This window comes from Esox lucius, chromosome 13 (genome assembly GCF_011004845.1).
Source record: "Esox lucius isolate fEsoLuc1 chromosome 13, fEsoLuc1.pri, whole genome shotgun sequence".
NCBI classification, from domain to species: domain Eukaryota; kingdom Metazoa; phylum Chordata; class Actinopteri; order Esociformes; family Esocidae; genus Esox; species Esox lucius.
The window spans coordinates 7,823,429-7,876,521 of NC_047581.1; the positions used below are offsets into that span (position 1 = coordinate 7,823,429).

Sequence of the window (53,093 nt, forward strand, 5' to 3'; positions counted from 1 at the left end):
ACACATCCTATCTACATCTGGAGTGTGACACACATACAGGTTGTAATCCCTCCACGAGCCATTATATCTCCCGCAAGCTATGACCGAGCATAGGTCAAACGTGAAAGCAGTATATGACCCTTTGATATAATCCAATTCAATACCCCCTCCCTGCATCAGGCAGGCGTCCTCTTTTTGGGTCCCCTGCCTTCTCGCTGTGGAAATGGAGACTCGACGCCAGCCAGGAAAACCTGTAGCAACATACAACACACATATCATTATTCCACCAATTCCCATATACCATTTCATTCTACTATCATCTCCCCGGACCTTTCTCTGTAACCCTGTCATCTTGGTACGAGTGGTAGCCACTCGGTGTCCTATACCCCCTTTTGTTACAGTATTCTTCAATTCTTTCCCCTAAGAGTCTATTCCCCTGACGCCGTCCTCTGTCTCCTTCACTCGCTCGTGGTCCCGCCGTGTCCTGGGGTCCGCTCCTGGCACCGGTCCGGCTGGTGTTGGTCCTTCTTCCGTCCACGCTGGGGAAAGCTCCTCCTTCCCGGTTTGGATGAGGTCCGTTAGCGACCTTCCTGGCTCCTGCGCTGGTGTACACTGGCTCCAATGGTACCACGTCTCTCCTTTGTCCCTCAGGCGGACCGCATGACTCGTTCTCTCCACCACCTGATGAGGACCCGTCCACCTTGGCTCTGACCACTTTCGCTTGATGACCTTCAGCAACACCCACTCCGCCTGGGGCAGGTTCTGGTCCAGCGGGTGCAGGTCCCTCCGTTTTCCAACTCTGTTGGTGAATTCTGAAACGAGAGCTCGCAATTCATCAAAATACACTCTGTGATCTTTGGGCCACTTTTCCCCTTTCGGGACCGCAGGCCCCGCGGCTGGTCCTGGAAACTGTCTCCCCGTCAGCAGCTCGTATGGGGTGAACCCAGTGGTCTGATTTAACGAGCATCGAATCGTCATGAGTGCCAGTGGCAGTGCGTCCACCCAGTTCAATTTAGTCTGTGCACATATCTTAGCCAACTTGTTTTTTAAGTTTTGGTTCATCCTTTCTACCTTTCCCTGGGACTGTGGATGGTACACAGTGCCAAAAGCATGTTTTAGGCCCAATAAGCTTTCTACCTTCTGTAAATCACTGTTCTTAAAGTGAGTCCCATTGTCTGACCTGATTTTCTCTGGGAAGCCGTGTCTGGGAATGTACTGGTTCACTAAACACTTGATCACTGTCTGACTGTCCTCCCTTCTTGCCGACCAGGCTTCTGGCCACCCTGTGAACATGTCCACACACACTAACATGTAGCGGCACCCCCGTACTGTTTCCCCCATGTCCGTGTAGTCAATCACTATCTCTTGTCCAGGTCACGTCGTCATGGGGAACGCCCCCATCTCAGGTTTGATCGTCGGTTTTGGATTGTGGTGTGTGCAGATGGTGCATGTCCTAGTGTAGTTACGTACCATGTCTACCATAAACGGGTGCCACCAATGGCACAAGTTCTTCAACATCTGTGCTGGCCCTACATGGCCCAACCCGTGGGCTTCTGCAAATGTATCTCCCCGCATGGCTGGTGGAAGTATTACTCTACCATCTGGCCCTCTCCAGAGCCCGCTCGTCTCTGTTGCTCCTCTCTGTTGCCAAATTGTTTTCTCTTGTGGGGAAGCCCCCTTTTGATGTCTCACTAGCCTGTCTCTCTCAGGGCCTTCTCCCCTCCCCACTTCCTCTTCTGCTCTTACCACCATCACTCGCGGAGTGTACCTTGCTGCCTGTTTTGCTGCTGTGTCTGCCGCTTGGTTTCCCTGAGCTACTACACTATTTGAATTATCGTGTCCTTTGCATTTTATGATGGCTACCTTTTCGGGCAGGTCTAGGGCCTCAGCTAGTTCTCTCATCTCTGCCTCGTGTTTAATCCGTTTGTCTCCTGCTGTTCTAAACCCCGCTTTTAACCACTGTCCTAGCTCCACGTGCGCTGCGCCTACTGCGTATGCCGAATCTGAGTAAATGTTTACTCTTGTTCCCTGGGCCAGTCTGAGGGCCTCTATTAGTGCTCTCACTTCTGGTCTCTGGGCTGATTGCATCCCCTGGAGCCTCTCTGCTTTCAGCGTGACTAAACCCTCTGGTGTTAGTTTCACTTCCGCAAAGACTGCCCTCAGCCCGTCTTGTTCGTGTCTGAAACAGCACCCATCAGTGAAGAGGTCCTCTGCCCCTGGGAGGGGTTCTGCCTCCAGATCGGTTCGTGTCTTACTCTCCCTCACTACCTCTTGCGCGCACTCACGTGGTAGCCCCGTCCCCATTCGGTCTGCAATATTTATCCCTTCATGTGTGAAAATCAAATTTGGAGCCCCGAGAATTTTGCTTAGGTGTTGTTGCCTGAGGGAAGTCATAGTGAACATCTGTGAATTTACATAAGCCACTACACTGTGTGTTGTGAGTATCTGAAGGTGATGCCCCATCACTATGTGTGCGCATTTTTGAATGAGTCTCGCTACCCCCGCTGCATGCTGTGTGCAGGTGGGGTGCCTTTTCTCGGTTTTGTCAAATCCTACGCGTATGTACATAAGGATGTTCCTATCTCCCCCTTTTTTCTGAAACAGGACCCCGTTCATGACTTGTCCTGTTTCAGAAACATCTAGAAAAAAGGGTTTTGTGTAGTCAGGTATGGCCAGATCAGCTGCGGTGGCTAGTTGTTGTTTCAGCAAAATGAAGGCCTGGTCGGCCGGGCAAGTCCAATTGAGAGTGGCTTTAAGTTTACGCATTCCCTGCTCCTTAACTAGCGCTCTAAGCGGCTCAGTGAGCCCTGAATAGTTTGGGATGTAATTGCGGCTGTACCCCGTGAGCCCCAGGAATGATAGCATTTCCTGAACAGTAGTGGTTTTAGGATGGTGGAGGATGGTTGTGCGGTGAGCTGGGGAAAGCCCCGCTCCCTTCTGCGAGATTAATCTGCCCAGAAAGGAGACCTGCGTCCTTACCAGCTGTAGCTTTTCTTTTGACACCTTGAACCGCCAGCAGCAGGTCATCTACGTACTGGACCAAAGTTACCCCTGTCGGCAGGCAGCATTTCTGCAGCGCTTCTCTCAGTACCTGGTTGAATATACCAGGGGAAAGCGCGAACCCCTGTAGTAGTCTCGTGTATCGCTATTGCCGACCCCTATGTGTGAAAGAAAAAATATCACGAAGTTCCTCTGCTAGTGGGAGACAGAAAAAAGCGTTAGCCAGGTCAATGCAGGTGAACCATTTTTGATCCGGGGTCAAATTAGTGAGTGCTACATACGGGTTAGGTACCGGTATAGTGGGTGTGAGTAAAATGTTGTTAATAGCTCTGAGATCATGGGCCATACGGTATTTCCCTGTCCATTTATTTTCTACCGGGAGGATAGGCGTGTTCCACGCGGAACCTGACTCCTCCAGCACCCCTGTGGGCCACAAACCATTCAATGTCACATCCAACCCTTCCTCTGCCTCTGGTTTGTGTGGGTATTGGGGCAGCCATATGGGCTCTCCCGGGCTGATTTTAAAGGTGACTGGTGGGCAATCGGTGAGCCCCACGTCCGTGGGGCCCTTGGACCACAGTGAGTCAGGTAACTCATTAAGTCTGGCTGTGGCTACAGGGTGATCCATCTTTTCCCTCCCATGATCCCGAGTTATCTCCCTTCGCTCTAAATATACCCAATCCGTCCCTGGTGCCTCTAACCGATACGTCTTACAGCTGGGTGAGTACCATACGTTTGGCGCCTGAGTGAGTGTCCAATCAGTGCATTCGACCGCCCTTTTAACCATGGGCCCCAGGTCTTTTGCTTGGTGTATAGGATGCAGTGCCAGTGACACATGTGGGACGGACTCCTCCGCCATCATGTACCACTGATCCTGCTCCTCTGTCAACTGTACATCTGCCGCTACCCCTTCAGGGCCTTGTGATGGCAATTTCTAAAATTCCAAAGTTCTATGAAAATGGTAGGTAAGACAGGAGAAATCAATTGCGCAATAAACGGTTTTAATCTTGCTTGCAAGGAGAAAGTATACAGGTTACAAAGTAACGGTGGATAGTTTCTAAATAAAAACATCATTTCGACAGTATTTATTACATAGGAAGAAGGGGTGTGGTAAGATGCTGCCATCTGTTTCATGTCAATCAAACACCTTTCCCAACAGCCTACATATATGAATTTAGACCCGACCTGCCACGTGTCCCCACACACTACATCCCCAAACCCCTCTCTATACACCTCATCGCCCTGCCAATCATAAAATAGGGTTACATGTGGGGGGTCTGGCAGAGGAAAGTACAGCTCGAGGAGGGAGATCCACGGCCTCCATTTGAAGTACTGGGACAAAATACCCTGTTTGTCCGGCTTTTCCGGTGTCAATAGTCCCCAGTATATCACTGCTATTTCACCCTTCACCGGTTGTACCAGGTACTGCCCTTTGCGTGTGGTTTCAGGTCCGCACACCGCCGATGTCCCGTCTGGTAACGTGACAGTTAGTCCATCTGGAGAACATAAGATATTAGCCCCCAGTTTTATCAACAAGTCTCTCCCCAATAAGTTCACTGGTGTGTTTGTCGACACCACATAAAGATGGCTGAGGGCCTGTTTACCCAGTATCGTTTTAAGAGGAAATGTCACTGGCAAAGTCTGTCCCACTCCTTCAAACCCCACAACTTCCACTGTCTTGGAGGATAGTAGTCCCGTGACGGGAGGGGTGGTGATGGTGGAAAAAGTGGCACCTGTGTCAACCAGAAAGGGGAAGTCCTTCCCGTCGACATTCAGGGACAGCATAGGGTCTGCCCTTCCCCCGCTGTCCCCTCCCCTCCCTGTAGACCGTCACGCCTGGTCCCACCCTCCCTCATAAGAGAGTGGGTATTGTCCAGGTGCGCTAGGTGGTGAGACGGCGTGTGGGTTGGGAACTGGAGCTGCCCCTTGGTTTGGGTATCCTCTGCCCCCTGCAGTGTTCTGTGGGCACTCTCTGGACCAGTGGTTCGGGTCACCACACGTAAAGCAGGTTCCGTATGGGACTTGGGCTCCTGGAGCCCCTCTGCCTCTACCCCGCCCCCTCCCCCTACCATAACCTCCCCTCGGAGTCCCTGGTCGATAGGGCGCGGTGAATGCCCCCCGGCCACCGTGAGGTTGGGGTGCCCATGTGGGAACAGGGTATAAATCGGGTGTGTCAGGTTCTCCTGAGCCTAGGGCTGCCATCTGTCTGTGTTTCTTTTTCCCTTTATTGTACCTCACTTTGGCTTCACCCAGCTGTAAGCGCAACAGGTTCTCTTTCAGTCCCTGTATCTGTTTGTCTTTCTCTGTCTCCTCATCTTTAGCCCTCTGTAAATGATGCACTATGTGTCTTTCCCATACATGTGATTCACTACCCAGCAAGTCAGGTTTTGCCATCATTGCCTCTTTTATTTTCTCTGGAAGTCCCTCTAAGACCGCCCTTCTAAACCACTCCTGCTGCAGACCCCCCTTCCCCGGGTGGAGCCCTGTGTGTTTGGCCCATGTGTCTTTACATACTTCTAGATACTGTCTAGGGTGTTGCACTTTTTCCCAAGGTAACTTGGGCATCGGGGCCCCAGCAGGCAAGGGAAATCATTCCCTCAGGGCCGTGGCTATGCGCCCGACCACCTGACTGAAAGGGGTGTCGTCAGGGCTCCGCCTAGTGGCGGCCCCTTTTTCTATCTCAGTCATAGCCTGGGCGGACACGGCTCGGGCGGCTACTGCCCTCCAGTCCCCCAGTGCCAACATTTGACCGGGTGTGAGTTTATCAAATTGTGACAACCATAGTCCACCTCCCTCTCCCATCGGGGGTAATTTATCTACCAATGCCTGTACGTCTCCCAGCCCCAATGGTTTATATCGCGGTTCGCCGCCTCCCACTCTAAAGAGAGGCAGCTGAAACCCAGCACAACCAGCTTCCCCTGCTTGTGACCGCGTATACATTTTATGTTGAGTCTTTTGAACTGATTCTACTGCGTCATGTTTTAGTTTATGTTCTGGTGGGGGCGTACGCGGCAGAGGGTATACGTCTACGTCTCCCTTACTCCCGTCTCCACTACTGTCTGCGTCAGGGTCTTCGTCTGAGTCAGTCCATCTCCCTACTGCATTGCCCGTGAGTACCACCCGTCCTCTATATGAATTTCCTTTGTTCTGCCTAGTTCTGGTCCTTCTCACTGTGTCACTATCGTCCGACCCCGACTTTGAGTCCTCACCTAACCTGCCTTTAGTACGGCCTGACCTTCTCTTTATGGCCCCTGTAATCCCATCCTGTTTATTCTTTTCTAGTTGTCTCCTCTCATCGTATATCCCGTACTCTCTCACTGCCCTTGCCTTAAACGGTTTCACCTCCCCCTCAGTGTCTGTTTCGCTCTCTGACTCCGCCTTCCTACTCAACTTTCTCTTATCTTGCTTTCCTGTGACTTGAGTTATGGGCTTGCTGTTTTGTGTGTCCAAAGACAATATACCACTGGATATAATGGTGCCCGGTCTGTACCAAGCCCCAAGTCATCTTCATATGCTGGGGGTTCTATCTCTCCTCCCTTTTTCTCCTCCTTAATTTTCTGTTCCTTTTTCTCTTTGTTCAAATGGTCTACGCCCTGACACCACACTGTTAATTTACACCATTCTTTTCTGTGCTTTTCCCATTCCTTCTCCTTTTCTCTATATCTCCCTCTCTTGACCAAATTTGCTGTTTCCTTCTTGTCTCTAACTCTATCTCGATTTTTGGAACACTCCTTCTCCTTATTCCACAAAATAACATGTAATGGTCTCCTTTCCTCCATCCTTAATCCTGCCTCACTCACCACTTGTCGCAATTTCTCTTCTATCCCTTCTTTTTATTTCTGAATTGGGTCCATCCTGCATACAACAGTCATTACATTTGCCACCTGTATCCCCAATTGTTTCCACTTTCCCGTGCCTGGACACCGCCCATCGTCATCAACTTCTCTCTCAAACTCCCCGTCCATTTCAACCTGACTTACGTTACTGTGAGTCCCTGACTCAGAATGATTAACAAATGATTGACGGGTCCCTGACCCAACACTTTTTGGGACTTAAACCCAGTTCTCTTATAAAAAATTTGGGGAGTTACAAACTCCCTGGGCCTCTAACCCAGCTGAACAGGTCCCTGACCCAACACTTTTTGGGACTTAAACCCAGTTCTCTTATAAAAAATTTGGGGAGTTCCAAACTCCCTGGGCCTCTAACCCAGCTGAACGGGTCCCTGACCCAACACTTTTGGAACTTGAACCCAGTTCTCTTATAAAAAATTCAGGGAGTTCCAAACTCCCTGGGCCTCTAACCCAGCTGAACCTTTACACACAATAAGTATTTCGAGGTGCCCCTAAGTCCTCAGGCCTCTAACCCGAATGGTTGCCAAGACTCTAACTCGCAACTCTCCACCGTCCCCGTTGGGAAGTGGCGTAGGGTAGTCAACCCCAGAACCCATACCAATTGCCTCGCCCTCCTGAATTTAAACCAGTATATCAATACGTTTTTCACAGGTTCAAAATTTAGTTCATAGCCAATATGCAGATTTAGATATAACAGGCTCTGCTTACCTTTATCATGAGCCTTACAAAAATCATGTGGTTTTACCGAAAGGGTTCTATGCCTCCTCCTGCACTTAACATCACCACTTGTAATGGGGCTATTCTAGAACAAGTCACTGCATATAAATACCTGGGCATCTGGTTGGACACCTCTCTTACTTATTCTACCCACATATCTAAGCTGCAATCTAAGGTTAAAGCCAAGCTTGGTTTTCTTTACAGAAACCGCTCTTCATTCACCACTTCTGCCAAACTTACTCTTATTCAAATGACCATCCTACCCATTTTAGACTACGGAGATACCATTTACAGGGTTGCCTGCAAGTCCACCTTGTCAAAACTTGACTCTCTTTACCATTCTGCTATCAGGTTTGCCACAAATGCGCCTTACAATACACACCACTGCGCTCTCTACACATCTGTCAACTGGTCCTCCCTTCACAATCGCCGTACAATTCACTGGTTCACGTTCATTTACAAGACCCTTCTTGGTCACTCACCACCTTACTTAGGTCACCTGCTGCAGCCTAAGCCTGCCACTTATGATACCCGGTCTTCACTTTATCTTCAATTAATAATTCCAAAAACCAAATAAGCTATTGGTCTAATATCATTTCAATCTGCTGCCGCTCGGGACTGGAATTCGCTCCAAAAAATTCTCAAAATTGATAAGCTAATTTCAACCTCATCATTTAAAGCTGTTATATCACACTTGTACACGGACACATGCAGCTGCTTCTCTTCATAGTCATAAATAAAAATAGGAAAAGGAAAGGATAGGAAGGAAAAAGGGAAGGGGAAAGGAAAAAGAAAGATGAAGGAAGGGAAAAGAGGGAAAAAAAGGGGGGAAGGAGAAAGGAAAGGGGAAAGAAGAGAAAGGGGGAAAAGAAGGAAGGAAAGGAGATAGAAAAAAAAATGGGATTGGGAAGGAAAGGGAAAAGAAAAAGGAAAAATCTATAATAATACACAAATAGATAGGGAGAAGGAATGAGAAGTTTTTTTTTTTTTTTTGGAGCAAATAGTTCTATGTAGAGCTGTTTATCAATTCTATATACACATACCTGGTTAAAGTGGTCTGTTGTCTACTGTGTTGAGTTTGCAATTGTATTTATGTAATTGCTAACTTGTAAGTATCTATAATGTTTGTTGTCATTTTAACTCTACTTCCCCTTTTCCTCTAAGTGGTTTGTCAGGCCGCCATTGTAAATAAGAACGTGTTCTTAATGACTTGCCTGTAAAAATAAAGGTATAATAATAAAAAGAGCCGGCTCTGAACCTGTGAATCTCGCGTAGGTTGTCTGGACCAGATCGAATTCATCTTTTCACACTGGCATATCCAACATAATCACTTTTCATCTGCTTATAGCAATGTTCTGTTAGTTTTTATCTTTATTGTGATTTGTGTCTTGTATGGTGACCTTGAGTGCTTAGAAAGGCGCCTAAAAATAAAATGTATTATTATTATTATGTGTGAGAGAAATGTAACTTATTCTCCAATTGGTGGAAAATAAATTCAATTCACTTTTATTTATATAGCACATTTATAAACAACAGTAGTTGACGCAAAGTGCTTTACAGCCGAGGCAGATGGATTATCATATGCCTCAAAAAAGGTTTACGTGCAGGCGCTAAAATAAACGTTTTGGACAGGTTTTTGATTGCCATGGACGGGCACATTTGTCCTACTTATCAACATAAAATAGTAGCTAAAGCACCATGGACGGAAAGCAAATACAGTGGGGAGAACAAGTATTTGATACACTGCCAATTTTGCAGGTTTTCCTACTTAAAAGCATGTAGAGGTCTGTAATTTGTATCATAGGTACACTTCAACTGTGAGAGACGGAATCTAAAACAAAAATCCAGAAAATCACATTGTATGATTTTTTTATAATTAATGTGCATTTTATTGAATGACATAAGTATTTGATTACCTACCAAACAGTAAGAATTCCGGCTCTCACAGATCTGTTAGTTGTAAGAAGCCCTCCTGTTTTCCACTTATTACCTGTATTAACTGCACCTGTTTGAACTCATTATCTGTATAAAATACACCTGTCCACAAACTCAATCAAACTGTGCTGCCAATTAACTATTAAAATGGCAAGTGGCAAAAGAGGATTTGTTCAAGAAGCTATATGTACCCAGCAAATGTACAGCTCCGTGGTGTAGTGGTTAATGACACAGCCTTTCAAGCGGGTGCCCTGGGTTTGAATGTCGAGATGGCCACGCTTTTTATTGCCAGCTGGCTGAACTAGGCTTGCCTGGTTTTTTGTTTTCAGATATGAATAGTTGAGATGTATAGCTCCTTTTAGGTAAATCCATGTTGGGGTTCTATATCGTGAAGCTTTGCCCATAGGGGCTTCGCTCGTATTGGTTTACCCTCTCTGCCAATAGGCAGTCACTGAAAATTTTAATATGCAAATAGCACCTCTCTAGGCCATCTGCCCCATGGCTATAAAAGAGGTGCTCACACCCCAATCTGCCTCCCTTCTTTCTTCACAAGAAAGTTTATTTAATGCAATTTGGTGATTTTCAACGACAGTCAAGGATGACTACACCTTCTTTTGCCGCTGGAGCAGCTTCTTCGATGATGTGGACACGCACACTCTGTGTTGTGTGTGTTTTGGGCCGCAGCACGCTCGTGAGTGTGCTACAGAGGAGCCCATATGCACCGCCTGCACCGTCCTCCCCTTACCGGTTAGGATGGAGCGGCTGGCATATTTCACCGAGCAGGTCTCACTCGCTGACATCCTCTCTCTCCTCTCCGAGGAGGACTCCTTTCAGGAGTCAGGGGCGCTGGCTGAGAAGACCGGCACGGTGACAGCTCCGCCCACCTCTGGAACTGCTCCCTCTTGCTGCCATCTCTGCCGCTGCACGACGGCAGTGTCGGAGGTCCCCTCTCTGCATAAGTACGCAGAGGAGGCGTGGAGTGCGCCTTTTATGGCCATGGGGACCGTGAAATCACACCTCGCCTTCACTGCTGTGGAGGAGAGGTTGGAAGCACTGAGTAAGGGCATTCCGCCTCTGGAAATCTCTCTGGCGTCCTCCCTGGTTCCGGGCCTGAGCACCTGGTCTGAAAAGCGCCCCGACCTGCCTTCAGTGAGGGACCGCCTCTCCGCCAGCCTGGTGGAGAAGCAATACGCTGTCTTGGTGCAGTCTCGGTGCGGCCTGCAATAATGTGGGCCTCCTAGCTGCGGCTGTGGCTAGGCTGACGGAGGGCCCCACCTCTTTGTCCCCGGCTGAGGTCAGCGAGGTGGCGCGTGCCTCGGCGGCCATCCTGAAGCTGACTCAGGCCAATTCCCTATCGGCTGGTAGGGTGATGGCAACGTCGGTGGTGTAGGTCCGGCACCTATGGTTGGCCTTGACCTCTCTGAATGAGCCAGAGAAGGTTCCTTTTCTGAACGCTCCACTTCAGGAGGACGCCCTCGACACGGGTGACGCATGCGTGGTCCTCTCCCTTTCGGGGTGGCCCCGCCATAGGCGGGTTGGCTGTTCATGGACATGGACTCGTACAATCAGTGGCTGACCACGGCCCCTCAGCTGCGTGCTCACCCGCTCTCTCTGTTCTACTCAGAGTGGCGTCGGCTATGCACTCTGCCGGGGTGGCTAGACATGACGCTGAGGAAGGGGTACGCACTGCAGTTTCACTGTCAGCCTCCCCCGTTCTCTGGGGTCGTGGAGACTGTCATGATGTCTCCTGTGAAGGTCGCTGCCCCACAGGGGGAGATTGCGGACCTTCTAGAAAAGGGGGCTGTGTCCCTAGGTGGTCCCGCTGGCTCATGCTACACATGAGGGGCCTTCAACGCTGGTTTGCCCGCCTCCGTTTGGATCCGGTACGCCACCGGCGACGGTTGGTCGAGATCCCGGTCTCGTTGGAGCCGGATTTGGCTTTCTGGAGAAACCCATGGGCAGAGTGTCGGTTCGAGTCCCTGTGTTTACGGACGCGTCCCTGACGGGCTGAGTGGTACGTTCTATTCGCACTCAGTCAGAGGCCTTCGGAGTGCCACATCAACTGGCTGGAGTTGGACACGATCCGACGCGTGTTGCTGCACTTTGCACCGGCCCTGTGGGGCCAGGACGTGTTGGTGTGGTCAGATAACCGCACGCCGGTTGCTTATATGAACAGGCAGGGTGGGGTCAGTTCTCTGCCCCTTCATCTGTTGGGGGTGCAGATTTGGGAATGGGCGCAGGTGCACCTCAGGTCTCTGAGGGCCCTTCACATTCCCGGAGAGCTCAATGTGGGCGCAAACTTGCTGTCTCGGGGAGGTCCCCGGGACGACGAGTGGCGTCTTCATCCCGACATTGTGGCCGAGATCTGGAGACACTTCGGGCGCGCACTGCCCCCTGTGGTATTCTATTCGAGCGCAAGACAGGCCCCTGTTGGGTGTGGACGCGTTGACTCACCGGCCGTGGCCAAGAGTACTGTTGTACGCGTTTCCCCCTCTACAGTGCGGAGGTACAGCACGTCGGCTAGCTATTCTAGCCGCTGGGGTATCTTTGCCCACTGGTGTGAGGACGCAGGGGTTGACCCTCTCTTTTGCGATGTGGGCAGTGTCCTGTCGTTCCTGCAGAGTCTTTTTGAGCAGCAAAGGTCCCCTAGCATGCTCAAGGTGTACACTTGTGCAATCTCAGCGTATCATGAGGGTTTCAATGGAGTGTTTAGCCACCCCTTGGTTAAACGGTTTCTGGCCGGGTCCCGCCGTTTGCGGCCGGTGGCCAGTGGGATGTTGCCTCAATGGGATTTGGATTTGGTTCTGGAGGCGCTGTGCGACGCGCCGTTCGAACCTCCTGATCAGATACCGTTGCGGATGCTGTCCCTTAAGAGGGTCAGTGACCTGTGTGCGCTGTCGACGCAGCCTGGCTGTCTCACCATTAATGGTGATGGCAGCAGGGCCATGTTGCTCCCTAACCCGGCCTTTCTGCTCAAGGTGATCAAGGCGTCTTTTCGTTCCATGAAGATGGTGTTGTGGGCGTTTTCTCCCCTTCCCCAGGCAGGTGCGAGGGAAGAGAGGGTGCAGCGCAAGGCCGCAGTGTGGACCATGCCCCAGCTCTTTGTGTGTCACGGTGGCCCCAAGGTGGGCCAGCCGTTGTCGAAACAGCATCTTTCTCACTGGTTGTGTGAGGCGATTGATCTTGCCAAGTCACGTGGGGTTCCTACGCCTAGTGGGTTCGGGGCCCACTCCACGCGTGGGGTGGCAGCCTCGACAGCACTGTTTAGGGGCGTGGGGGGGGAGGACATTTGTGCTGCCGCGTCTTGGGGGACGCCGCCGCTGTTTGTCCGGTTAAACTTGCGTGACATGGCCACAGGCACGTTGGCTCACTCTGTGCTCAGTGTGGCTGTGTCAGGGGTGTGAGTTGGGTCCGTTGAGCTGCTGGGACGGCACCATTGACGTGGGTCCGTCCGCTGCCCCGGTGTACCTGTGCGATCTTGTGTGTGACGCTCGCATTTTGTGTCCGGGTCTCTGCGTGTTCTATGGGCTGGCCTCGGACGCTCCATTTCAGTCGAGGCTGATTGAGGAGGTACCGGTTGGGTTGGTGCTGTGTGTACATTCGTTTGGGGGCTGTGATCAGCGCGCAACCGTATGTGTTTAGTGGGTGCAGGATGGAAGCGGTTCAGTGTCGTGGTTTCCATGCCTGGGCCATCCTGTTTAGCACTTATTCTCTTAGGTGAGGTGGGTGACAGGCAAGGAGTACATCTTTGGCTCGCTCGCTTTGCCTTAAACCAATAGGAGCGAAGCCCCTATGGACAAAGCTTCACGATATAGAACAATGGTTACTTTCGTAACCCCAGTTCTATGAGTGGAGCGTCACCCAAAGGGTTCATGCCCTGACCTGTCACTGACTGCTTTTCTCGTGAAGAAAGGTATGTCGGGAGGCAGATTGGGGTGTGAGCACCTCTTTTATAGCCATCGGGCAGATGGCCTAGAGAGGTGCTATTTGCATATTTTAATTTCAGTGACTGCCTATTGGCAGAGAGGGTAAACCAATAGGAGCGAAGCCCCTATGGGCGACGCTCCACTCATAGAACTGGGGTTACGAATGTAACCATCGTATCAGATTTTGGAAGTATTATACTTTGGAGTTTCTGAACAAATTAACTCACCGGAAGTGTTGATTGCCAATCCTTAAAAACATGTTGCTATGGTTAATGCGGTTGCAATATCTTGAGTTGAATGGCAGTAGTTTGTGAAATATTGCTAAAAATTGTGTTGTTATGGTTACTGCGTTTCCAGTATCTCGAGTTTGGTAAGAGATATTTTCATGTTTTTTTTTCTGATTCTTGTAGGTAAAAAGTAGAGGTACATTTTGCTTAAGCTGTGTTTGTGGGTCTGGTTCAGAAAACACTTTCCATTGGAGCTGCTTTTGAAAATTAAGAAAAAAAATCCTGTTGTCATGGTTACTCCAGTTGAAGTAGCTCGAGTTTGGTAATAGATATATTCAAAATATTTTTTGTTTTAAATAACTGAGAAGTATATCTACATGTATGTGTAGCACCTCTGACCTTAACCTGATTGGGTAGATGAGACACATCACTCTAGGTCCTATAGGAGAATACACTTGGAATAGATGACTCACAAAGGGAGTGTTGGGTTAACAGTTGACAATTTTAATGCTTGTCACCATGAATCAACAGAAACATTCACAGCATTCACAGCCAATACTGTATGCATACCAAAATAAAAGAGCTCTTAACTAAAATAATAAACAAAAGAATTAGGTCCCTTTTCGAGTTGGGTGTTCATTGTCAAGTTCTAACACTACTACCCTGATAGGTTAGTGCGTGTTTCTTATCTGTGTCAGAATGAATGAATCTGCAAATACAAGTCTTGTGGCAGGTCTTTATGGCTGGCCACACCACATCCAATACCGTCCACAGATCTGCTGGGCAAGGCTCGCCATCCTTCAGTTCGTCAGTATTTCTGGTACTCAACAAAAAACCAACCTGCACAAATAGTGCAGACTTCTAAGTTATCTGATTATAAATCAACTTCTTAATCAAAACAAGGTTAGACTTATATGGAATGAATTGTCATGTATCACAACAATTAATATTTCAACTACAAATAATGAATTACATATCAATAATTACCAAATGTCATCGTATTTCAGTAAACAATGAATTTTCTTAGAAAACATTTCTCTTTATATACCTTTAATATTTTTAATATGAAGTGAATTTAATTATTCCTTCACTTCACAGAACAGTACATTTTAACAACCAGAATGATTTAAATCACATTTAAAGTGGATTCATTCTGCTAATCAAGGTGTTGCTTTGATAACTATAACTAGCAATTAGCCTGACGACTAGCTTAACGTTTATCACAGTTTATCATCGATCAACTAGCAATAAGGATTAGCCGTTAGCGTTAGCATAGTAACTAGCGATTAGCAATAACTTTAGCAATCTATATTACACACTAAACAATGAACACCAAAGTACAGGAACACATTTAGAAAACATTCACATGACTCTGTTTGGTTTTATAGCAAAGTATTGGAACTTAAACAGCATTTATCACTTATTTCCTCCTCACAGTGGACATATTATCGACAGGTATTGTATCCAATAGATTCACAGATTGCGGTCTAATAAAAGAGCAACACCAAACGATTTAATATGTCTGGATTAATCAACGTTTTGGAACAGTTTATGGCATATTATATCAGGAAATGCTCCGTTCACTCGTAGCTGCGCATCTGCTATCCGCTCATCTGCTATCCGCTCATCTAGGTGTTGCATTTAAAAATGACCCCCGCTACAAAAATGGGAAGTCAGGTCTTATTACAATCACACTGTGCCCAGCGGCACTCTGCTGGAGAAACCGTGTAACTGCATCTCTAAACAACATAGAAGGGTTTAGTAGCCCTATATTTCATATGGGTTACATATGTTCCTCCATGTTGGTGGGTCTGATTCAGAAAGTACTTTCTATTGGAGCAGTTTTTGAAAAGTTGGGGGAAATCCTGTTGCTATGGTTACTCAAGTTGCATTATCTCAAGTTTGGTAAGAAATATTTTCATTATATTTTCTGATTCAAATAGCTGAGAATGTCACGGCTTCGGGGTTTGAGGAGCAAGGAGGAGCAGGAGAAGGCGTGGTGGAAGGATATTTAATAGTATCCACTCGAACATATACAGCTTAAGCTTAACAAAGCGTAGCACAGCTCTACACACAGGTAGAGACAATCACACACAAAGACAGGGGGAGCAGAGGGAACATATATACCGGGGGAAACAGCGATGATGAGGAACAGGTGCACTAAACGAGACACAGGTGAAATGTATGATGAGACGGTGGTGTCAGAAGGCCGGTGACGTCGACCGCTGGGGCCCGCCCGCTGCAGGGGGAGGTGAACCAGCAGAGGTCGCAGTTGTCACAGAGAAGTAGATGAAGATAGGAAATCCTCTAATTTTCTGTCCATCTCATTTGCAAAGTGGTCCAAATTGCAGATATTTAGTGTGATTAAGTAGTGTGATTTTTTTAAACATTTATTTATTTAATAACTTTTGTTCTGAATTAAAAAAAATTGCAATTCTTTCACATTACAATAGCCGTTCGTGTGAGGACGCTCACACTCTTTTTGATTGTTCTCTAAGTTGTTCAGAAAGGTGTTAAAGTAGGTTGTTTGTGACAACTGTGACTTTTCAAAAATTCATTAGAATGTTGGAATGTAAACAATGGACATTTCAGAATTCCAAAAGAAATCCCATTCAAGTCAATTAATTTTAAAAGTTAAATAAAAGTTACATATTTCAAAGATTATAACAAAAAGTTGCTTGCATAACAAAAAGTTGTATGCAAGCAACTTATTCCGGACCAGTCTACATATTTTAAAGTTATAACGAAGTTTCTAGCTTAAACGGTGTAGTGTTCCAAAGAATTTTAATAAGTACTATGTCGAAGAACGAACCTAGGGCCTTTGTTGCGATAGCCCCAGTAATTATTAAATGTGAACTTAAACTATCTAGTTAGCTAGCCAAACAATGCTAAAATGCAAAATTACAAATGCTTAGTCTGTTATGCGCATTTAACCATACTTTTTTCCCACATTAATTTTCCAATGTAGCATGAAATGGCGCCAAAGAGCACAAAGAAATTACCAACTCAAACACAAAATGCCGGGTATCTATGGAGCCAAGTTGAGCTGAAATGTATTGACTGTAAGAAAAGAAAAACTTAACTGAAATATTTCATATTATGAAAAAACTAAATACAATCATATAAAAAAAAATATTAAAGTGTGGAAAAAGTGTATGCTAAAATCATTAAATGGATTTTCGCATCTGAACTTAAAATGTCTTCATTTATACAAATGTTTTCCACGTTTGCTTCTTATTACGATTACAATTTCTTCGCACCTTCGTGACAGACTTTATCTGGGCATTGAATCTGGGCATTGAACTCTCGCACCCGATTAGCCATGAATCACACCATTATAAGGTGAAAATCATGCACTGCTTTCCCAGTGCAATCTGTGGAGAGAAGTTTAAGAATTGTATAAGCTAGGCTAAATGTGACAGTTACACATGATATCACGCTTAACTTACTAGCTTCCCTTAATTTTAGGTGTTTGTTCTAATTTTATTTGAAAATCTAGCGATATGTTCTCCTCCTACTTTTGGTAAATGTTGAATGTGTGCTGCTAGCAAGCAAACTAAAGTATTGGTATTATATATATATATATATATATATATATATATATATATATATATATATATATATATATATATATATATATATATATATAGTGGAATTCACAGTTTTATATGTGAGGTAGGTAGCTAGCTAACTAAGCATTGTCAGCCTGTTGGGTCAGTTTGCAAGCTTACATTAGGTGCCAAAATGCAACAGGCCTTTTTGCATACTAGCTATGATGAAAGAAAACAACTTTTAATTTTATACTATTTTCTAATATTAATATTGTGTCAAATACAATAGTCTAAAAAAGTAAATGAAGCTGAGGCAGTGGAGACAGACACAGAGTTGGCTTTTGCAGCGACCGTAACAGGTGTGGCATACACTCTCAAAAATTGAGGTACAACACAAGAACAGTTCTGCGCTTATAGGTACACTTTTGAAGAATGTTCCCTCAAAGCTACAATTTTGGTCTTTATTGGGACAGAAGAGCACCTTTTCACTAACAAAAATGGTACAATTTAAACAAAGAAAGAACACTGAAGGGTACAAAATTGTCTCTCAAAAAGGTACCTCCCCAGTGACAAACATTTGTACCCTTTTAGAGTTTTGAACAGGGGAATTGTGTAAATTAGTTACTGGTAATTGGAATTTTCAAATATGTTAAAACTACATTATAGAACAGTCAACTTAATAGATTGTATAGTCAACCTAAAAAATGCCAATACAGAACCTGAGAAAAGCGAGAGGATGGAGGCAGGGTACGATATAAAGAGAAAAACACCAGAGGAAATAGTAGTGATGCAGACAATTTAAATGAATGCAGAAGGGTCCACCAGTAGTTCAATAGCCTACCTCACAAGTCCATGATCATAAATGGAGACAGTTAGTGATAAATAGCAAAAAGGATGTGTCACATTAACTTCCAACCTTCAAGCATTTCACTTGTGCGATAGCAAATGGCAGATTATTATAATAAAACCATATTTGTGAAGTCAAACGATGTTGTTGTTAAAGTATAGTTAATAACTTTACCCCCCACCGCCAGGCCGTTCCACTTCAGATTCCTGGGCCGATATTTTACCACAGTCCGCGCCTGTCAACAGGTACCTTTAGAGGTGTGACAGGCAATAATCTCCAGCAGAGCAGACTCCAATTCCTCTTTCGACTGGTGTGTTTGTAAAGTAGAAGTAAAGAAGTGCATTGTTTTGGATTCTCCTTTACCAATAACTGTAGAATATATGATTAGTTGAATATTAGTGAGAATAACAAGCATGACTAAGTTCTGTCTATATGTCTATGGAAGTTCTCTCCATCCCACTGCTGGCTTTTGCCTCTGAAGCTAAGCAAGGTCGGTCCTGGGATGGGAGACTACATGTTGCTTAAGTGTCCTGCACTGGGTGTTGTGATTTGGATTGGATGTTAAAGCCTGTTTATCAGGCTCCACAGGGGGTCCCCTCAGGTAGAAAGTTGTACTCCCTCAGTTTTGTTTCAAACTTGGGAAATGTACAGCTCTGTGGCATAGTGGTTAACGACACAGCCTTTCACGTGCCAGGATTAGCACATTTTAATGTGGACCGGCTGAACTAGGCTTGCCTGGTTTATTGTTTTCAGAGCTCTGATGTTGTTGACTACCAAAGGACAGACAAGGCCCATTGCAACGGTACTTGGACTGAAAGCTCACATCTCCTAGTAATTGGGGGAAATGGGAGAGGATGCTGGCTTATAGAGTCATTTGCTAGTTAAGATACTCCAGGTAACATGGTATACATGATCTCTGCCTTTAAGCAAGGTACCTAATCATAAATCCTAAGAAGCATATTATATTGTGGGCCATGTACACCACTACTTAGTAAAATGTGGTGGACTTCATTAGTAAATTGAAAGTTTACTAATGAAAGTTTACATCAGAAGTTTAGTAACATGTAAAACTCAAAGTAGTAGTGAAATAGTGGACGAAACATATCCAACCAATGTGGTGGACTTCAGCCAATCAAAATCGATCACGTGACATCAAATTACCAGTTCCTCCGGTAGCTATATAGAACATATGTTACTTCACATAGCAAACTACACATGGTTGGTTTACTGGGAATATAAAGCGTAGTTGGATAAATCCATTTTGATTGGCGCTATTTCACAAAAACTATAAATTGCCTGTTACAATAGACTAACAAGTGATCCGGAGCACTCTCTAATTAACGAGCGAAGTTACCTGCCACTTAAATAATTATGATGTTTTCGGGAAATGGAGAAAGGATAACGGATAAAATAACGAGGCATTTACGTGCATCTTAAAATCATCTTAGTGATTTGTGACAGAAAACGGGTAAGAAAACGTTGTAATTAGATGACTGACATCTGTAGGTGGGACCTTGGCTACAGCATCCTATCATTTTTAATACACTCAGACAAAATATTTTAGTATTTGTGTAAAGTATATTGAAGATCATTTGTGTTATTCTAGAGTACTGTATCTGTATCTGAAACTCACCCCCTTCTGGATCTAGACGTGCATTCAGTACAATGTTTATGTTGTGCTTCAACTGCTATCCATGGAACAATTTGTTCATTTGAACATGTTGATCTGTGTTAAGTGAGATTTCAACATTAACAGAAAGTAAAAAGTTGTTTTTCAAAGACAGAGACTGATATGGAGGGAATGGTTAATATCATATTAAATATGATATTTAAATTGGTAATTAATTTACAACATTGCTGATTTTATTTTTTCATTATGGTAATTTTTGTGTTGATTGGTAGTAAAAACTCCTGATAACATCCATTTTGATTTGATGTTCTAACACAATAAAATGTGGGAAAGTCCAAAGGTGTGAATAATTTTTAGAGGCATTGTTACCTCTTTGTCTAAAACCAATATAATTTCAGTAATCATCATTTTTTAAATAGCTTTTTCTGAGATTTAACTTGAATCCTTGAACATACATTTTGATTTGCTGCTGGTTCACCAATATTTGTCACATAATGAATGTGAATTATTTGTTCTTGTATTGCTCATTGGCATGTACGATAGCCATGTCAACATTATTTTCAGTTTTTCTAAAACTAAGGCTTTTCATCAAGATCAGATTAATAAGTTCTCAGAAGTTTTCTTACATGGTTCAAATACAGATTGAAGAATGTATTTAATAATTGAATTTGGACCATAAAAGTTTGATCAGGAAAAAGAGGTAAAATAAGTAAGTTCTATTGATTTGAGCCTTGCTTATTACTTAAACTGTAGCTATTGGAAAAAGTTTACTCCTCCTTCTTGCTAGTTTTACAAGCTACAGGAACTATTTAGAGCTATGCCTAGCAATCTTATATACAACTGTTGCTGTTTTTAGATAGGGTGCAGTCTGACCAAGACACTGGAAGACAGTATCCATCACGGCAAGAGCTGAAAGCACCACAGGACATGGGCAAGCTCTCTCTGTTACAGTGACTTAGCTCATGCAAGAGATTGGCAAAGTCCAGAGATTCCCATTTCCAGCACCAGTGGAAGGTTAAGAGACTTGTTTCAATGCAGCCGATAAAGGATCAACTAACCCTAGACAGGAGGGTTAATATTTCAACGATGCTCAAAACAGGGCTCTCGTGAATGTGCTAGTGTCCTGTATAAGCTGAGCCACAGCGGTATAGAGAGAACTAATGGCAGAAGAGATATTATTTGCTAATCCTATTCAATGTTAATTGGTTTCAAATGTCCTCAGAGTCAACTGATGCTAACCTCAGTAAATCCTGAACCTGTGTAGCAGGGCTTGTCGGCTGCCTGGTGGTTGAATGCTTCAATGCGATGACATACAACTTTTTCCAGGAGTGGGTCAATTTGGTTCAGTGGAACCTCGTTGAAAGGCACAGTGTCAAGCACAGGATTGTTCTGAGGGACAATTCGCTGAGCTGCTTTCCATGGTCTCCAGCTAAAGATTCCCCTTCCAGACTTCTTTTCAGACGTGGATTTGTTTGTGGTCGAGACTGACTTCTCTGCATTATCATCAGAAACCAGAGATATCTGTGGTGGAGACGTTGCCTCTTTTGGACCAAACATTGAATAGATGGTCACCCAAACTGTGGACGTCAATGTCAGAGGGGGTTCAGCAGTAGCCGACTCACTTTCATTCATCCTGGCAGCAGCCCTAGCCTTATCTTAGCCTTATCTTCTTATTTTATCGATGGAGAACCTCACAACAACAATTAAAAACAATACTACAATAAGAACTAAGAAAATAGTACTCAAAGTATTGTCTTACTTCGCAGGTGGCTTGATATCAGAAGGGTTTGTCGATTTGCCAGCTCCGGTTGGGATTTTGTGGTTGACCTTCTGAGATTTTAGAGCTGGAGTCTTTAAACACGTCGTTGTCACAATGGAATGGCTTTATCTTGTAACCCCGTAGAAAAGGATGCTGTTTCTCCATAACCTTCTGGAATATTTCTGTTTTATCGAGAAGAGTATTATCTTGCAGTTCATCCAGTTGCATAACATCAGTCCGTTCTGTAGCATCGGGGTCCTTAACAGGCATCAAAATATTGAGTTCTGGAACAGCCAGCGGCTCTACAAGCTCTGCAGGGACATCAAGGGAGGAAAATCCTTTCGTCAGCTGTCCCACAATACTTGGAGACAAATATTCTTTCTTTATTAAACCGGTGAGTATCTCCAGAAACCCATCAGAATTAGTCTCTATTGTAGCATCAGGTATATTCACACGAGAATGGTCCGTATTCACACGATAATGGTCCGTCGTTGGCATCAACGTGTTGTACTCAGGAGATGAAAAAAGCAACCCATTTGCAGCCACAGGCATTAGGCCACAGAAAAAAGACAACAAAAAGAACACCTTCATGTAACACAGCCTACCCTTCCAGGAGGGTGAGGACATTTTTACAGAAGGTATTCCCTTATCAATGTAAATGCAGTGCAAATAAAAAGTCTAAATAGTTGTTGTGTTAGCTGTGACTTGTAAAGGCGAATTGTGGTTACTCTTCACTGTCAAACACAATTAAGACATGGTCCAAACATGACGTCATAAAACAATTGATTATGACATCAATACTACCAGAATGTTGACTGTAGACTATAGGTTCAACACCACAAGATTAGGACAACTTTCCAGATATTAATGAGTTGTTTGTGCGATGTCAGCACACAAACCGGACGGATCTGACTGCCTGCCCAATTTGATTGAGGTACACAGTTCCGTCCCAACTACCTGCATCACCATAAACGTTCCGAAGATTCACTGCTTCTCTCCACGTGTTCCTTCCCATAATTACTGTTACTACGTCTGACATACGTTTGCACGGAGTTCCCGGTTGAAAGAAGACGGATCGGGCAAAGCATAACGGTTTTCAATTCCATTACTATAAAAACATATGAATAATTAAGCATCATCAACATCAGGCTATTCATCTTCATTTTGTTATGCGGACTCAGAGTGCGCGGAGAGCGCTCACCGATATTAGGGAGGGAGCGTAAACCGTCAATTTTCTCTAACATTGCAGACTCTAGAGATGGCTAGATAGCTTAATAGGCTGCTGCTGTTTGACTTGCTGTTATTGTAAGAGTTACATTCCATGTGTTTTAATAAAACGTAAGCAGTTAAGGAAATGACAACTTGATCCTACCGCCTGCGGGTTAGTGATGAGTCTCTATAGCCGGCTCTTGTAAGTGAACGTTTGGAGCCGGCTCGCATATCAGAAGAACGAATCTATTAATAAATATTTTTGAATGAATAGAGTTAACTAAATCAAATAATGAAAAAAATTAATAATATAGGGCTAAATGCTCAAGCACACATGCTGTTCAGACTACCGTAATTCCCCGTTTATAGCCGCACAATGTATAAACCGCACCAATGCGCAACTTAGAGAGAGCCGTGAAAACACCGTTCATCCTATTTATTTTGACGCATATTTCAGCATTATGGACAGAGATCAGAGGTCTAATTATCATTAGTAATTTGTTTAAACTTGACAGAAAATAGAAAAATGCATTGAATTAAATGCTAATTTCTAGTAGGTAATCAAGGGGTGTTCAAAACAGCGAAACAAAAGTGACATTTGGCACAAATTAGGCAAAGTTGTTCTAGTTTAAAAGTACTAAGGCCCGACCACTTAGGGTGATATCAGTCCTCAATAACATGTTTGAATTCATTCGTTACCGTAAATAACACCTACATTCACGGACATCATTGGACACTTATCTAAAGCAGCTGGGCAAAATGCTTCCATAACCAATTACACACCATCAAAAATCATGAAGGAAAGTTCACTCACCGACACTCATTTTCACTGATAAAGTTATACTTTAAATGCAAATGTATAATAGCATTATTTTTCACCCCAAAATAAATGCATTTTAAATAGATTGTGGTTAAGGTAGTGTATTATTTCATTTAATAATTTAATTGGAATGGTTTTAACACCAATCACAGTCAAACTATCGCAAACTGTTTGACTTCAAAAAATACAAAACATTTAAGAGCCATTTCGGAGTCAAAAGAGCGGTCTCCTTTTGGTGAGCTGAGCTGAACGAGCCGGCTCACTGAAGATTTTTGAAATGCCCATCACTACTGCGGGTTGGCGAAACTTCTCCAATTATGTAGCCTACTAGGCAAATCAAGATGTCGAGAGCATAAACTGGGAGGGTCATAACTATTATTTTGACGTACACGGACAATCAGTTTTAATTGTGAGCGACAAGGACTGTAGCGACAAAGACTGTAGTAACCCAGCCAACACGTTTATGTGGGGCCCATATGGGTTACAAATGGGCGACAGGGGTACAGAGTGGGCATGGGCTCAAAATGGGCTTCTTATCTGGGGCCCACTTGGGTCAACTGAGTAAGTCCAACATGGGCAAACCGAGTTGGGCTCCCTTTGTGGGGCCTAGGTGGTTCACTAATGGTAAATGAGTGCATGGGTTGAAAATGGGCTACACTTGGGGACTAATTCAGTTTACAGAGGAAGTGCAAACAGTCAAACCCAAAGTTTTTTTTTTTTTTTTACAGATATCACATATGCACCTTTGAAATGACTGTTATCTATACAAATGCCAACCCAATTGCCATTTTAACCAATTTTTGGCCAATTAAAAGGATCAAGACCCTGCAGATACTGTCACAGTGGTGCAGTCAAAATTATGCACACTTTTACTCACAATATAATTTAAACAGTTACAAAAAGACACCTACAGGTACAGGCACTTAATACAACGGTGACACAAATAATAATAATTTAAAAAAGCAGGATAGATCTCGCGAGATTTCATTCAGCACTTCCCATCCCCCTCGCATTTTTCGCGCCCGCGACACCATTCACTCTCTGCTGTAATTTTCGGGAGGAGATTTGGAAGATTCTTGCTGTCTTCGTAGTCAAGGTAAGAAAGTTACATTTCACAATATAAATGTTAATTAAAATACATTGTTTTCAAAACATGATGTTAACCAAAAGCTTCTTGTCGCTTTAGAATTTCGAATTCCCCCAGATTCGAATTCGCGCCATATTTTCCCTTATTTTTGGCGCCATGACCAAAGCTATCTATACGCTATTATAGTAACATTCTTATTTTTTTAATGTTATTGTTAATACACCAACTGTGTATTATGACAAACTGATTGTGGTTGAAAACAAAGGTGCCATCTTAGGGAACATTATCCACAATGTCAGAAAAGATTACAGCAACTTTTACCTTCAGTACAAATGTCCGGAAAAATTACCTCCGGTAATACTAATCCCCTCCAAGTAATCTCTCTTTGCACTGAGCACATCTCTTTTGAGGGGACTGTCCTTAAGTTTTCTGAAGTAATCGTCTGGCATATTTTACCTCGGCTGCTTTCTGCACTTCCCAGAGTTCATCTTTAGATTTAGGCCTTATTTTATTTTTTTCTGTCTAGGTGACCCCATACTGCCTCTATAAATTCAGGTAAGCTGTTTTTCTCTTCAAATATGATTTCACTGTATTAGCAGTGTACTTGGAATCGTTATCATGCTAAAAAAATAAAAACATTCCCAATATGGCACTTTCCAGAAGGAATGGCATTATAAATTAAAACCTGTCTGTACTTTTCCACATTCATGATCCCATCAATTGCTCAAGTGTAAGGGGAGGTCACACTAAATACTTCCCACAACTAGCATATGGTCATTATACCATTTCTAAAACAAAAACAATGGTGGCGTAAGATGTTTGCACAGTACTGTAGCTTTTTTGCTAATAACTCAAGTAAACAAGTATAAAACATCTGTTAGAGAGGCAACTGCATGTATTATGGGAGTGTTCCCTGGGAATTATGAGAAATAGAGTTGTATTTAGGGACTCGATACACTATACAAATAGTAGATTACTACTTCCGATGATAATCGGAATTGATTCCCATTATGATAATCTTATTTTTCTTTAGGTTGGCGTGGTGGCAGAAATTTGAGGAAGAACATTGGAAGAAGAACACCAGAAGAATGATGGCCTTCCTTTTAAACCACTCCCTATCAAGATAGTACAATTTTGTTGGCCGCCATGGAAAGCGAGAGTTTCGGGGGCTCAAACTGTTTGAGGTTGTATATGGTATGTTTACTCGCTGTTTAACATATTAATGTGCAAACAAAGGTTATTTTGTATGCAAATAATTGTCCATACCTGGATGGAGAATACAGTTAATTATGACAATATGGACCAGGTATACTGCCAATTCAGTGATAAGTAACTGTTAACTAGTGGTGTAGCAATCACACAACTCATGGTTTATAATAAATAATAAAGTTAAATCATTATTAAATACAAGTGAGGTACTACAAATAAAAGAAGTAAAAATACACTAGTTACAAGCATAGGTAAATACAATAGAACAAATTTTACAAATTTAAATTAACTGTAGTTTTCAGGTACAGGTACAGAACCAGTCCCTTGTTTGTTTAATAAACCTTTGCAGCAAAAATGTTGTGTTTGACAGAATATTATATCCAATACCATTATTGTATTACTGTGATGGAAATTCCAATGTATCGACACTCGGACTAAGGGACACAGAGACAAAATTATCTTTGTACATTATAACCATTTTATTAACTATTATGCACAGAGACTATTATGAGAGACACGTCAACCGCTTACACACACATAATCGTCTGAGGTGTCTCTAACTCCATACATGAACAATCCATATTTATTACATAGAAAAAGGGGTGTGGTAAGTTGTTGCCCATCGGTCTCAAGTCAATCAAACACATGCCCTTTGTTCTATCACATGTCCTGGGCTTGACACAAGGGACATGGTGTCTTCCCTCATGTGGTTAACTTTCTCAACCCTTAAGGGAAACTTAAAGCATCTAGACAACCTCCAGGTCGGCAGATGATTAACCCCACAACCCATTGTGACCAATCAAGAATGACCCCTAAGACATATACCAGATCCCTCTCTCCTACGATCCTAAAGAACAGAAAGGACTGACACCCTTCTTTGTCTAGGCAGGAGGACATGGCCCAAATACCTAATAATCCTCTGATATTATACAGACATGTGTGTCCCAATCAAAGTAAAGATTTACATACCAGCAAATAGAAAGACAGACATTTCTCAAATGTACCTTAGTTCAAAATTTCCATAACACTCCATCCTCTTGATACCATGCCAAACCTTGGTATCAATCCTTAAACAGTTTACTCATTAGGATGTAGAATGCAACAAAACAGTACTCTTTAACAACATGACCCAGTCAATATCATTACCCTGAATGATTATAGAACGGAACAAATCTGAAATGTCTGGATCCTCATTTACATTCTTCTAGACGATTACCTTCGTATAAACTCCAAGATCACACATTGTTATAATTCAGTATAATGACATAGTACAACAAAACCTTTTATGTTAAAATCATAGGTCAAAGGAAATGATTTCAGGTGACATATTGACAGTATGGGATTTGCAGCATCGACACGTGAGAGTGTAAACACATATTACTGAATGCATCCTACAATTTATCACTGTTACAAAGTCCACTCATGCCAATTAGATGTACTTCCAAAGTCATCACAAATTTTCTGCTCCTGGACCATTACCATATAGACCAAATCCATGTTAGCCCCACTCTGCCTGTCAGGAATGGCTGATGGGGAATAACAGTCCTTATCTGGCGGCATCATTTGTACTGCCACATCCGCCCAACCATATGCCTGCCAGTCTGCTACTGAAAATGGGATAGGGGTTAACATAGGAGAACGTGAAGATGTTGGTATGTGTTGGCAAATCCAACAATTAGTCATGTTCTTGTGTTTTGCATAGTCAACCTTTATCCTAAGGGCTATGTTGTCTGGCTCTAACAGTGCTCTCCTTACTCTACTTGGTTCAGGACGACGTGGTGCAGGAGTAGGAGCTACAGTAGTACGTGCAACTGTTAAGGGACATATCATAGCGGGTCTACCTTTAGGGAAGTCGGGTGATCTGCAAGTGGTGGTACCCCCATTGGTACCGAAACATCAGTAATCCTGGATTACTCCTAGTGGTTTGGAAATGTTAACAGTACAATAAACATATCATAACATCACCTATTCACATGGTTGGAAAAATGGTGTGAGGGGGAACATAGTGTTCCCTCCTGTATACAGGTGAGTCCAATACCACTTATTATCCTTCAACACTGGGCTTGTCAGTACATAGCAATCCGGGGGGCAGTTCATCATGTCACAAGAGATTAACATAGTCTGTTTAAAATCAAACCCTGTCTGTATCTGTGGTTCGGGCATCTTCTCATGGTGTACAAATGTCTCTTTCCTTGCTTCATTAGATGACATATTTACAATCTGTCCATGATCATCACAGTGCGGTTTGGAAATCCACACTATCGGTATGATGATGATAATACTCAAAATCAGCAGGCACCCGATGGTGCATCTCATTCCTCCGGACCTCCTGCACTCTTAAAATTGATGTGTTAAAAATTAACACAAAATATGTGTAAAAGGATTTGTAACACATTTTGTGTTACTACAGACACATGATGTGTAAATGTTGTTTACACAATTACTGTGTTACACACGTTTAGTCGTATATGCTTATATAAAAGGCACATAATCTGTTGCAAATAGTCAACGGGCGATGTCAACTTGAAAGATTGGATTTATGTATCAGGTTGCAAATGTGAAAAAAGCATTTTAACTCGCTGGGGGGAAACAGCTGTTGTGACGACGCAAATGATCTTGCTGCGCCTGCGCAGTGGCGTTCTTTTCCAACCGACGCCGCGCCGACCTAACAAGCCATCAGAAACGCGTCACGTATGCCTCAGGTGAGTGAATCTAATTAAACGTGTAAAATAATACATATTTCCCCACCTAGCATGAGAAATAGTTGTGTTAAATGTCCAGGAAACATAATTTGTTTGTTTTAACCTTTTTTATGCCGTTTTCATGTTCCGTAGCCGACTATGTGTTTTGTGTAGCACTAACGTCAGCACTAACGTCTCACGCTTTGCCAAGCTGTTTAGGGATTTATTGATTTAAGACTTAAAGGTTAATATACATCATGGCAGCTTAAGTTTGAACTCCTAACAGTCTTTTACCAAAAACTATGCAGTGGTTAAAAGGACGTTGTGGCTAATAGTTTTGTGTGGTTTAAAAAGCGCGCCACTTTGTGCTAACGTTAGCTAACTTACCTTGCTTGTCACTGACTATTTCAAATTTAACTTCTTGATAGCTCCTACACTTAACGTTTACATTTTCTCATTATTAAATTATTACTTTTTAATGAAATCAATGTTAATTCAGAAGTGAAGGAGCTTGACAAATTCAAAATATATTATAAAATTAACGTTAGTACCACACAGGATCCATTAGATGGAAGAGTTGAGTCATTACCAGTGAGTCATGTTTTCACTCTTCCTATTTATTATTGTCAAAGTAAACATTTTAATTGATAAATGTATTGTCTTAGTCTCATTCAACAGATGCAAGCCGGACTGTCATCACAACTTGTCTGCTGACGCTGCTCGAGGAAAAGGCCCCTATAATTTTGAGAGAACATGAAGACACAAAGAAACTGTCAATTTCTTCGAGAACGTTTCTTGTTAAAGTGGCTGTGAGTGACCTTGTAGAAAAGCATGGATTGTGAGTATAACTGTTTAAGTTATTAATAACATCAAACAACACTAGTTGTTTACATGGACCCTTATAATCGCATTGACGGCTCAATCAAACTAAAACATCATGTAAACACCTTATTTGATCTGATTGTCTTTTAAATGAGTTTCCTGTGATTTGTTAAATACAACAAGGTTTGTTTCTAGAAGAAATTTGCCTCATTGTCCACCCTAAGTAAGGTAGATCTTGTATCTAGATATTTCTTATTTTGGAAATGGTTTCAGACTTTGTTCTATTTGAAGTCTATTTTACAGTACCTAACAGATATGAGTTGATAAAAGATATTAATTGATGTACGTTGTCATTTTCAAAGTGTTTGATGAATGTTTTATATCATTAATGTTATTCAAAGTGTTTGATGAATGTTTTATATCATTAATGTTAAGAAATGCTTTTTTTATCAACAGTATTTTTTACAGAATGAATTCCATGTTAAAACCAGAAAAAAAGCAGAATAAACAGTATGTAAACAGTATTTGATGTTTCCGTGTGATTTCATGATAACTGTACATATTGTATTCTGATCTAGCAAAATAACAATTCCACTCTTTTCTATGGTTGGTTTAACAACCAACACTAAGAACAGAAGAACACAATCTAATTTCTCATTGCTGTATCAATTTACTAATCAGTTAAGATAGTTTGCTTTCATTGAAGTATCACTCTCTAATAGTAGTTCATGAGCAATTCTCAGTTCACCAATATAATTTACATCTGATTGTGTTGTATCGGAACTACAATCAAATTCACCATTGTTTCACATAAATGATCAAATACCTTATTGCAAATCAAACATTTCACACCATCTTGAAGGTCAGCTAACATAACTGTTATTTAGCCTAATTTCTCTACAAGATGAAACTCAGTGTGAATGTCTCCAAGTCTCCTATAATCCTAGCACATAAAAGACCCTTCTGTAATCCTGTCATAAATCATGACCCCCCCACATCTCTCCAGAGCTCTCCCTGGACTGGGTGGTGGTCTACTGACCAAAGGATAAGTCCAATCTCATAGGACAGAGTAGTGTTATCTTGAGGCCAGACAATAGTAAACAAAAAATGTTGTCTCATTATTCACCTCACAGAAATATCTGTTAACCATCAACATTCCAATGATTGTCTACTATGACAGAAATTATATTAGAATACCCAATTTTGATAATGTCTGTTTCTTTTCTAAGAGAGTTTAAACATGTAAGGAATAACAAAATGTGCTCCCTGCACGTTTTTACACACTTATTCCATAATGCATGAGATTAATATGATTACTTCTAATCAAATATTATACAAACTGAACAGTAACACTCCCATCAAATTAGTTATTTCTTAGCTAAACCGTTTCAAAATGGTAAGATGTATTCCACTCAACCATAACCACGTTAGATTTTGTATAAAACAAACTTTTCAAAAAACCCAATTAGACAAACACTGTAAAGGGATGTTGATTATAACAGATGCCAATTTCCTGCTATAACTTTTGGAAACAGAAAAACTAAAATTCTTCATGTAACTCTCTAAATACCTATTTAATTCGCTTTGAACTCTAAGATCAACTCATTATTATCATAGATAATCATTTCATACAATCCCCCCTGCTTTCACGGCAGAGTTAACGGAAATGACTCAAAGTGAAAGCAGAACCACAGGACCAACAAACATCATGACTCAATTTACCTCCTAAAGTCTAGGGAATTCACTTAATTTTAGATGCAAGTCTATGTTATTCAAAATAGTGGCGGACTGCCAAAATCGCTACTTGTATAAGTCATGCAAAGACATCAAATTTGTTCTAGCAAATAACACTGTTGGATGACTTAAGGTAATCCGTCTCAAAACCATAAGATGTCAACATTAAGGCTATGGAGAGGAAAACGCATGTAGCTTCCACTTAATGTTTGATTATCCCCAAAACTAAATATACTCATGTAGGGGAAATTACCACGGGTGAGGACAGGCAGAAAACTCGAACGGAAAACCTAAAGCAAAGGCCAACCCAGGGGGTGTGCCCCCCTTCCTGGAGCCAATGAAAGTCCCCACACAAAACGTGACATGGTCTTCAGACTGCCTGGAGTAAAAGACGTCATGCCTACAATTTAGCCGATAACCTACATTAACTAAAAGTCCAGAGTTATAGCTCCACCCATATAATATAGTTGCTGTTCGCAAAAAAATCACTTATTTCATCAACAGTAGGGGGGGGAAAACTCTCAAAATAAAAGCAAGTCAACAGAAAACAGACGCATGAAGTTACCAAAATCAAGGAACAATCAGTGAGTGATTCCTAGGATACTCCAACCTAGATCTCTAAACACAGTCACATCAATCTACCCCATTCGTCAGTTAACCAGGCTAGAATTTAAACGTCAGCAACGAGCATCAGGCGTAGGTTTTAAAAACACAAGTATTATCCCAATTATCGTTGGTAAATACAAACTAAGCGAAAGTAAATAATTAATTAACCAAATCCAATTGAACATTTAAAATAGGACATCTAATCCTATAGGTTATTTATTCGGGGAATAAACGGGCTTTGGCTATTTGGGGAATAAACAGGCCGTAGTCATTTTACCCTCTTTTGCAGGCTATGACTATATTTGCTGAATCCAGTCTTCATTGGAAACAGCGAGTTATCTTAAAATTAAAACTTAGGCTATGGTCTGCATCCCACTCCATACAAGGACAGAGAAAACACTATTTTAACCCCTCATTACGAAACCACGAGACCATAGTTTACCAAATCAGAGAAGCATCATTATACCAATTTCCAATCTATCCCTCTAATTACATTTAGGACATTATTTCCATATTCAAACCGAAGTTATCAGGCTAACACTCCCACGTGTGCCAGCCATCAGCACAACACCAGAAGGCAAAGAAAATTTCGCAATTTCAGCACAAAGGCAAAAGCCGAAAGAGTAGGCCTCGCATAATAACCATATTAACAACGCAGTGTAAGCGTTCACCCAAACGCACCCCAAACAACGCAAAACCTTGCAATTTCAAAACTTCCAAGTTAACACCAACCTTGAACACATACACATTATCCCACCAAGGAACACACAATGCAGCCAATCGGAACCCCCGTGCACAGGGATTACAAAAATGGACAAATGCATTTACTAGATGATGACCATAAACAGATAATGACAAATGCCCGGGCCACAACCACACACAGAAGTGGCGCGCGCATGCACAACTTCTGTAGCATAACCACTGATCCAAACCATAAGCTGACCAACAATAGCGGCAATTTACTGGAGCAATCCCTACTCCCTTCTACAGGCCCTGAAAGTATGAGATCCAATATCAAATGCATATTTAAGTCCAACCTAAATTGCAGATTTTCAAGCAATCCAACTGCTTATAATTCAGCACTAATAGCAACGCAAAAAGGTTAGCTGCACAGGAATGGGTGTCAGGACAAAACAAAAACGACATGTTTCTAACTACATTCGCTATTAACCAAAACACCTCAAAAATAACTTCTAGTTACCATACTTTCTCAAATCCATCTATCAACTTCCACAAAACCAACAAATCTGACAAAAACCAACCACATTGTTTACTAAAGCAAATGAAAACTGTATAAAGGAACAATCTCACCGGTTGATGCTCCCTCCGTCCTTCTCCTGTCTGACCGTCCGCACACCTCCCTCAGGCGGTTCAGCGTTCCAGCGTGTTCCCGTTGGATCGCTCATGGCGAGGCCAAAAACTGTTCTCTATTCTTGTGGGAACAATACATCTGTACAGTCGTTGTCTTGATTCGCACAGGCATCTTCCCAAATCCAATTTCCAGTCGAATGTCTAGCGGTAGCTTCATAAATTTAAACGTAGCTGTTAGCAAAGTCTCTTCCTCAACCCCGGGTCTGTAGTCTTCTTTGGTCTCAGCCGCAAACACCGGAGATTACGGATGTGTACACCTGGTGTGTACAACTCCCCACTTATGGAACTTTTCTTGACTCAAACAACGAAAAAGGTCCATATAGCTTGGCTACGTCGACTGTACGACTCCAACAATGCAGAGTCCCGAGCGGGATGGGACCATGTATCGGTCCAGCTGAACTCCGCGGGGTGGGGTGACGGGCGATCAGAGGAGAACGAGCCATCGAACCTGAGCAAAAAAAAACTACAACACAGATCAATATACTCCACACAAACTTTCCCAAAGCTTCCATCACTCTACACCGTCTACACACCGTAGCCTACGCCTTCCAAACAACTTCACATCATGCCACCTGCAACTCCCATACGTTACCACGTCCATCTAGCTCCAATCAGCCCAGCAGGCCGCGCATCCATCACCGAACGAAAACGCTAGTCGTCTGAAAACCTAATAACACTCCAAGAACCATAAATGTACCATAAACATAAACACCGTTGCCAAAAACTTACCACAAAGCTTACACAACATCAAACGCAGCAAAAAACAAACACGACGAAACAAACACTATTTTATTAACAAATCTCATAACCATTCAAACCCAATGTGCCCCAACAAATATACCAGCGCCCTAACGCTTTCATCTCATTCAACGTGCCCTTAACATCGTCGATAGACCCGTCGGCCCGTAAGTGAGATGTTCAAGGCCCTTATAGCCTTGTCTGCAGAATTCAAATGTGCCCTAACACACGTAGGCCTACTTCAAAAATCAATCAATCAATCAAAATGTATTTATAAAGCGCTTTTTACAACAGCAGTTGTCACAAAGTGCTTTACAGAGACACCCGGCCTTAAACCCCAAGGAGCAAACAACAGTAGTGTTGAATTTCAGTGGCTAGGAAAAACTCCCTAAGAAGGTCGAATTTTAGGAAGAAACCTAGAGAGGACCCAGGCTCAGAGGGGTGGCCAGTCCTCTTCTGGCTGTGCCGGGTGAGATATTAAGAGTCCAATTGGAATAATAAATAAATTTCTCTTGGCTAAATCCAGAGTATATTTGATTTTAGACTAGGTCAGAAGTATGACCAGGTGGACAAGGACAGGAACAGCAACGGTCCCACCAAACCAGGTAATCCGCAGGTGTGGACCAGGACCTCATCTCCTTCTAAAATTTAAAATTGGAGGAAACTGAGAAAAGTTAGTAGTACATCCCTCATGTCCCCCAGCACAATAATATAGCAGCGTAACACCTTGGTAACTGAGACGGGGGGGTCCGGTGACACTGTGGCCCTACCCGGGGGAGGCCCCGGACAGGGCCCAACATGCAGGAAATCAATCCAACCACATTGCCAGGCATCAACCAAAGGGACACCCACCAACCGCAACCCCCCTGAATGAGGGCCGAGTATTGCTAGTAGCGTACAGCCCAACTGCACAAGTGCGCAATAGAGAGTCAACAACAAGCCAGTGACTCTTCCCCCGAAGGGCATTGGAGGGAGGGCATCCCAGTGGCGACGAGAGCCCACCTGGCAAGACAGCAAGGGTGGACAGTATCAAGCCTACTGGTCACCTTCACGCCCCCGGGCCAGGCTACACCTAATTATAAACCGTGCTGTAGAGATGAGTTTTTAGTAGACACTTGAAAGTTTGCACTGAGTTTGCATTTCTTACCTTAATTGGCAGATCATTCCACAGGAGTGGAGCTCTATGAGAAAAGGCCCTGCCGCCAATTGTTTGTTTAGAAATTCTAGGTACTTGCGTCCTAACGCAAAAAGGAGCCCTAACCCCCGTATAAATGCGCCCAAAACGCAAACTAAAGTGCCCTTAACTCCCGAGTTCGAAATTTAAGCCCGGGTATACCTGTACTGATCAGGCACGAGTCCCAGCTCCAGTCAGGCACTCTTTCTCAGCCCGTCAAAGGATAATCCTCTTCTGGACGATACTAGAATTCCAGAGCTATCTCTGGCCGTGCACGGTTAACCTGTTAGGAAACGGACTCGAACCGAGCAGGAGTAGGATCCCGGACGAGCCCCCAAATTGTGATGGAAATTCCAATGTATCGACACTCGGACTAAGGGACACAGAGACAAAATTATCTTTGTACATTATAACCATTTTATTAACTATTATGCACAGAGACTATTATGATAGACACGTCAACCGCTTACACACACATAATCGTCTGAGGTGTCTCTAACTCCATACATGAACAATCCATATTTATTACATAGAAAAAGGGGTGTGGTAAGTTGTTGCCCATCGGTCTCAAGTCAATCAAACACATGCCCTTTGTTCTATCACATGTCCTGGGCTTGACACAAGGGACATGGTGTCTTCCCTCATGTGGTTAACTTTCTCAACCCTTAAGGGAAACTTAAAGCATCTAGACAACCTCCAGGTCGGCAGATGATTAACCCCACAACCCATTGTGACCAATCAAGAATGACCCCTAAGACATATACCAGATCCCTCTCTCCTATGATCCTAAAGAACAGAAAGGACTGACACCCTTCTTTGTCTAGGCAGGAGGACATGGCCCAAATACCTAATAATCCTCTGATATTATACAGACATGTGTGTCCCAATCAAAGTAAAGATTTACATACCAGCAAATAGAAAGACAGACATTTTTCAAATGTACCTTAGTTCAAAATTTCCATAACAATTACCTGAAATAACATGGTGGAGATTTCTGCTTTGTTGCAAGGGCTCAAATGAGGAATTTAATCTCACTCTAATGCTCTTTATCTATTTTACAGGAATCTTGAAAAAAAAATGCCCTTACAAACCAGATTACTAGATGAGATGCTGAAAAGGCAGTGTCAAAGTGGCTAATTGGTGCCAGGGACAGGGGAGGAAACCGTACAGCGAGGGCACATGGTGGAGAGCAAGATGGGTAAAAGTCATTATCATTAAAACTGCAAAGTGTTTAGCCAACTTATATTTGTGTAAAACACAACATTGTGCTTTTGTCAAACTATAAACTCTTGTCAAACTGTAGGCTAACCTACAACTGTCACCCAACCAAAATCACACACACACACACACACAGTTCAGTGGTTCTGGAGATTTATCTGAATGAGGAAAATTATTCTGAAATTAATGTTTTATGTAAAAACACACACACACACACACAGTTCAGTGGTTCTGGAGATTTATCTGAATGACTCATAAACAAAATGTGAAAATAAAACAAAGTGGATCTGAATTTTTTTTTTTTTAAGGAAATAAAAATCTATGAGCATACCTCTTCTCACTTGCACCTCCAGACCCAAAGTATAGAATAGCTCTAGGTGTTCTTATAAGATATTTACTGTCAGATGTGTGTCTGCTATATGTTCTGACTGCATATATGCATCATAGTTATTCATTTATATTAACATAAAATGTGGTTCAATGCATATTCTAACTAATTAATCCTTAACTTTGAAATTAGTACGATAAACTTTATGCCTTCTACAAAGAAAGATTGGGTTCAAAATACAACAATTCTCAAAAAGTACACTTAAAATATTATACAAATTATAATCTTTATTGATTTAACCTGTAAAAATATTTTTCAAAAATATGTATTTATAAGGTAGATATTATTAAGCCTTCTTAATAAATTATTTAATATTGTGTTTTGGTAGTGACAAATTTGGGGAGAAGGAAAATATTCCAGCATTTTCTAGTCCTAACCACTTACATGCGGGGGGGAGTACTCCGGATTCGGGCTGAATTCAGAGCCTCCTCTGAAAAGCATGCCAAATATGCATTAAGCCTTAACCCCTCTAATTGTATGTAAGTGTGACCTTGTGAAAAGTGGTATAAGTTGGTAAAAATGTAAATTTTGTGCCTCCAATATGTGCAGTGCAGGGGGTGTTCCGGGACAGGTTTGGAAACCCCTTATCTACATAAACTTGATTTGGTGCACCAAAAGACTAACCTGACACATCTGTTTGAACTGTGAAAAGGAATTGCAAAAGTTGAAAAATGGTTGATTTATTTATTTTCTCTTTTCAAAGGGCCGTTGGGAGCGCGACAACAGAGGACTGAGATTCTGCACTTTTGTTTTTGTATGTGAAATATAGAGTTTTCTGACAGAGGACTGAAAAACTGCACTTTTATTTTGTTTGTGAAATAGAAAGTTTGTCAAAAGCTTTCACTTTTGATACTTGTCTGTTAATACACATATATTAATACATATTCTGTTAATAAAGTAAAGCTTGAAGTAATGGTTTCTGTTCATTGCTTACATGTAATGTTTGTATTTAGGGGTTTACTGTAAAATAAGGTAACCCAAAAAGACAAATATGGTAGCCCATATATACACCTGTTGTGGCCCATAAGAGCCCTAGATAAGACCTATCTGGGTCCCATCATCAACCCATGTGGGCAGACTCCTGTAGTCCCTAAATGGGGACTACATAGGCTACCGATATGGAGCCCATCAAGAGCCCATCATCAATCCAACTGGGCTAACACATGTGGGGCCTCCATGGAAACTGCGGCCAAAATTAGCTGGGTCCCAATTGGGTAGCCCAGGTGGGCCCCGGATATCAGCCCATTTGGGCCCCACATGGGTGTGTTGGCTGGGAAGTCTAACAGGCCCTATAAGAGATATCCAGCCCACCCTATTGCACCATCATGCCTGAACTATTTAAAAAAGATATCGCTTATTTCTTGAATACTTATGACAACAAGGATGAATCAATTTAAAAACATCTGAGCAAGAAAAACAGATACTAGTTAGCCAGCTTTAGTCAATTAGGGATAACTAGCTAATGATGCATGAGGACACTGATCCACCTGTCACTATATGCAAGCAAGCAAGATCCATTTATTTTGTAGCTTCATATACACAATGTCGTCATTATTTAGAGATGTAAATGAAATAATAATTTTGTCATGGCAATCTTCTATGCAGAGGTGTAATAGGTAGAAGTACTCGGCTGTGTTCACTAGTTTTGGGAAGTTCCTAAGGATGGGCTAAATTACCTAAACAGTGTTCATAACTAACCAGTGACCTTAATTCATAATTTACACTCATCCTTTTTATTTAATTGATCACTGGTTAGTTTAGAACTCCTTTTACCTGGTTACTTACATCTTAATTAGATACTTTCCTAGTGGTGAACACAGCCGAACCCAGTTAAGTACTATTACTTTGTACACCTCTACTTCTGTGTGATTGTTGTAATATTTAATTTCAGTTGCCAAGATTTGTTGTTGAGCTGGGGGATGCTGTTGCCTGGGTAAATGCCAACATGGGCCTCTACTGAGACTGGGTACAAGTCCTCACCCCTGAATGATGAGGAAATACAGGGTGCTGTGCAGATGCTCAGAGAGGCCTCAACTCTAGAGGAAGAACAAGAAGCTCTCACCCCATTCATGTTTTTGTTTAATAATTTTGAAGACATTGAAACATTCTTGGACGAAATGGAGAAAAGAGGACTTAGTGTTAATTTTGACCTTCTCTGTTAATTGTTTTTGTTTATAAAGATACCTATTAGCTGTCTTTAAACCATCAGCTAATGCTGGTTTCTACACAAAAAAAAGTTTGATGAGACAAAGAGACAAGAAACATCAGTTGTTTAACAAGAGTAAACTGGAAAGTGTTTTGGAAGTGTTCAACTGGCCATACAACATGATAAGATGAAACCAAAGCCTACAGAATCTGGGCAAGCTGAATGCATATCTGTTTACAGAAATATATTTTTTCCGGGGGTGCCTGGAATGAGTAAATTTTATAATTCTAGAGGTATTATGTGGTTATGGACTTAAAACATTGTTGGGAGGAATATAATTCTTGGAATTGATTATCTGTGGTCTAATTTTTCCATTATCCTAAAAGTTGATTGAATAGCATAAATTAGGACATACAGTAGGACAGGTCCAAAAGAGCACAACAGACCATATAGAAAGTACAATAATGCAGAACGTTAAAACAAGTTGGCGTTTTTTATAAAACTAAGAACCATGTTAAGTGGAAATCATGTGAAAATATTATTTTAAAAGACTTATTTCTACCTGTGAATATGTTTTAATGCTGGTGTTTTTGATAGACTGTGTGGGCAAATAGTGCAACAATTTAAGAATAAAGTTTCTCAACGTAAAATCTGAAGAAATCTCTGTATTGAAGGGACAAGGCCGGAAAAACCAATATTGGATGATCATGATCTTCATGCCCTCTGGTGGCACTGCATTACAACCAGATACGATTCTGTAGTGGAAATCACTGCATGGGCTCAGGAACACTTCTGATAACTGCATGTCTGTGAACACATTATGTGGATGCATCCACAAAATGATAGACTGTGTGGGCAAATAGTGCAACAATTTAAGAATAAAGTTTCTCAACGTAAAATCTGAAGAAATCTCTGTATTGAAGGGACAAGGCCGGAAAAACCAATATTGGATGATCATGATCTTCATGCCCTCTGGTGGCACTGCATTACAACCAGATACGATTCTGTAGTGGAAATCACTGCATGGGCTCAGGAACACTTCTGATAACTGCATGTCTGTGAACACATTATGTGGATGCATCCACAAAATGCAGTTTAAAACTTTACCATACAATGAGCAAACCGTATATGATCAAGGTCCAGAAACGCTGCCAGCTTCTCTGGTCCTGAGCTCATTTAAGATGGACTGAGGCAAAGTGAAAAACTGTCCTGTGGTCTGACAAATGAAAATGTGAAATAATTTTTGTGAATCATGGATGCCGCATACTCCGGACTACAGGGGATAGGGACCATCCAGCTTGTTTTCAACGCAAAGTTCAAAAGCCAGCATCCGTGATGATATGGCACATGGCATGGGTGAAGGCATCACTAATGCTGAACAATATATACAGGTTTTGGGGCAACATATGTTGCCCTCCAGTCAATGTCTTTTTCAGGGAAGGCCTTGCTTATTTCAACAAGACAATGTCAAACCACATTCTGCACATATTACAAAAGCATGGCTCTGTAATAAAAGAGTCTGGGTGCTAAACCAGCCTGCCTGCAGTCCAAACCTGTCACCCACTGAAATAATTTGGCACATTATGTAACGAAAAATATGACAAAGGAGACCCCGAACTGTTGACAAACTGGATTCCTATATCAAGTGTGGATGAGAACAACAGAAACATCTCTGTTAAGATTATCTCTCTGTAGGTTGTGCTCTAATGACCATAGGAATTTTTACAATGGCCATATGGCATGGGGGTTGACTTCTAAAAATATGGTCTTTGCTAGTTAGAAACGCCCTTAATGTATAGGCTAGCTGGCAGCCAACATTACAGTGAGAAGATAATGGAACATTCACCGAATGACATCTGTGCTGTAATTTTCCAATAAACGTGAGCAAACCTCTCCCTCGATTTGATACGGGTTCTACATTAAAACCGCTGATTTCTAACACAAGCAAGGTTGTACATAATCCTAATCGATTTTTCTGGACGCTGGATAAAGACAGTACGTTTATACTTTCTATTTAAGGGAGAAAAATCACTCCATGACTTTTCACAGATGGTTGATAAACACTCCTAGATAATCTTAATTAGAAATGGTTTTCAAGATATTCAAAATTACTTCAGTAGAAGCCTAAAGAAGACATCCCAGAACATGCACAATGTGATGAATGAGCAAGCTTCTTAAGCAAAGATATGATACATTGTTAACCATCTCATCCACAACCACTCTACAAATGATACTGACAATGCAAGACAGAAACCAATTATAGATAATGTAAAACCTTGATAAAAGTTGACTTTGTTGACCATAATGATAATAAGTAACATTGTTTTCAATTTTTATTATTATTAAAATAATGTATTTTTGGAAGTTTAGGTTGACCTTGATGTACAAACAGAAAGGTGTAGTAAAAGAGAATCGAGGAGCATGAACTTACCATAGCAGTAATTTAGTAATCTAACTTCGTATTTTTGAAAGTGAACTAAAAATTTCATGCAAATCATGGTGGACTACAGCATGCAGAGAGTAGTTTTACATTTCCACAGAGGGTATTCAATGGCCGACAGCTGTTTCAAACAGACTTAAATTCCTGGCAAAACTCCTGGCTAAATTCGAATTCAAAACCCCCAAAATGCAATTAACACAGGGGGCAGTCAAATTATTCCTTGGCAGTCAAAAATGTTTTTACAAAAATTGATAGATAAGAGTAGTCGGAGACTGGTGCGTTTTAATGTGAGGATGTGGTGAAGAGTGGATCACTTTTATTTTATAATCACATTTATTTTATAATGTAGTAATACAGATACACAGCCTAAAATCCCAAAGAGCAAGCAATATGCACTAGGATAAACGCCCACAATAAGTCAGAACCTAGGAAAAATCCTTTGCTAAATGGAGATAGAGTACATTGCTGTTTTAGGCCACATTGTCAATCAAGATAGTGAAATGTTCAAATGACCAGTGCATCAGTAAGTACAGGTGAGAACAGGTGAGCTTTCCTCCCATTGGGAATGGCAAAAAGCCTGACATTATTTTAGCTTTTTGGCAGCTGAGTTTAGCAGATTTCACATATTACTTATTGTCTTCTCCTGGTAACTGGAGAGAAGAGCATTGCAATAGTCACGCAGGATTAATGGCATCTGTGCCCTTTCTCTGTCTGACTCTGCATACGGAAGGATGACACATTTAAGGAATAACCAACATAAGGTGTCTCAATGGGTTGTTGGGCCACCAAAACAGCTTTAATCTGACTTGGCGAGATTCTTACATCTCAGGAACTTTCCTTGAGGAATGGAACACCATTCCTCCCAAAGAAATTCATACAGTGGATATAAAAAGTCTACAGTAAAAGAATGAAAAGAATGAGACAAAGATAAATCATGTCAGAAATTTTCCACCTTTAATGTGACCTATTGCGTGAACAATTCAATTGAAAAACAAACTGAAATCTTTGAGGGGGGGAAATATATATTTTTCATGACTCATCTTATATTTTGCACTGTAACCATATTAGTGAATAAAGCTACTGTATATTTTTGTCTGTAATAATATAAATAATAGTAGATAAGTGTAAGAGTATGTAAGTGCAATTATAGATATAAAATAAATGCAGCATTACTTCAACAGAAATCAGAGCAAAAATCTTTATTTTTCAGATGGATAGGATTAAAAACAAGGCAAGACATAGACTGGAGAGACCGATTTGGTTTCCAAATCTTTCCAAAAGTAAATCTTCTAGCTGCCATCGGCCACACACCAAGCCGTTATCCCCATCTGGACTTGTCTTTCCCATTTCTCATCGGCCCAGTTCAAGCTCTCTCTCCCCTTCGGTTCCATTCCAGGCACGCACACTAGACTGTCATTAGACCACCAGACACAGCTGGACTCAATCATGTAATAACATACCCTATGTGTATTCTTCTGATCTCTAAATCTTTATTCCTCTGATCTCTCTGAGTATTGCCAATGCCTGTGTGTAGCACAGTTCTAGTGTTCCAGTGTTTCTTGTGGCCAGCCTAGTTTGTGTTCACGCTTTGTTCTTGTCATTGATTCAAGCCTACCGTAGTTCTTGTTTGTGTATTTTACATTGCATCAAGAAAACTTTCTATTTTTCCTACGACTGAATCCAGCCTCTGTCTCCTCCTGACACAAAACCCTTTTTACATCAGAAGTTGTCACAAAGTGCTTGTAAAGATAACCAGCATAAAACCCCAAAGAGCAAGCAAGAAAGTGATGCACAGTGGCTAGGGAAAACTCCCTTGTAAGATCAGATGGGGTTGCATGGGGAAACACAAGTATGCCAGTGACTCAGTGCCTGAATAGCATTGCAGAGGATATCCCAGCAAATGACAGCGAGGATGGTTTGTACATCCTGTGAGTTGATGTTCACCTTCACACCCCTGGGCCAGATTGTTAACTAATAGACCCTACTCAGTGGCGTTTTTATATGTAAAAAATTGGGGGGATACAAACCATTTCAAAATATAGGATACATATCAGTAAAGCTACAAAACACCCTCTTGCTGCTGATGTGTTTATTTAACACATCAACAAACAGCGTGGCCCCACAAAACACTTTTAATGACAGAGTGGCTTGCTTCTACCAGGTGTTGTAGTACACATACTGGAGAGAGAGTGAGAGAGAGAGACCTTCTTGTCTCACATTTACAAACCTAAATTAGGAATGCAACCAAGCTCAGAACCAATTTGCCTACAGGGCCATATGCGAACAGCAATGAGCTCAACACCACTGAAGGCCACAACGAAGCGGAAAGACAACTTTTTAGGTATACAGATCCATTCAATGACAACAACCTTAATAGATAAGCATGGACACATTGACACTCGTCACCATCTATATCTATCGATCCAGCACAAAAATATGACCAATGCACGGATCAGCACCACAAATGCAGGATGCTAAAATATGCTTTCAGTCACCAAGGCTGAAGGCTCACTTGAAGAGAAAGGTGGCACGGCGGTTCTTCCTCTGGGCAAACCTTTTGATGACTTCGGGAATGAAGTCATGTAGCTGCTGAATCAGCTGGCTTTCGATGGACAACACGGCCAATGCGTTGAGTCCAGCAGCTGGAAAGGCTCGGCCCCTGAGTTTTTTTGACAGGCCATATGCCTCACATATGGTGGCCTCATCCCATCCTGGTTGTGTGCGTATGTCCTCCATACACAGGAGCAGTGCAGCGCGGTTTTCCCAAACTGCATTGACAGTTCTACTTTTTAAGTCCCATTGTATAGCGGTGGCCTTGGAATGCGTCTCTACACGTTTTGGAGCGCCAGAGAGAATGGCAACAAATGATGTCTCGTCCACTTGCTTGGCTATCTCCTCCCTGTACACTTCATACATACAGTCTAACAGTTCATTTTGTACAGTGCTAGATGTCCCTTTGAAGATAGGCTGAGCGTCATATTGCCTATGAAGTCGCGAATCGCCCTTACACAGTCTCGAAAATGCATCTGAATATTCCAGGATTCCGGGAGTCCACCGACTCGTCGTGCCCCTGCAGTGCGGTTTCACATTTTCCACACAGTTTAATACGTTATGATCTGTCTGAGAACGTACCTGTTTTCCTCCACTTGTTTGTTATGCTGCTCAATGGAGTGCCTGTATGCATTTGGGCCGTGACATTTACCCTTCCAAGTAAGCCCAATTTCACAGCATTCTCCAGACTCCCACTGCTCTCATGTTTTGCAATCCTCTCAGAAAGATGTTTCAAATCTTTGTAACCCGTCCTCGACCAAGTACCATCTCCACCAAATAGCAGACATGTAGAACAGAAGAGTGCCTTCTTTTGTATGCTAACCGTTAGCCACTTTTCTTCAAAAACCACTCCACATTAAACCCTGCGGTTACTTTTACCTGCAGTTTGAGTGATGACAATATCCTGTGGCTGATGGGCACCAAGTTGCTTTACTTCAAGTTTCTCCTCCAAATTAAGGGATTCAAACCAGTGCTCGATTATCCACTTTAATCCTTTTCTCAAGTTATCTAGCGTTTGTGAAGCTAACAAGCTAGCTAAGACAATCTAACCCCGTCGCTCTTCTTGCCAACTAATGTTGGGGCCAGGCAGACAGACAGCGAATCAGGACTGAAATACAAAATGATGCAGTATTGGGGCTGTCATCCCCACTTGGCATCAAATTCTTGTGATCTACATTGATGACACTAACATTCACTATGGCCTACTACTGCAAACTCGAATCGTCAGAACGCAGTCTGAAGCAGCAAGGCAGGAACCAATGAAAATGAAATAAAATCCTAACACAAATAATATGCAATTTAGGAAGATGCTACATTCATAGACAATAAATTATAGGAATTTATCTTCGAGAAATAAAAAATAACAATTTTGTTGCAGTTCTTTCTGTTGACAACAGATGGGCCCCTAATGACTGCCCCTAATGACCAGTTGCCCCTGGTCTAATGTAAGAAACAGTGTGCACTGTTTGGCAAAGTGTGTTGCAGAATTGCAAACTAAAATGCAAAGTATGTTGCAGAATTGCAAATAAAGTGGAAAGCAAACAAAAAAGTTTGTTCTTTTGTGCCTATGTTTCAGGCAGGGTTACAAAAGTAATGTTTTGATGCTTTTGTCTAAGCATTCACTTTCAGTGTGTAAGCCATTGGCAAAAACTGTAATCAGATGTCCTGCATAACAATTGCTTCCCTAAAGATCTGGAACACCAGGTGTGGGCCATCAGCCCCCACCCTCCTGAGCTCACCTGGAGTGGTGTGAAAATCTGAGTAAACTGGAATGTAACTAAATGCATGATATTGTGAACATTTTAACTGTATTATTTAGATTTAAATTGTTAGCACATCTGAAAACTGTTGTATTTGCATGTATTTTGAATGTTTTTGCATTGTTTTACATTTTTAAAAGGTGCACAGATGTGAGTACAAACCCTGATTTTCCTTCCAATTAGGCTAATTCCTGGTAATTATCGTGTGTCACCTCAATGTTTAAGGTGTAGAAAAATTAAGAAATATGTTTTCCTCTATAATAATGTTTCACACCCAGAAAACTAGATGGTTGAGTTTCTTCTTTTTCATAGCATACCATACAGTATATTTATTTATCACGTAGTTTATATTCCCTTGCACTCATCTTCTTACATGTCCCCTCAGTAAACTTCTAAGTGGTAAACATTTCACCACCTCAATACAGTTCCCTATCTTTTATATTTGTTTCATTTTTGTTCTATATTTGTTTTAATCATATTTTTACAATTTTATGTAATTTTTAAAGGAGGACATCAGCATAGTTCTTTTGTATTTTTATGATGGAGGAACGGATCACCCGCTTAGAAGATTTAGTCACCAGAGCGCTCCTCCGGTTGGACTGTGGGTTCTGTCCAGTAGGCGAATCAACAAAGGCTAATGCTAACATTGCACAACAGGCTAACCTAAGGCTAGAGAGCTCAAAGATTTCCCTATACTTGACAGAATGCAGTCAAAACTGGTGAACAGATCAGAGCAATTTCAGAGCGAACGGCTGAATGAGACGATAACACAACTTGAAATACGTGAGAGTGAACAATTAATTGATTCTGTAGCAGCTACTCTAGGTGTTGACCCTACCAAATGCTAACGGACAGACACAGATTGGTATACAAGGGTTTACTTCAAATCATCGTGTGCCACAGAGGCAAATCAAGCAAGAAATCAAATAAGAGAGCACCAACCTTCAGTCCACCACCAGAACCCTTACTGCAAAAAAGGTACGAACCACTGACATGGAACGTAATGTGTGTAAATGAACCTTGGGAAGCTAACCACAACACTAGTATTAGGGCTAACAAAAATCCAAGAAATAGCCCTAAAACCACTGATAGGATGAGGGAAAAAATAAACTTTGCTAACTCCACATCTGATAAGCCAGATACTACCTTGATTGGGGATGACATAAACAAGCATATCAGAATGGCAAAGACTGAAAACCTAACCATGGCTGACACATCGGTCAGAGAGCTAACAGAAATGTTGCCAGTTATTCTCTCTACACATCCAAGCAACATACAGATTATTATCCACACTGAGTCTTTTGACATTCTACAAAAGAAAAATGGCTCTGAGATCCTGAAAAATGATTTTTCTATGCTATTGGAGAAAATAAACAACTTTCAACAACATGTTTTCATCTCAGGCCCCATTCCAACCTTGGGGAAAGGAATTGAATCTTTTAGCAGACTCCTTGGGCTGAATACGTGGCTGACATCGGCATGTCTCAACCACAGGACAAGGTTTATTGACAATTTAAATATTTTTGTGAACTGTAAAGACTGCTTTAGACCTGATGGGGTTCATCCAATCATCATGGGATGCCGGCTGCTTGGTGCCAACATACGTCATGCTTTTGGAATGCCATTCCCAAACAAGATAATTGTAATGCCAAAATATTGGATGTCATGGATCGTGTTGCACCGGTAAAGGTAAAGAAAACTATGAGCAAACAGAAAACACCATGGAGAACCACCATGATTGTAAGCGCCCTGAAAAGAGAATGTAGGAAAGCGTAACGTAACTGGAGAAAAACTAAACTTCAAATCCACTAAGACATCTAGAAACAAAGCCTTGGTAGCTCCAACTATGAGTTACGCAGGGCCAGACAGCAACATTTATCAGGAATGATCAACAAGAATAACAACAATACCCGCACTCTATTTGTCCTGGTCGACAAGCTTACAAACCCAATAAAGCAGATAGCATCAGAACTCATGTCCACTGTGAAATGTAATGAATTTGTGTGTTTCTTTAGTGAAAAAATTATAAGTATTAGACGGACCATCAGAACTAGTCTAGCAAGGACTTTGTACCGTCACCACGACAACCAAGACATAACTTGGTTATTATGTTGCATTTTAATACAATTGATCAAAAATCCATAGAAGAAACAATTCGCCATCTTAAAGCTACCACTTGCTGTCTCGACACACTGCCATCAGACTTTAAAAAAAAATATTATACTCTATATTAATGGACCTAAAGCAAATAGTTAATAGCTCTCTGCAATCAGGCATTTTCCCAACATCTCTAAAAACAGCTTCCATTAAGCCCTTATAAAAAAAGAGAACACTGGATCCATCTATAATGAACAACTATAGACCTGTATCAAATCTCCCTTTTATAGCCAAGATCATTGAGAAGGTTGTTTTCAATCAACTCAGCAATTTTGTGACCTCAAGCGGTCTCTTAGACAAATTTCAGTCAGGTTTCCGACCTCACCACAGTTCTAAAACGGCCCTGATTAAGGTTTTAAATGATATACGGCTGAATACTGATTCTGATAAAATAACAGTTCTGGTTATATTAGATCTCGGACCGCTTCTGTTTAATCTCTATATGCTACCTCTGGGCCAAATTCTACAGAACAACAACATTAACTACCACAGCTATGCCGATGATACTCAAATATATATGGCTCTCGAATCGTATGACAACAGTTCAATAGACTCTCTGTGTCACTGTATAGAGCACATAAATACCTGGATGAACCAAAATTGTCTACAATTAAACCAAGATAAAACTGAGATGATTGTGTTTGGCAACAAAAATAAAAGAACAAGTATTAGTAAAGAGCTGGATTCTCGGCACTCTTAAAACCAGGGATCAAGTCCATAATCTTGGTGTTCTGATCGACTCAGACCTCACATTTAACAGTCATATCAAAGCGGTCACCAAAACAGCATTCTATCATCTAAAAAATATAGCCAGAATCAAAGGCTTGGTGTCACAAAAAGACCATGCTTTTATCTCTAGTAGGGTTAACTACTGTAACTTATATCTTTGCATTGGCTTCCAGTCAGTTACAGAATATATTTCAAAGTGGTCCTTTTAGTTTATAAATCTCTGAATGGTTTAGGACCTGAATACTTTTCTGATGTTTGAAGAATATAAACCGAACAGGCTCTTAGATCCATGAACACAGGTCAGCTAGTAGAGCCCAGAGTCCAAACTAAACATGGAGAAGCTGCGTTTAGCACTTGTGCTGTACACAACTGGAATAAACTACCAGAAGATCTTAGACGTGCCCCAAATGTATACATTTTTGAATCCAGGTAAAAAAAAAGCTTAATACTTAATTAGAAACACCCTGGACTATCTAATACTACCCCCCCCCCCACCCTAAACCACCCTGGACTATCTAATACTACCCCCCCACCCTAAACCACCCTGGACTATCTAATTCTACCCCCCCACCCTAAACCACCATGGACTATCTAATACTACCCCCCCACTCTAAACCACCCTGGACTATCTAATACTACCCCCCCACTCTAAACCACCCTGGACTATCTAATACTACCCCCCCACTCTAAACCACCCTGGACTATCTAATACTACCCCCCCACTCTAAACCACCATGGACTATCTAATACTACCCCCCCACTCTAAACCACCATGGACTATCTAATACTACCCCCCCACCCTAAACCACCCTGGACTATCTAATACTACCCCCCCACTCTAAACCACCCTGGACTATCTAATACTACCCCCCCACTCTAAACCACCCTGGACTATCTAATACTACCCCCCCACCCTAAACCACCCTGGACTAACTAATACTATCCCCCCACCCTAAAACACCTTGGACTATCTAATACTACCCCCCCACCCTAAAACACCTTGGACTAACTAATACTACCCCCCCACCCTAAAACACCTTGGACTATCTAATACTACCCCCCCACCCTAAAACACCTTGGACTATCTAATACTACCCCCCCACACTAAACCACCCTGGACTATCTAATACTACCCCCCCACCCTAAAACACCCTGGACTATCTAATACTACCCCCCCACCCTAAAACACCCTGGACTATCTAATACTACCCCCCCACCCTAAACCACCATGGACTATCTAATACTACCCCCCCACCCTAAACCACCCTGGACTATCTAATACTATCCTCCAACACTAAACCACCATGGACTACAGTGGGGAGAACAAGTATTTGATACACCGCCAAATTTGCAGGTTTTCCTACTAACAAAGAATTTATAGGTCTGTAATTTTTATCAATCTAAAACAAAAATCCAGAAAATCACATTGTATGAATTTTAAATAATTAATTAGGATTTTATTGCATGACATAAGTATTTGATCACCTACCAACCAGTAGGAATTCCGGCTCTCACAGACCTGTTCGTTTTTCTTTAAGAAGCCCTCCTGTTCTCCACCCATTACCCTATTAACTGCACCTGTTTGAACTTGTTACCTGTATAAAAGACACCTGTCCACACACTCAATCAAACAGACTCCAACCACTCCACAATGGCCAAGACCAGAGAGCTGTGTGAGGGCATCAGGGATAAAATTGTAGACCTACACAAGGCTGGGTGGGCTACAGGACAATAGGCAAGCACTTGGTTAGAAGGCAACAACTGTTGGCGCAATTATTAGAAAATGGAAGAAGTTCAAGATGATGGTCCCTCGGTCTGAAGCTCCATGCAAGATCTCACCTCGTGGGGCATCAATGATCATGAGGAAGGTGAGGGATCAGCCCAGAACTACACGGCAGGACCTGGTCAATCAAAGCTGGGACCACAGTCTCAAAGAAAACCATTTGCCAATGACCATCTGGATAATCCAGAGAATGATTGGGAGGAGGTCATGTGGTCTGATTAGACAAAAATAGAGCTTTTTGGTCTAAACTCCACTCACTGTGTTTGGAGGAAGAAGAAGGATGAGTACAACCCCAAGAACACCATCCCAACCTTGAAGCATGGGGGTGGAACATCATTCTTTGGGGATGCTTTCTGCAAAGGGGAAAGGACAACTGCACTGTATTGAGGGGGGGGTGGATGGGGCCATGTATCATGAGATCTTGGCAAACAACCTCCTTCCTTCTGTAAAAGCAAGTTTATGCTTTGGGGGTGTTTTTCTGCTAAGGGGAGAGGACAACTTCACCGCATTAAAGGGACGATGGACAGGACCATGTACTGTCAAATCTTGGGTAAGAACCTCCTCAGTCAGGGCATTGAAAATGGGTGGTGGATGAGTATTCCAGCATGTCAATGACCCGAAACACACAGCCAGGGAAACTAAGGAGAGGCTTCGTAAGAAGCATCTCAAGGTCCTGGAGTGGCCTAGCCAGTCTCCAGACCTGAACCCAATAGAAAATCTTTGCAGGGAGCTGAAAGTCCGTATTGCCCAGCGACAGCCCCAAAACCTGAAGGATCTGGAGAAGGTCTGTATGGAGGGGTGGGCCAAAATTCCTGCTGCAGTGTGTGCAAACCTGGTCAAGAACTTCTGTAAATGTATGATCTCTGTAACTGCAAACAATGGTTTCTGTACCAAATATTAAGTTCTGCTTTTCTGATGTATCAAATACTTATGTCATGCAATAAAATGCAAATTAATTACTTAAAAATCATACAATGTGATTTTCTGGATTTTTGTTTTAGATTCCGTCCCTCACAGTTGAAGAGTACTAATGATAAAAATTACAGACTTCTACATGCTTTGAAAGTGGAAAACACTGCCGATTTAGCAGGTTATCAAATACTTGTTCTCCCCACTCAGTCTCGTAACGTTAGAAACGTTAGAGGATTCTACAGAGTGCCACTTTATTCAATGCAACTTGGGTTCCCTTATTTTTGCATTCATTTTTAATTTTGTTTTTCTACTACACACAATACACACAATTGGTAAGTATAAATCTGTTATATCAGATAAAAGACTGGTTCTGATTAAATATCGATTTCCTGATGAACACTACAAAAAATCTATAATTGCACATGAGTTTCAGATACTTCCAAGCAGCACTGTTTGTAGGTAACTTGCTCTTTCTACTTAATACAGCATATACTGCCAGCGCTCATTTACAGTAGATATGGCTTTCTCTGGGTCTTGGTTACCTAAATCATCCTCTTTCCTACTACTTTCCCCTTTGCACTGCTGTTCTGTGCTGCATTGGCATTCCGTTCTCATCAGTCCTCATTCTGGCTTAAATGCAAGGCAGACATAAAGCTTGTAATTTATTCATTTTAAAGTTACCATTTCTGTCCTTTACCTATTAAGGTCATGTTTTCTTATGTCATATACAAATCAGTTTGGATGGCCCAGTGGTTGGAGCATCTGACTCACCCCCAACCACCAAAGTAAAGCCATGTTGTTCTGGCCCTGAGCAGGTTGTTGCTGTAAATAATAATTTGTCCTTAATCAACATAACTGGTGAATAATAGAACAATATATAAAGGGACATTGAGTACGGGAGACTGGGACATAAAGTAACACAATATTTTCAATATAATACTTTGAGTTGACAAGAAATATTTGATTTTGATCTTTCATTATACTTGGAGTATTCAAAAGATTTGTCTAAGATGTCATAGTTATAATATCGAAAGATTACGCTTATTTAGTGCATCTCTATACAATGTACAATGTCCAAAAAAATGGTGGAATAAGAAAAACAAACAAAAATTATTATAAATGTAAGTCAAATATGAGAATAGATTAATTAAGTAGGCCTATGCCCAACTATTTGTCTAGAGACATAGAGTATACCCAAAAATTACCATTGAGCCTGGGAATAGAACAGGCATTTTCTGTCTTTTGGAACATTTGAGTCTGATATCCGGTATTTCTGACAATTTAGATTGCACACCAATTGGATAGTGATTCTACAAAAATTGACGAACCTCACGGATAAAGTCCAGCTCAGATATACTTATTGTAGATAGCCTTTATCGCAATCCTTTTTGTTGTCATATTAAAGCCACCAAACATCGACAGAAGCAAGCTACCTGCTACTTAATTACTAACAAACTAACAAAATAATTAACCAAACACCAAACTTTGACGGAAGATTTGAACAAACCTTACATGGACTGATTAGTGACTGTTCAGTCATTTGTCATTATGAACTGCATGAAAGTAGTTCTTGATTTGTTTGACAATGTTAGTAATGCTTTTTTCAAGGGAACTCACATCTGCCCAGTCTCAAAGTTTGGGAATCACTTTGTTGCATCAGCTTTTTTATAGCTTCACTATAGAAATTAGATGCTGCATTAATAACATCTGAAATATCAATGTTTTTCTAAAGTAAATCTACCAGCCGAGCAAAGGAACTGTAAACACTGAACATACACAGGAGTGTGTAGTGACAGATAGAAGGTTTAGATTGAACCAATGTCTATCAAACGCCTTTTTTCTTCTAGGCTACGAAGGCTACATCTGAAACAAATGTATACCAGACCTTCTGCAAATTTGGTAGTGTCTGTGAATGATGAGAATGTCTGTGTAACTAAAAGACAACTCTCTGTCAAGCCAAAGTGTGAAAACTTTGTAGACAATTTTGACAATCCATTTTAATTTTTTTCTAAATTCTAGCTGGCTAAAATGTCTACGGCACTTTAACGCGTTAGTTTCCTGCAATTGAAACTTCTTCAGGCAGATAAGATAACATGATTGACATCCATTATTAGTTGTGAACTAACACTACATTTGG

The 53,093-nt window shown here is 41.8% G+C and overlaps 1 long non-coding RNA gene across 1 annotated transcript; it reads left to right on the forward strand.

The window, feature by feature from the left end:
- The first annotated feature begins 24,483 nt into the window (after positions 1-24,483).
- LOC114840670 lies at positions 24,484-36,124 on the forward strand. Its single transcript, XR_004576673.1, has 4 exons — positions 24,484-24,547; positions 25,065-25,093; positions 25,572-25,732; positions 35,935-36,124. It is a non-coding gene; the product is annotated as an uncharacterized LOC114840670 (long non-coding RNA).
- Positions 36,125-53,093: the final 16,969 nt, after the last annotated feature.